Genomic DNA, 72,089 nt, shown 5'->3' with positions numbered 1-72,089 from the left:
GGAGGCGCTGTCCTGGAGCACTTTAAGCCGCACGCTCATTCCACTTCGGTATGCTAAAAAATAGACTCTGAGGGTCTTTTCTGTCCACTTCTATTAGGCAATTCAGCGATTCCACCCAATGTACTTGTTAAGCTTATTGTTATTTATCTATTTATGTATTGATTGATTGAGCGAATGGCTGTTGTATTTGTCCTATGAGTCTGTATTCTTGTTTTTTTATTTGTTTCTACTGCTTTATGTAACTGAATTTCCACATGGGATTAATAAAGTTTATCCAACTGATCAAATCTGAATGCCTTCAATGAAAAATAAGATTTATTCCTGTGTAAATAAAAGATTGGAATTCTTTAGTCATTTAATTCATTAACTTTTTCTGGGTTATATTATGTATAAAGTGTGCTTCTTGTCCATTTGTGACACTAATTATCAGATAGATAGATAGATAGATAGATAGATAGATAGATAGATAGATAGATAGATAGATAGATAGATAGATAGATAGATAGATAGATAGATAGATAGATAGATAGATAGATATGAAAGGCACTATATAATAGATAGATAGATAGATAGATAGATAGATAGATAGATAGATAGATAGATAGATAGATAGATAGATAGATAGATAGATAGATAGATACCTTATTAATCCCCAAGGGGGAAATCACAGCAGTCTACAGAAGACTGAACACAGAAGCAGGCTCACGGCCCCAGTGTATTTATTCCTGACTTCAATTTCCCTCGTCGGCACATGTAAAGCCACTTAAGAAAATTGTTTAAATAGGAGAGGAGCGGCAGAGAGCTCTTCACTATCTTTGGACTCTTCATTGACACTCAACTAATTGGACTAATTCTTGGGGCTTGAAGTGACACCAGAACTGCTAGCACAGATTTTCCTGTTATGATTATTTCTCTGCTGAAGTATAGTTACCAAACATGTTTCTAAAGTCGTCTTCATTAGAAGGGAAATTCAAATAAAACAATACATTTTAATAACAGTGATCAATTGCACATTTTCGAAAAGAGTAAGTGACGCACAATGTCTTAATATTTAAAATTTGTGAGGAGATTATAAAAGAGACTTAGACCCTGAAGTTGTGCGACAACCATTTGAAGACGCTGTAAAGGTAATGGGACTTTTTTTTTCTTTCTTGTAAATTTCAAGGAACCTAAAAGAGCAATATAATGAATTATTTGAACATGTGTTAGTATTTTCTTCATTCACTTAAAACAGAAGTCTTCCTATGACAATCCTGACATACATCAATGTTTTTATTACATGGATTACTGAGACAATGACAACACAGTCACATTTGGTAAAAGATCAAGGTGTATCAAAGAGTATCAATTATTAAATGTACATTCAATTTTGATTATTAGATCAAATATGTAACATCATCAACAAGAAAATGCCAGAAAGCATTTGAAAGACATTACAGAAAAAAGATATAAAAATCGAATGTATTATAATTATTGCACCCAAATTTAAAAATCTTAATTTTTATGTTGACATTGTGATCTGTAGTGATGCCACAATGACACTTGTACTACAACTGCCGTGGTGGCGTAATGGTATCAGCTCCTGACTGGGAATCAGAGGGTGGAGACTTCGATCTCGCATGGCTCCACTTCGAGAGTTGAACTGCTCTTATTCTTACAATTTTAGAATAACAACATAAATTTGATTTCAGTCTGTAACAGCCGGTACACTGCAGAGCTATAGCGTGTTTTTATGTGAAAACAGCTGTGTCAGATGGGGTTGTATGGATTGATTCTGAATGCGACTGCGAGAATGAAAAGTGAATTAAAAAAAAAAAAAAAAGCTAACCTTTACCAGTATCATAAGTTACACCGGCTGTTATAGACTGAAATCAAATTTATGTTGTTATTCTAAAATTGTAAGAATAAGAGCAGTTCAACTCTCGAAGTCGCCACCCTCTGATTCCCAGTCAGGAGCTGATGCCATTACGCCACCACGGCGGTTGTAGTAAGAGTGTCAATGTGGCATGCTAACGCGGCTTTTTTTTTTTTTTGTGCAGTTATATTTTTGAATAAAAGCGCACGTGTTCTCTTATTTGTACCTTTTGTGAAAGTGTTTCTTTGATATATGGACTTCAGGCTTCATACGTTATATAGTTTATACCTACATTTTGTCATTTACTATTAGAATATGAAAAACGTTTCTGTTTTAAAAATGTGTTTGCACAGACTACTATAGAAACGGAACACACATGAAATGCGTGTATTCCAAATAACACTATATTATTTCCACTCTAAAACTCCACTTCAATCCCACATAATCAAATCAAGGCAAGGCATGAGCTAGGAGAAATTCGTTCTAAGTCGGTGGGGGGATGGAATAGCTGGCTGCTAGTAGCTTGTGTTTATCAGCACATTAAATGACAAAAGACTCTGGCGGAGAGGTGCAAACGGATTTAAGACGTGATTTAAGGTGGGACGGATCTACGAGTTTTTTCGTAGGCTCTGGTAATTCTAGTGTTAAAGAGATCCAAAATTGTTTCAAAATTTCTACTCGTTTATTCAATATAAAATTGTCCAGATGATTTACATAGCTGGGTTGCATGGGTTTTATCCTCTGACCCAGTTTGGAATGTATGCTCTCTTAAAGAATCTGGTTCCTTTTTTCATGTTTTGGTCCTGTCCTTCTTTCATCTGTTTGGACTTCCATTTCCACCTCTCCTTCATTCAGCTGGGATATTTTTACTCCTCGTTCACCAATTTTTTTTTACTGCTTAATTGTTTTATTGCACTCCTTTTCATTGATTAATCAGAAATGAAAGTCAGTAAGTTCTTTAGCAGCTAAGAGGGTCCTGGCATCTCACTGGAAACATCAAAGCAAATGATTAATAAAGGCATGGCGGATCTCATTTTATAATTTAACTAACTGTGCTACCCGACTAAGAGGGGCTGAAATCTAAGTTTATCAACGTAGACCTCAGTGTATATTATCGTTTGCGGTGTGCCATCTATTGGAATGTATTCAGTAATAAAATGATTTATATTTTTCATTTCAACAGATGGTACATCACAAACATGAAAGGACATAGAAGTGCTAGAAAAGGTCCAGAGTTGAATGAATAGGCTGATTCCAGGGCTATAGGGGATGAGTTATGAGGAAAGATTGAAAGAGCTGAGCCTTTACAGTTTAAACGAAAGAAAATTAAGAGGAGACCTGACTGAAGTGTTTAAAATTATGAAGGGAATTAGTCCAGTGGATCAAGACGGTGACTTTGGACAAATTTCGCACAAACATTAGGAATTTTTTCTTCACACAGAGAATTATAGACACATGGAACAAGCTTCTACTCAGTGTCTATGTAGACCTGCCCACTGGACTACCTGGACATTTTAATCCTACTATCTCTTTATTTTTTTGCATTATATTTAATCATTTTATATTTATCTTTTTATATTTATCCTTTGTATTATGTGTTGTCCTTGTATGTTGCACCAATATGATCTAGACAGACACACTAGTATACCTGACCAAAAAAGTGAATTCTGATTCTGATGTCATATCTGACATTTACTTACATTATCATCGTCCACACATCTGCCCAAGCCTGTGTGCAGCTCCAGTCCCTCTGTAACCATTTAGCTGAATCTACATTACCTAGTTTGATAAAATTCCACCTAGTTTGTTTCATTCATTTGCCAAAAAAACACATTAAAAAATACTTTGAATTGTGTTTGATTTGGATTAAGTCAAGTCAAGTCGATAGATAGATAGATAGATAGATAGATAGATAGATAGATAGATAGATAGATAGATAGATAGATAGATAGATAGATAGATAGATAGATAGATAGATAGATAGATAGATAGATAGATACTTTATTAATGCCAATGGGAAATTCACATTTTTCAGCAGCAGCATACTGATACAATAAATAATATTAAATTAAAGAATGATAATAATGCAGGTGAGAAAAAGACAATGACTTTGTATAATGTTAAATGTTAACGTTTACCCCCCCGGGTGGAATTGAAGAGTCACATAGTTTGGGGGAGGAACGATCTCCTCAATCTGTCAGTGGAAATAAAGTAGAGCTTTATTGTCATCCTAACAATATACTTACAGTACACAGTGAGACGAAATATCATCCTCCAGAGTCAAAAGGTGCAATACACAAGATATATATATATATATATATATAATTAAGAAGAATAATTTTGGTTTCATTAAAAAGCAAGTCACAGAAAAAAACCCAGCCAATATTTTCTCTCTGTCTTTTTTTCATGTATCCAGAAGTGGAAATCGGGGCATGAACTACACGTGGGTGTCCATGTCAGAGTTTGTGCTGCACTGTGCAATTGACACTCAGCAGAAGAGCTACACAACTCCAGTTCTAGTGATGGTCTACCTGGCGACGCTCTTTGGGAACCTCCTGGTCATCCTCATCATCAGCACGAATCATCGATTGCAGACGCCCATGTACATCTGTATTGCGACTCTGGCAGTAATTGACCTGCTGAGCAGCACCAACATCATTCCGCAAATTGTCGCCGTTCTCTTGGACTCGACAGCTACCTCCTATGGACTTTGCTTATTTCAGATGCTTTTGGTATATTATTTGGAGGCCGTCGAATCCCTCCTCTTGGCTGTAATGGCGTGTGACCGCTACGTGGCTGTTGTCCACCCTCTTCGATATCCTTCTCTTATCACCAATAAAACGGCATGGATGGCTGTGACGCTGCTACACTTCAGTATGGCGCTTTTCCTCGTGCCGTATGTGCTTTATGTGACAGAACTTTCTTTCTGTGACACCAATATTCTGAATTATTGTTTCTGCGACTACATCACAACGGTAAAAATTGCTTGCAATGAAGAAACCAAATACTTATTAATGGTGTCCACCACATCCATTGTTTTTGGGGTTTGTCCATTTGCATTAATTTTACTTTCCTATTTCAGGATTGCTTACGCCGCTCTTAAGATCTCATCTGCTGATGGGAAGAGAAAAGTTTTTAACACCCTGATTACACATCTGCTGGTGGTGGGACTTTTCAATATTCCACTTGTGACATCCTACATATTGACAGGAACTGGAGTGACGCTGTCTGCTGAGGCCTACAACACCATGGTGATCATTGGCAATATTGTTCCTCCAATGTTTAATCCCATAATATACAGCTTCAGAAACAAGGAGATAAAAAACAGCATTCACAGACTTTTAACAGGAGTGAAAAACGTCACCAGAAATGAATGAGGTTTGGTAACGGGAGAGATTGGTGAGGAGTACACTAACATGGTTATGGGGACAACGTTGTGAACTTGTTAAGGATCTTCACGCAAAGAATCCTAGACACATGAAATAAATGATGGAGCAGTGTGGTGGAGAGACAGATTTTAGAGACTTTTCTATTACCAACTTGATGTTGTTTTTGAAACTCAAGGTTAATCAGATGGAAGAAGTTGCTGCCTGAATGGTCTGTTCTCGTCACAATTCTTCCAATGTTGCAATGTTCTATTGTTTAAAAACCCAATGTGCCTGCCACTAGGCCAAACTGCCAACATTTGGAGAACTTACTAATGTCTAACAAACAGAACTTCCACCAGAACTCAAGTCAAGCAATGTGAGACGGTCACCCTGCCTGATGTAGCACCCTCTGTTTTACGTTCATCTGCCCATTTTCTAAACATTTTATGCTCACAAAGTGGAGAGCATCCATTAAAAACTGGAGCCGAACATCTACTCCACGGTTATTTCAGCTTCTATTTATCAATCATGTGCACCCTAATCTCTATTTATTTATTACAACAATGAACGATATTATTGTAGTGGGTAAAATAAAATAATAAATACATGTTTTGAATGTCTTGTGTCGCCTGTTTATGTGGTTTCAAATTTATTTATATAGTGTCATGCATGCACATCAGACGGGTCGCAGATCACATCTTTCTGATTATAGATGCATGCACCATGACTAAAGCCACCAGCAGATCCCACGATTAAATTTCATGGTTCTTAAAGACTTCTTTTAGAATGGTCATCTCTTGCGCCAGCTCATCCTAGACAAATTAACATTCATTTGAAACGTATGCCACTTGTAGAAAATTTTCCTTACGGTGGAATGATTGATTTCAAAGCTTTGGAAATTCCTTACCAGACACCTAACCGTCCACAACCTCTTTTCTGAGGGCCTTGTAGAGCTCTTTAGCTCTTGGCCTGATGACACCACACACATCAACGGCAGAGAGAAAACCAAACTCTCGCTATCTGCACTTTAAATAAGATGGTCAGGTCCACCTGCCTACTCCACAAGGAGGTTCTGATCATTGGCTTCTGTCTCAGAACACCTAACTGTAATTTGATGGCTCTGAAGTGCTGATGAACGTAAGGTAGGAGTACGTTTACTTTTTCCAAGTGACAAATCTGAATTTTATGAAAATTTAGATTATTAGAAATAATACAGCATGTCAACTGTAGGTGTCATTTGTTTAAGTAGATCACTTTTACATATAGACACTGTTTTCATGAAGATCTAATAGTTGCCCGTTCAAATATGTTGAAAAAGTCATCAGTTCTCATGAGGTTCACAATACTGTAGATTGCAGTAAGTTGGACACAGATACAATTAGATGAGTTCAGTGGGATTTGGGCTCTTGATTCATTAGCTCCTTCAGTGTTCTCACAGCACTCTCTTTTGTGACGAGATTTGCAAGTGACATACTGGTAGAAGATACACTGAGTTTTTATCTAGTTAAAAAGCTTTGGGATCGCTCTGGAGATGATGTTAGCAGCTTCACTAATCACCGTTCTTGGGTAAATGTACACGAAAGTTGTAGGAATGTATTTGAGCCTGCATGTGCTGAGGATCACATTTAATCAGCAGTTAGGGGTCACAAGGAACCAGCGAGTATCACAGCAACAGTGGGTAAAAGGCAAGAAGCAAACCACGGTCCTTTGCAGGGCTCAACCATGCAACCATTTACAAAAACAGTGCACTGTGTGTAATCTAGAAACAGAAACCAATAGACAAAGTATCTGTTTAGTTTTAATCCAGTTATTTGCTATAGATAATGAGTGTGACAAAGACATATTTTTCCTTGATTTATTCAAAAGTGCTGTCATTTCTGCATGGTGTGACCAAAATGTGTGTGAATCCTCTTAAATTAAAGTCTGCAATGTGCACATTAGAACATCAGAAATTTGACAAACGAGAGGAGACCATTCAGTCCATCAAGCCCATTTGTTTAGCTAATAGCTAAGCTGTCCCAATTTAAGATGTCCAAGTCTGAATTGGTTGATTTGTAGTTTCAAACTGTGGAGCAGAGGGGGAAATCAAGGAAAAATGGTTCTCGTCCCAAACATTATAGAGGGCACTGGATTTTGAAACAGTGTGATTTGGTGGTGCAGAGGCTAATGGTCTTACCACAAATCTTTAGAGTTTGTGTTGAAGATGGAAAAAGGCGGTGGATATTACTAAATTACTAAAAAACAATAATGCAATAGTAATTACAGTATTACCTTTTATAATAAGTAACTATATTACATCCATCCATTTTCCAACCCACTGAATCCGAACACAGGGTCACGGGGTCTGCTGGAGCCAATCTCAGCAGACTGGGCGCAAGACAGGAAACAAACCCCTGGCAGGGCGCCAGCCCACCACAGGGCACACACACACACATCAAACACACACACTAGGGACAATTAAGAATCGCCAGTCCACCTAACCTCCATGTCTTTGGACTATGGGAGGAAACCGGAGCACCCGGAGGAAACCCACGCAGACACGGGGAGAACATGCGAACCCGGGTCCCCTAACTGTGAGGCAGCAGCGCTACCACTGCGGCACCGTGCCGCCCAACTATATTACATATTTATTGAATTATTTTGTAACGTAGTAAGAAATTAAATTAAGTAGTTTTTAAATGGTGGATGTTTGCTTTCTGTATCTGGATATGCTGTTAATAAAAAAAGACACCCCCACACCCCTAATGAACAGTGTAAATAAACTGGTCATTTTATGCAATTAGCTAAACAAATAGTCAGAAAATCAATAATATCTTATTTTTCATCTTCATATCATTTTTGACAGAACTGATCAATGTGGTCGACTAAGTTTCATTGTGATGGGCTCAAAATATAAAAAAATATTTACTTTATTCTATTGACTGATTCATGCTTCACACAAAACTGTTCAGCAAACTAACTGGATTTAATTAGTTAATTAATTTAATCAGGTAGTATGGGGGTTGTGGTCCAGGGTGCAGGAGCCTATCCCAGCTAGCATACAGCGCAAGCCAGGAATAAACCCCAGACAGGATGCCAGTCAGTTTGCAGTGCCTAGGAAAGAGTTTATTAAAACATTTGTATTTGAAAGTAATTAGACTTATGTCTACTTTATAGAAAATCATTAATATGCGTGAAGGAATACAATTTTGATTAATATGCATTTAATGTTGATTCAAAATTTCAAATGTGCGATTAATCTCGATTACATTTTTAATCAAACCGCAGCCCTAGTTCTTATTGATAATTTAATGAACTACTCTGGACTGGGACTTTGGCATGCATTGGAATCGATAGCTTTTATATTTTCCCACAACATGGGCATCTGTGTCTCTCAGTCCCTCACCCTAGTCACTCGAGTATGACTCCAGGTGCCATAGGTGCAAGACCATAGAAGTCAAACTGATTGGGAGATGATAAATGCCATATAGTAAGATAGCAGAAGGTTGTAAATGAAATAACAAAAGAAAGCCAAGTGCCAAGTTTAAAGGGGGGGAACCAAAAGAGAAATCTTGAAAATGAAGCCAGCATCAAACATCAAAAACCCATGAGCTGAACTACAAACAAAATGCAGAGAATCTTTTTATGCACCAAGGGATAAACTCCATATGCTGACACCACCATATTTATGAAAAAAACTACCATTATGTCATTGATGCAACAAACGTGGTCACTTTCCTGAGAAAGACATCAATCGATTACAATTAGTGTAGAATGTAGCAGCCATAATCTTAATCTGAGCACATTTCACCAGTTTCAGCATCATTACACTGGTTACCGTGTCATTTAGAGTTGACTTTAAAATACTGCTAATGGTTTATAAAGACTTAAATAATCCTATATTTTGGAATGGCTGTCACCCTAAACCCCAAGTCGTAACATTAGTTCTTCTAATGGCGGTCTGCTTATAATTCCAAGAGCCAAGTTTAAAAGAAATGGTGAGGTGGCCTTTTGCTGTTATGCGCAAAACATCTGGAATAGATGACCGATAGAAATTCGCCAGGTTAATACTGTGGATCATTTAAAAAAAAGGTTAAATACTCATTATTTTAATATTGCTTTTTCATAGCTACATTTCAGTTGTACTCCTGATAGAATTAATACATTCTTCAGACGTCCACATTTGTACTAATCCCCGATATTCTCTGCTGTCTTTTCCGGTTGTTCTGTGGTGATCTGCACCACTAACATCTGATTGTGGATTGAAGGCGGGAGTCCCAGCTGTCATGTGAAGCCTGAAAACCAAGAGAAATGACTTAAGAGCATTTATGTTAGTCTTTTGGTAGATTTTGTTTTTTTCTAACAAGTTTTTTTGTTCTTGTTGTTTGTTTGTTTGTTTTTTTTGTCCTCCCAGCCATCTGACCTTTCCTTTTTCTTTTTACTTACTATTTAATATTATTGCCTAATCTTATATGTTTTTCATTTCATATAACTTTCCTTTTGTCACCTTGTAGTGCACTTTAAGCTACATTGGTATGAAAATGTGCTATAGAAATAAATGATGTTGTTGTTGTTGACCACTAGAGGGCATTGAGTAAAGCAAAATGTTAATAAAAATGAACATTATGAAAATTACATCAATATCTATGTATATAATAAAACTCTAATGTTTGAGCGTGTGTGTGTGTGCGTCTGATCCCTCTGAGAAATCTGATTGGTCAGTTTTTCTTTGGTCTGATTGGTGTTATGAGTATTCTTGCTTCTGTTAATTTTTCAGATAGTTTATGCCGATGTTTGGAAATATTTATTATTTTGGGGCCATTTATTTAGGGCAACGTACGTTCAGCGTCATTCTGAGTACACGTCGTTAGAGTAGACATAGCTGTCATAAGTGTGTTCTTGAAGGTCATTAACCTTATTTTGCCATGAAGCAATAAAAGGGCAATCCTTCTCTTTTTAATCTTTGAAATCCCACCTGAAGACTTGCTATTTTAATCTGGCATACCCTGACTAGAGCTGCTGATTAGATGTGCATGCTGCAATTCTACCTGTTAAACATTTATACAGAAATACAAGTGTTATAACATTTTAAACCGTTACTAACCATTTTCAATACTGTTTGTCTTCTCACTATCTGGATGTGGTGCTTTACTACCGGGCTATTCTCCTGCATATGGAAAAATCACCTCGGATAAAGGAGTATTGGAATCATGGGATGGAAAGATTCTCTCATCAGATCGGACAGCTAGCCCAGACTCCTCCATAGAAAACCCAGGAGCGTGTGTGGTGTTGCGGGTCCACAGCTCCCATCAGGAAGGCCACTTTTAAATAAATAATCACTGCCCTTGCGGCTTAACGAGGGGGCGTGGTGGTTGTGTGGCTGAAGCGGTTTCCCGGGGTGTTTCGTGATGTGGGCGTTACTCACCTAAGTGCACAGTTGAGAAGCGGTCCACATCCGTGATTGTTCCGAGGCTGCTCCTCTTCATAAATAGAAGCGCGAGGCGGCTAAAAAAAGGTTGAGAAGAAAAAAGAGAAAAGAAAATGGAGGTTGCAGGAGTGTGGAAGACAGCAGGAAGCAGTATGGAGCGAGAACCGGTGTGAGAGAGCGAGCGAGAGAGCGAGTGTGTGCTCGCAGGCAGGCAGGCAGCTGGACTGTGAGCCCTAGCAGGAGTGTTTGGCCGACACTCGGTGGGGCAGAAGGAAGCGGTCACTCCAGCTGAGCGACCAAGGAGCTGGAGTGACCAGTGAAGAAGGATGGCTGGCCGCGTAAGGCCGAGCAGGCAGTGGGAGTCGGGACTTGGGACGTGGATTCCCCAGCGTGAGAGCCCTGGTCATTGGGGATCCCAAGTCACTGTTTGGTGGAGCCTACTGGAGCCAGGTATCGGTAATGTGAACCGACCAGCAGGAGTGGACAGTAGTAAGGTCAGCTGCAGGAAGGGCGACTCCCCTGTTGAGAAGCCCATATGGGAGAAGCAGGGGAGCCGCCAGATAAAGGAAGACACAGGGCTTTGGATTTTAAAGGGTCTGCTTCCAGCATTGTTTTAACCTCGTTTTAAAGGATTGCTGTTTTTCTATTTATTGGTCTTTACCTCTGCGTTTTAATTGTATGGGATTATTTATTTATTGAAGATATTTTGGAAGGCACTGCACTTTATTTTGAATATTTTGTTTTTGATTGTTTGTTTGCTGTTTTTAATAAAAGCACTTTTGCACTATTACATCATCCCCTTGCTCCATTTGTCATGCCTCATTGCTTAGCTCATATGTAACATTACCGACAGTGAAGGGTTCAAAGGCTCCCTGAAGCTGCATGGGTGCATGGAGTGAACCCGCATCGTCACAGCGTGTTGGCAGCCAGCTGGCCAAGGTTTTCAGGACTCTGACTTTATTTTTCATTTTCTCTTTTACAGTTTTGGTCTGTACTGACCAGTGGATCAGTTAATTAAAGGACAGACATTTTTGGTTTCCATTTATGTTTAATCGGTTTCTACCTTGTTCTTTGTGCATTTTAACAAATTTGCATTTATTTATGTATTAGTTCGGTATTTTGCGGTTAGTAAAAGTAAAGTACAAGTCTATACTTGTATTTTAACTCTGAGAATTGTTCATCATGCTTTGTGGCCACACACAGTGAAGAGTGCTATACAGAACAGTAAATACGTTTTATTGTATTGTTTTGTATTGTACTGGAGCTGCTAATAAAAACCTTTTCAAATTGTTCTGCAGAAACTTCTTTCTGTATGTTATCCTGAACTTTGCCATTGCTTTTTGACTTTGAGTGTTTCATTGTTTGGCGTGTTGCACAGCTTTTTCTTATCTTTTCAGTTTTCACCCCTTGCCTGTTTTTGTAGGTCCCTCTCTTCTGGTCTCTCTCAAATACTGGCAGCTTTGTAGTCCTAACATTTTGTTAGTTTTGCTGTGGTTGTTTGGTCAAACATACACAAGGATACGAGGAGAGGCACAGAAGCAAGTATTTCCAAGAATACAAATGATGTTTTCACAGCAGGTAATGCGGCCCCCGTACCATTGGTGGTAGTCAAAAAGTGGACACGAGGTGAGCAACGCACTGCGAAATGATGGAGTCTGTGAATAAGACTTTATGGAAACGCAGAACGGGTTGAGACACATGAGGATACTGAAGAAAGGTGTCAGACGAACACTGAGGATACACGTAAAGCAAGTGATGTCAAATATTTTCATCCATCCATCCATTATCCATCCTGCTATATCCTAACTACAGGGTCACAGGGGTTTGCTGGAGCCAATCCCAGCCAACACAGGGCACAAGGCAGGAAACAAACCCCGGGCAGGGCGCCAGCCCACCGCAGTTGTCAAATATTTTTTTAATTTATTTGACAACTAAATAAATAATAAACAATAATAAACATAATATAATAATGTTTATATAACATAATAATAATAATAAACAGTGGAACCTCGGTTTGCAAGCATAATTCGTTCCGGAAACGTGCTCGCAGTCCAAAGCACTCGTATATCAAAGTGAATTTCTCCATAAGAAATAATGGAAACTCAGATGATCCATTCCACAACCCCAAACTATTCATATAAAAATGATTAATACAAAATATAAAGTAAAAATACATAAAACAAATTAACCTGCACTTTACCTTTGAAAAGAATCATGGCAGGTGTGAGTGGGTTTCTAAACTCTTGTGGGATTCCACCCAACGGGACGACACGCAGAAGAGCGTCCCAAAGCAATCGCAGTCTCCCAGTGCTGTAGCAGTTCGCCGTAAAAGCGAATCCGAAAAGATTGCGGACATGCTATAAGCGCCTGCCGTCGATGGGTGACACAAGGAACAAGGAACATTATAAATGCGCAGGGCACAGTACTGCTTGGCCATGACGCTGCCTAACTGCTGTATCTGTGTATAGGAGAGTGGCAGATCCCGCTACAATAAATAACCGCGCTGTTGCTGTTTCAAGCTGAATAAAGCTGGTGGTGCAAGACGGGGACTCGCACGTCACAGCACACACGCGAACGTACGCACGCAACACACACACACACAATGCTGTAGTAAACAGTATACGCTCGTATGGATATTGACTATATGAGTGAGGCACGCCGACTCAGATGGAGAATAGGAGACGATTGCCCACAATCCCGCAGCGAGAGAGAGAAGAACCATCAGCTCAGTTGTGATTACATGACGCTCAGCAGACAAAGCGTATACATACTACTCGTATTGCAAGACGTCGCTCGTTTATCAAGTCAAAATTTATTACAAATTTTAGCTTGTCCTGCAAAATACTCGTAAACCAAGTTACTCGCAAACCAAGGTCCCACTGTATATCTCTTTCAAGCTTGTCCAAAATAAACTACAGTACTAAACTCTCAATGAAAAAATAAAACAGGTAAATAAAATACAGTAGGTAGACCAGCAATAACAGTATCAGAATAATAATAAAAAAGAAATCAAAAATTGTAACATTTACGCTTTTCTGTTTTTTTTAATTGAAGATGTAAGATAACATTTTTAGTGAAACGATATACTAACAACATACAGCTTGCCAAGAAATTGTTCTGTATGGTCAAGCTTTTGACACCTCGTGTTTGGCTATTCATGTTTTTTAGGGTCAGCGCTGTCAGGATGACACAGAGGCCACTTGACGTGGCATTGGCAGCTACAGAACCTAAAAATTACGAGTCGTCTCAAGTGTTCAAAACGTGGCTAATGATTCAGTGTCAGGTTTCGATTCACTGTATGATTTTGAGAAAACCATTTAGCCTCCTCGGAGTTCAATTTGAAAAAAAAAAAAAAATTCAAGGAAACATTCATAATGTATTATGATCATGAACGTCACCTTGGATAAGATGGCCCAATTTACCTTAATAAATCTAAACGGGTTTAGTCTGGGGAGCCGTGATCTAATTAATGCATTTTGAGAACTGCATTTGTGCCTTGTGGTGAAGCACTGGTGGATTTGTGTGTCTAGTCTGGCAACAGCTTCAGAAGTGGAAATCTGCAGAGAGCTGCAGCCATGATCCCTTAGGACTCCATGCCTGTGCTGTTTTTGTAAAGATCTCCAAAGGGAAGGACAAAAAGTTTCCACGATATATAAACCTGACATGAGGCTTGTGATTTTAAGAAGCGGCAAAACTTTCATCATCAACACCATTGTTAAATAAATGCAACATACGTGTAACCTAAACAGGAGAATTCACAAAGCGTACTGAAGCTAAAGTGCTGACTGAAGTATTTAATGATGAGATCAAATAAATATGTGGAAAGCAGATGAACAAAGATTTACTTGCATGTTGAACTTATTAGGTGGCATCTGAATTAAAAGTTGGAAGGAAGAGTGCCCTGGCTGTTTTGGAAGGATTTCATTCTGAAGGTACGTCACAAGCTAAACACTAACTCGTAGAATTTCAAAAACTGAGGTTGAAGGCATAATGTATTATTTCTGAGAAGTTTTTCATTTATTTGTATGATTATTTCTCTGTTCATTTTTCACCAATTTTATTTTTTGTAAGGAGCCTGCTGAGTAAAGGCTGATTTACGGGGCTGCTTTACAACTCAAGGAGTTCAAACCTCAGTTGCTGTCTGTGGGGAGTTTGGATGTTCTTCTAAGGTCCATATGGACTCTCCTCCAAAAACCCAAATGTTTGCACAATAGACTACTCCCTAAATCCAGACTGGGTCGGTGTGACTTTGAAGATTAGGTTCTACCGTGTTTCCCCGAAAATAAGACAGGGTCTTATATTAATTTTTCCTTCAAAAGATGCGCTAGGGCTTATTTTCAGGGGATGAATTGTTTTCCCATGAACAAAATTTTAAATTTCTCTCTATTATAAAAAAAATTTTTAGAAGGCTTGGAAGGAGACAATACGTGATTTTCTCGGAGACACTTTACTGACCCACAAGACAAGGCAGTGAGACAAAAGGACAGCTGCTGCACAGGCTTTTAAATGATCGACACGCAGCATGACAGCAGTAAGACAGTGGCTGATCCCACCGCGTCTCCTTATCTTGCATTCAACCCCCCCATCACAACGCAAGTGGCAGAGACGCGAAGTGGCTGGCATGCAGTGCGACCCAGGGGGTGGGCAAGTGAAGTGAGCCGAGGGCACAACCCCCTAGTATTCTGGAACAAAAATCTACATTTATTCAAATACAGTCATGTCATCATCTTCTGGAACATCATCATAACTCTCCAAACCCCGAATTCCATTATGAATTTCTTGCGACTCCATTTCCTTTAGAACAATTGGCCCCAATCGCTCATGTCTAGCAATAGAGCTTTCCTTAAATGAGCACCTCTTGTCCAAGTAACCTGCTTGTAGTGCATGCGGATATCCAACTTCTCTTTGCAGAAAGCAGTAAGATTTTTGCCCTGGGACTCCTCCGCAATTACTTTCTTGTACTTGACAAACTAGCTCGTTCTTTTTGCACTCATCTTGTCGGGGGTCAAAATACCGGTATTATTTCCTGTGTACATACGGTAGCAGTAGGCATTTATTGCTTCTCCTGCGCAGGATCGTAACTAGGGCTTATTTTCGGAGTAGGGCTTATATTATGAGCATCCTGAAAAATCATGCTAGGGCTTATTTTCGGGGAAACACGGTATAATGTTGGCGCAATAAATGCCAACCCATCAGAATAAGTGGGTTTGAAAATGAACAGAAGATTTACATGTATGAATGGCAGCACTCTGCCTCACGCCAGGATTGGGAGCAGCTTCAGAAAATGGCAAAGTATTTAAGCTACATGTTGTCACACATAACTGATAAATAGCGATACATACGCCATAATGGCAATTAGGCTGGCATAGAAGCACAACGGTTAGTGTGGCTGCTTCACAGATTCAGTGTTCTGGGTTTGAATCCTGCATCTCATTTGTTGCCCAAGAGGAGTGGGCACATTTCTCCATGTCTGGGTGGGTTTTCTCTTGGATGCTCTGACTTTCCTGAATGTGTAATATGCCCTCCTGAATTAAAATAAGCAATCTTAATATATCATCTTCCTCTATTCTTTCTTTTTCCTCTTCATCTTTTCCCACTTCTATGTGGGGTTGAGGCCCTGTAATGGAGTGGTGCCCTGTCCAGGGTTTCTTCATGCTCTGTGCCCTATTCTAGCTGAGATAGGCTCCAAACTGTGACCCTGGTCTGGATTGTTTTGAGCAGGTTGGAAATTGACATATGTGGTGTTGATGCGCCTGACCAACTGTCTCCATACAGCACAGTCCTGCACCTCCTCACCAGTCAGACCCTTTTGCTTCTGATCTTCTTTTACTTTATCCATCCACCTTTGCTTTGGCCTCCATTGTTTTCTCTTCACTGTACTTCCATTCCCATCACTCTTTTGCCCACATATTCATTGTCTCTCCTCATCATGTGTCCACACCACTTCAACATGCTTAGATGTACTTTCTTAGATATCTCCCCCACTTTTTTATACTTTAATTTTCTCATTCTGTCATTCTTATTCTGTCCTTTTTTGTATCTCCACACATCAATCTCAACATTCTCATTTCTTCCACATCTAACTTCTTCTCCATTACTGGGGTCTCATCTGTTACTTCAACACTGCTTTGAACCCAAGTCCTCACTCACTCACTCACTCACTCACTCACTCACTCACTCACTCACTCACTCACTCACTCACTCACTCACTCCTTACATACTTTAAAGGAATACTTCAGTAAAAAATATATATTTTTCAATTTAATATTTAACCTATTTATTTTAAAGTGATGGCCAAGGAAAATTTAATCTTATGTTTTCATGGAGAACAGAGATAACTAACTTTCTGATTGAATGTGAATCAGTGGTGACCATTACAGGACCACAGCCAACAACAGATAGATAGATAGATAGATAGATAGATAGATAGATAGATAGATAGATAGATAGATAGATAGATAGATAGATAGATAGATAGATAGATAGATGTAAAAGGCACTATATAATAGATAGATAGATAGATAGATAGATAGATAGATAGATAGACAGATAGATAGATAGATAGATAGATAGATAGATAGATAGATAGATAGATAGATAGATAGATAGATAGATAGATAGATAGATAGATAGATAGATAGATAGATAGATACTTTAGTTGTCCCAAAGGGAAATTTGGCTTTTTACAGAAGCTCTTTGAATAAATAAATACACAAATAGATAAATAAATAAATATGTATACATTCAGATGAATGACTGAATGAATGACTCGTCAGTTGCAGTCCCAGTGAGGTGCCATACAGACATGTTGCTGTTGGTATAAAGGAGCCCCCAAGTCAGGTTTCTTCACGTTTCTCTGATAAATAATTCATTGGCTGAGCGTCCTCAGTGTTCGTTTGTCAGAGAGAGGGTGTACAGCATTGTTCATAATGGCACTCAGTTTTGTTTAAAACATCTGTGGAAAAATGTCATGTTACTCAAATTGAATTGAAGACAGGACTCTTGACCAATGAATGAGGGGAAGAGGCTGGTCTTCAATTCAGAAGTTTGATCCCTTGTGTATGTTTTGCTCTTAATTTCCAGAAGTACTGTATTCACTCAGCAACATTTTAGTAAAAATACATGCATTTGTGACTGATGTGAGATTACTTGACATGTGGGCACGAGTAGCGTGAGATGTTTTTAAAGGACATTTTTATATTGTTTGCTGTGGTCCAGCATTAACCACTTTTGACTACCATTCAATCAGAAGGTTACTTATCTCTGTACCCCATAAAAACATTAAATTGAAATTTAATGGGATAAGAAAATTATGAAATAAAAAATATCATTTTTTTCAGGCTTCTGATATTTTTTCTCAATAGCTTTCAAATCTAATGAATTATTTCCATTAAATCATGTGATGCAATCAAAATGAATTATTGTTTGTTTTTAATTTATCCTGACACTGTCATGGGCACTGACATTTTGTGTACAGACATGACTATACAGCGCCTGGTTGACAAAGGGTTGTGGTTTCTAAGCTACTGACTTCATAAATTCTATGACCAAGTCTGACTATTCAGTTTGAAATTGTGTTTCAGGTAATGGATTTATTTTATTTCATATACTTTATTAGTCCTCATGAAGATGTCTTTTCGCATGACCTTGGTGGGTCAGAGTGTAGCCTCAGCTATTGTGCAGCGCCCCTGAAGCAATTTTCACATTAAAGGCCTTGCTTAAGGGCCCAACAGAGTAGGGTTTGATGCCCAACTGTTCTGAAAGTAATGGGATTTGAATCGAAGACCTTCCAGATACCTACACATAGCTTTAGCCACAGAGTCACCACTCCATCCAAAATGAAGACAGAGGCCTTTTTAATGAACTTACCACAGTGTTCTGATTTTGAGTTTGGTAACATTTTGGGTTTAGACTGATTTGATTGACTTGATTTTTTTTGATTTAAATTATACTTGTTTTCCTGACCTATTGTTATTATTATGCCTTTGTGGCCTGCTGTTTTCCAGCTCTTGGCAGAACACTACCATTTTACAGGTAATAATATCTGACGATGGTTACAAGTATCATATTTCACTTTGATTATTGCATGACATTATTTGTTAAAAGTGCGGTCGAGTAAAATGACTACAAGACCCAGGAATAAACGTTGGGGCACCAGCCTGGCTGCCCCCATTTAACCCAGCCAAGAAAAATAAAGGACGCTAAGGGCCTAAGTGTAACATTAAAGCAAAAGCTGTCAAGCTAAGTATCCGGTTGTCTTCTGATCAGCCGATAGGAGCTCCGTCCCATCCTGTGGTCTGTTCTGTTTAACAAAGAATGCCTACTTTTGGTGGTTGCGGGATTTATAGGCAGGGGATCGGTAAGGGTGGAGTCCTCTCTGAAGCAGAAGAGGAAAAGGTTAGTGCTAGCACCCCCATTTGACCTGGGGTGGGAGTACATACCTCTGATGAGCCTGGAGAGTGATCCACAGACACACTTCTTCTTCTTCTTCTTCCTCTTTTTCTCTTACCTGGCAGCTCTATCCTTAGCATCCTTCTCCCAATATACTCAGCATCCCTCCTCTGCACATGTCCAAACCAACGCAATCTTGCCTCTCTGACATTGTCTCCCAACTGTCCAACTTGGGCGTGACAAAGATGGATAGGATTAGATATGAGTACATTAGAGGATCAGCTCAATTCAAATCTTAACATCTTTAACTCTGCCACCTCCAGCTCTGTCTCCTGCTTTCTGGTCAGTGCCACCATCTCCAACCCATATAACATAGCTGGTCTCACTACTGTCCTGTAGACCTTTCCTTTCACTCTTGCTGATACCTGTCTGTCACAAATCACTCCTGACACTCTTCTCCACCCATTCCACCCTGCCTGCATTCTCTTCTTCACCTCTCTTCCATACTCCCTTTTACTCTGTACTGTTGATCCCAAGTATTTAAACTCCACATTCGTCAGCTCTACTCCTTGCATCCTCACCATTCCACTTACCTCCCTCTCATTCACATACATGTATTCTGTCTGGTGATCCTACTGACCTTCATTCCTCTCCTCTCATATCTCCACCTCTCCATGGTCTCCTCAACCTGCTCCCTACTATCGCTACAGATCACAATGTCATCAGCAAACATCATAGTCCACGGGCACTCCTGTCTAATCTCGTCTGTGAACCTGTCCATCATCATTGCAAATAAGAATGGGCTCCACAGTGATCCACAGACACACATGGGTGACTAATGTAATGCATAGAATCAAAAACCAATGCACTTCTTTGCATTACTCACTCCCTAACTCCTTTATCATGCAGGATACTGTAACTAAAAAGCATTTGTCACGTTTTTTTCTTTTTTTTTATTCTTTCAGCTTAAAGAAGGAACCTACAGAGATGAGCAATGCGACCGTCCTTGTGTCGGAGTTTGTGCTGCACTGTGAAATCAGACCAGAAATTAGAAACTTTACAGTTGTTGCCCTGGCCATTGTTTATCTGGCGACCGTTTTTGGAAACCTTTTGGTCATACTAGTAATAATCCTGGACCGCCATCTCCAAACTCCCATGTTTTTTTTCATTGGTGCCCTTGCTGTTATAGACTTGCTACACAACACTAACCTCATCCCTAAAATGATGGCTCTTCTTCTGTTTGACACGTCTCCGGTGCCGTATGGTGCCTGCTTGGTTCAGATGTTTCTTGTCTTTCATCTTGAGATTGTAGAGGCCTTTCTCTTCACTCTCATGGCGTATGACCGCTACGTTGCAGTCATTTACCCGTTGAGATACCCTCAGCTTGTGACGGGTAGAACTGTGTGGGCAGGCATCTTAGTGTGCAATATTATCTCAAGCATGCCAATGACTGTATATATGATATTTGTCACTGAACTTTCCTTTTGTCGCACTAATGTCCTACCTTACTGTTTCTGTGACTATGCCACCATGGTTCACGTTTCTTGCAATGACAATGCTAAATACTTAAGTTTTCTCTCAACAATTGCAGTTACATATGGTTCTGGAACCTTGATACTGACCATCATTTCTTATGGCAAGATTGCCCAAGCGGCGCTTAAGATTTCATCGACTGAAGGCAAGAAAAAGGTCTTCGATGTCCTTGTCACACACCTGCTTGTGGTGTTGCTGTTTTATTTACCACTGATGACTGCTTTCATTCTTCCTGGATTAGGAGTAAAGTTGTCAACCGAAGCCTACAACACTCTGGTTATAGTCGCTACTATCCTCCCGCCAATGATCAATCCCATCATCTACAGCTTTAGGAACAAGGAAATGAAAAACGCAATAAATAAAATTTTTACTGGAAAGAGAACAACTCCGGAAATCGACAACCGAACATAACCATAGAGCGGAAATAACAATCAACCTGACTTTATTGATTTGATCTTAAAAATAATCACGATATCATGATGTGATTGCACCTCATCAAACTGTATATTATTTTGTTGTATACTTGCATGAATTCTGTGCAAAAAGAATGCACAGTCTATGTATTAGAATTAAATATTCATCCAAAGAGTGAAAGTTGTTATGCATAAAAGGACATTTTGCTTCATCGCATTAAAGTGTAAGATAAGTGACGAGTAAAGAATATGATAAGGTGAGGGAGCCGCTGCTATTTTTAATATACAGAAATGATTTGCATAGGAGTATAAATAATAATCTGGTTAATTTTGCAGAAGATACCAAGCTAGGTGGATTGCTAAATAATCTGGAATCTGTTGAGTTATCACAGAGGGACTTGTAGACATCATACAGGCTTGGGCAGATTTGTGGCAGATGAAATTTAATATCAGTAAATGTAAAGTATTACACATAACAAGTAAAAATGGGAGGTTTGAATACACAATGGGAGGTCTGAAAATCGAGAGTACATCTTATGAGAAGGATTTAGAAGTCATAGTGGACTCTAAGCTATCGATTTCCTGACAGTGTTCAGAAGCCATTAAGAAGGCTAACAGAATGTCAGGTTATATAGCGCCTTGATGTGTGTAGTACAAGTCCCAGGAGGTTCTGCTCAACCTTTATAATGTACTGGTGAGGCCTCATCTTGAGTACTGTGTGCAGTTTTGGTCCCCAGGTTACAAAAAGGACATAACAGCACTAGAAAAGGTCCAGAGAAGAGCGACCAGGCTGATTCAGGGGCTACAGGGGATGAGTTATGAGGAAAGATTAAGGGAGATGAGTCTTTACAATTTAAGGAAAAGAAAATTAAGAGGAGAGTGATTGAAGTGTTCAAAATTGTGAAGGGAATCAGTCCAGTTGATCGAGACTGATATTTTAAAATGAGTTCATCAAGAACACAAGGACACAGTTGGGAACTTGTTAAAGTTATTAGTAAGTTTTTCCTCGCAAAGAGAACCACAGACACATGGAATAAGTGATCAAGTGTTCCCTTAAGAGGCATTAGCCCTCTGGAAATGTGTTCTTTTGAATTGCGGCATTTTAATTAACCTGAATTTAAATAATTATAAATAAAAAGTTATTATCCCCCTCCAGCATGCAATAAGACGGTTACAAGATTACACGAGAAGTAAAAAGGATAATTTAGCTCTTTATTGACGGGTTTACGCAGTATTACAAACGGGAAGCTTATGACAGACATATCAGGCATGTGGGTAGCTTGACCAAAGCAGTCTGCCATCTTTCGTTTTCCACGCTGAAAGGATTTTTAGCCGGACGGAAGACATAATCTTCCACCCGGCCTAAGACGGAAGACATAATCTTCCGCCCGGCAGCTTCAAAGTGTTGGCCGTAGGTCCGTCCTTATATTCTGGTTGCTCCATGTGTAGGCTCCTTCTCTTGGATCCAAACAAGGACAGGAAAGGACTCAAACCCCACTTTCAAAAATGCAGGAATAGCACGATGCCTACATACAGTTCTAATTCTCCCAACAAGGACAATGTGCTGACAGAGGACAGAAATATACTAGTCTGTCTTTAGGTTCTCTAGTCCTGTGCTTAGCTCAGCAATTCTAAATGAAGATGCTGTGGCCCCTGTGTACCATACTTGGTCTGCCTGTATGAATGAGTCCATAACAGTGGGCACAGAGAACAGTGACATTAAAAATAACAAAACCTACTATAACATCAAGTAAAGTGGTAGACAGTAGGACTTTAGGAACTTTTAAAACTCGACTTGATGTTTTTTTTAGAAAAATGGGTAGGGCTGGCGAGCTTTATTGGCCTACATGGCCTTTTCTCATCTAGACTGTCCTAATGTTCTATTTGCTTTCATTGTGGATAAATGACATACAAACTAAAGTTGAATGTGAAATATCACCTGGTTCATTATGGCTTTGTGTTGGGTCGGTACTGCAATTTTGACTTCTGTATCAGTATCAGTTTTGAACCTTAGTACTGAAACAAAAACGATAACTCCCCCTTGACCAGATACCAGCAGTCTGCACACACGCAGCTCCATGCTTCATGACACAAATGCGCACCTCACTGCTCTACCACACTCCATGCATAATGGCAAGGAGTGTGAAGGGTGCAGAGTTTCCCCTCAGAGTTTCCCACGTGTTAATATAAATATATAAAGGTAGGACTAGGTGGGGGTCCCCTTTGGTGATTTGATCCTGATGAAATACACAAATTAACATACATCAAAGAGTTTGGAGTTGGGACACATCGGTCTTAGCAGGTTTCTCCATGATGTAATAATAATAAACGACTGAGCACAAAGTGCTTGAAAGCAACTATTTACTTCCGGCACAAAAATTTGTTAAAATTTTTTTTGTCAGTACTTTTTCAGTACTAGTTGTAATAGCCACCATGCATGGGCTGGCGTCCCTGCTGCGATAGGTTCCAGTCCATCAACCTGAACAGAAGGTTAGGGTAAAGAAAAAGGAGGAGGAAATAAAGGACCTGTAGTCCCATTGGGCAGCCCTGCTTGGTTCTTTGAGGAATTTTTGTTTGACCCAGAAGTGATTCCAGAGGTCGGTGTCAAACCACCAGAAGTGTTCCCAGGTCACAGATAAAAAAAAGGCCACTTGCCTCTACCAGGCAAGTTGGAGTCGGGTGTGGAGGACAACCAAAACTCATCTAGGAAGAGTGGATAAGAAGAAAGGAAGAGAGAGAAAAAGAATTGTATTTAGCTTGTGCTGCTGTTTCGAGGAAGACTTTGTAAGGTATTACAATTACAATAAACCTTGCTTTTGCACTTGGAACTTGTCTGTGTGGTTCTGTCTGGAGTTTGGGGTCCAGCAACGCCCCCTATTGGCAACACAGTATACCTTGAAACACTATTATGGGTTAGAGTTAACAATTTAATTTTGTAATTTCAAGACCAAGGGTATATCGATATCTATCTATCTAACTATTATTTTTAAGGTTTATCCATCAATGTTGAGAGGACGGACTTTAGCGAGTGCTGTTCTTTGATTAGTGAGTCATCAGTAAACTGTTGTTATAATTCACACGCACAAAAAAATGGCAAAATGGTATGAGGCCTCTAAAACAGAGCCAAAAAGCAAGGCACTCTAACTACTAGCCTGCCCAGATAATGCTCACTCCCAGGCAGCTTTACTGTCTACTCTGATGTCTGGCTTTGGTCTGCAATGGGCCAAATGGGCTTTAGCTTTAAATGTTCAAAAATACTGTATACATAGAGTAAAACCTGCTTATAGTGACCACTCAAAGGACTGACCTAAAATGGTCACCTTAGGCAGGTGGTCACCTTAACCAAAGAAGGTCATATGGAAGAAAAAATCAAGACTCTACAGAATAAAAATTCGAAGGGAAGCATGAAAACATTATTTATTACTAACAAACAAGGAAAAACAAAAAAAAGTACTAATATTGAAGAAAAAATAGGAATTTTCTATTTATACAGTGAAAATGTTCGAGAAACCATATTGAACAAATCTTATGTAGTACAAATACAATATGTACATGACTGGTAGTAATAATAATTATTAAAAACATTACATATTAGCTGTAAAAAACAAAGAAAAAATATTTTAATTTTAATTGTTTTTTTGAAAAAAAAAAAAAATTCAAAACAATATTTAAAAAAGAAAGAATGCACAAGTCAAAATCAAATTGTAGAAGCCTCTAAGACACTATCTGGGAAAGATATGGTCCTGGTGTGCTACATTCTAGGAAGCTTGCAGCAGGGAAGTCCAAAATGGGAAAAGTTCATAAGGTACCTACATATCATGAGAAGGATCTAGGAAATGAATGTTCAAAATTATTAAAAACTGTCATCATATGCTTATATAAATTTTACTTACACTATTGCTTCTTTACAGCAAACGTGTCCAGGGTTAATTGTCTGAATTGTTTTGTGTATTGTTATAAATTTTTTCACCCATGACCTTTTTGGCTTAGTAAACCGGCTCAAGGATTTCAGGGCAACAGTATGGCACAAAAATTCCACAAGTAAACGAAGGTAAGAAGAGGGGCTGGGAGTTAGGACTATTCAAGTAGATTTCCTGGAAATCTATCCCTTCGAGAAGCTCTAACATGATTTACTACACCTACAGAGAATAAAGGGACCATATTTTTATGTTTTCCCAAATTATTTTTATTTATCTGGTCACTATAGCCAAGATAATTTTCTTCTTAGGGATCAAGGAGAGGTGGTCAATGGTCACAATAGGCAGGTCACTTTATACAAACATTTTGCCATATAAAACCCTCTGTCCCAATACAAAATACTTAATCAAAGTCCTTAGAAAGGATTTAAAAAAACATACAATAGCAATACTTACAATAGTTAGATGCACTGCCACCTCTGGACACGCTGAAACTCTGGGCATCTGTAATGCATTGGAACAGACCAGTGGTGGAAAGTGGAGACACTGAATCAAAGAAAATACATATGTACCTCCATTATCAGCAGGTTACTCTGCTGTGACTCACAAAGCCAAACGAATGTCCTTCCCTGGTATGGCACCATGTAACTCCAGGATCTCAAGGATCAACACAAGTGACAGGTCTTTTCACCCGTGTTGTACCTGCTGGCAGTTTTTCCACCTGTGGCATGCCTCCATACCAACACCGTAGCTGTTTCTCAGAGATCTGCTTCACTTACAATGTGGGTAAGTGTATTTTTTTTAAATAAACTATACACGGGTACTCTGCATTTAAGGGGTGTATTGACAAGGGAGATGAGACAGAGAAGAGGAGTCAGGGGGAAAACTTTGAGAATTGTCTGCAATTTAACATCAGCAAAAACCAAGGAACGGATTATTGACTGTCTCCACATCAAAGATCAAGGAGAGAATGTGGTGCACTGTACTTGGCTTCCACATTAATAACAAGTAGGACTGATCTCATAACACAAATGAGCTACAAAAGAATGGGCAGAGCGGACTCTACTTCCTTAAGAGATTGCATTCCTTTAATGTGGGAAGTCACATCCTTCACATCTCCTACAACCCTGTAATGACTAGTGCAAGTTTCTATGCTGTAGTGTACTGGGCTGGTAACTTCACTGAAAGAAAAGATCACTGATTCAACAAACTAATTAAATGGGCAGACTCAGTTATGGGATGCTCTCTGGACCTGCTGGAGGTAGCGGTGAAGGAGATAATGAAAACAAAACGGAGTGCCATTATGAACAATGCTGCACATCCTCTCTCTGACACACCAGCACGGTGGCCTTTCAGATAACTATTCAGCAGAGGTGTGTCAAGAAACGCGACTGTCTATCTACCTATCTATTTAAATACTGAAGTGGTTTTATGGCATGCTGCAGCATGTGTCTGAACACTTTTTTGTTTTTCTTTAATTGAATATGTATTGAAGATTAGTGAAATAATATGCTATCAAGATACAGTTTGTAAGGGAAGTATTTATTGTTCAATACAACCAGGACTTGTACATCTCATCTTAGGATATTCATATTTTTTAGGGGCAGTACTGTCAGAAGGAACTGAGAACAACAGGATACAGAGGCCGCTTGACATAACAAGCAAGCCACAACAACAGAACTTAAAAATTATAAGCCGTTTCAAGTGTAAAATCCATGGCAGATAGCGCAATTTCAGCTTTTGATTCACTGTGTGATTTTCAGAAAGTAATTTAAACTCTTTGGAGGCTAATTTGAAAATAATAAAAGTATATGGAAACATCCATAATGTATTCTGATCTTTAGTTGAAAACAGCAGTGTCAGATTGGGGGGAGCATGATGTGACTAGAGAGAATAAAAATGAATAAAAGAAAAAAAAATGCTAACCTTTACAAGTGCCACACATTTACACTGGCTGTTACAGCCTCAAATCAAATGTATGTTTTATTGTGTAATAGTAACAATTAAGCAGCTCACTAAGCAAAATGTTAATTCTGGGAAGAGGCCAGGATCGAACCCACGACCTCTTGATTATGAGTCTGCAGTTCTTATCGCTGCACCACCCAAGTGGTTGTGTCAGCATTGTAACCCTAATGAATTTCTTTTCTTCGATTATATTCTTGTTAAAAGAGCACTTGTTTTGTTATATGTGTACCTTTGGAGAAAGTGTTTATTTGATATTTACACTTCAGTCTTCACACATTATACACTTCATGTCAAAATTTTGTCGTTAATGCTATAATATGCGAAAACTTTGTTTTAGCTACGTGTTCAACATTTCTTGCATTTCTCGCATTTCCTTTCATCCTACATTTACCCAGATCGTTGTAGACACAGAACACACATGAAATTCATGTGTTCCAAATGGCGATATATTATTTATCCTATATAACTCCGGGCACCTCACACTCAGATAATCAAGGCTTGAGCTGGAAGAACTTTTTGCCTGAGTTGAGCTTCGTCAAGGGGGGGATGGGACAGCAGGCTACTTGCTGCTTGTGCTGATCAACACATTTACAAAACAAAAGATGCTGATGACGAGGTGCGAAGGAATTTAAGGTGGCCAGGATTATGGATTTTTTCGTAGGCTTCAGGGATTCTAGTGTTAAACAATCCAATATTGATTCTTAAAGTCTCAAGATCGATCTTGTGAATCTCTATCCTATTCAATTGCTATATGTAGATCTATCTTTGTTTTTGGCATCCGATCAAGTAGATGGCACTATTGCACCTGTTTAAGCTTTCTATGGAACAAGCACTTAATTACTTGGCATGAAATGATGTATCCTCTTTAACCGAAATCAGCCTCTTAGACACTTAAATCAGATGTGTGCTCTACCTCCAGAATCAAACGGTGCATTGGTAAAGAAAAACTGGATTAAAACAAAGTCATATGTAAGATGGTAGCTCAGAAGTTAATTATTGTTGTAACACAATCCATCCATCCATCCATCCATTGTCTCCCGCTTATCCGAGGTCGGGTCACGGGGGCAGCAGCTTGAGCAGAGATGCCCAGACTTCCCTCTCCCAGCCACTTCTTCTAGCTCTTTCCGGGAGAATCCCAAGGCGTTCCCAGGCCAGTCGAGAGACATAGTCCCTCCAGCGTGTCCTGGGTCTTCCCCGGGGCCTCCTCCCGGTTAGACGTGCCCAGAACACCTCACCAGGGAGGCGTCCAGGAGGCATCCTGATCAGATGCCCGAGCCACCTCATCTGACTCCTCTCAATGCGGAGGAGCAGCGGCTCTACTCTGAGCCCCTCTCGGATGACTGAGCTTCTCACCTTATCTTTAAGGGAAAGCCCAGACACCCTGCGGAGGAAACTCATTTCAGCCGCATGTATTCGCGATCTCGTTCTTTCGGTCACTACCCATAGTTCATAACCATAGATGAGGGTAGGAACATAGATCGACTGGTAAATTGAGAGCTTCGCCTTGCGGCTCAGCTCCTTTTTCACCACGACAGACCGATGCAGAGCCGCATTACTGCGGATGCCGCACCGATCCGCCTGTCGATCTCACGCTCCATTCTTCCCTCACTCGTGAACAAGACCCCCGAGATACTTGAACTCCTCCACTTGGGGCAGGATCTCGCTACCAACCCTGAGAGGGCACTCCACCCTTTTCAGGCTGAGGACCATGGTCTTGGATTTGGAGGTGCTGATTCTCATCCAGCCGCTTCACACTCGGCTGCGAACCGATCCAGAGAGAGCTGAAGATCACGGCCTGATGAAGCAAACAGGACAACATCATCTGCAAAAAGCAGTGACCCAATCCTGAGCCCACAAACCGGACCCCCTCAACACCCCTGGCTGCGCCTAGAAATTCTGTCCATAAAAGTTATGAACAGAATCGGTGACAAAGGGCAGCCCTGGCTGAGTCCAACTCTCACTGGAAACAGGTTCAACTTACTGCCGGCAATGCGACCAAGCTCTGGCACCGATCGTACAGGGATCGAACAGCCCTTATCAGGGGGGCGGTACCCCATACTCTCGGAGTACCCCCCACAGGATTCCCCGAGGGACACGGTCAATGCCTTTTCCAAGTCCACAAAAACACATGTAGACTGGTTGGGCAAACTCCCATGCACCCTCCAGGACCCTGCTAAGGGTACAGAGCTGGTCCACTGTTCCGCGACCAGGACGAAAACCACACTGTTCCTCCTGAATCCGAGGCTCGACTGTCCAACGGACCCTCCTCTCCAGGACCCCTGAATAGACTTTTCCAGGGAGGCTGAGGAGTGTGATTCCTCTGTAGTTGGAACACACCCTCCGATCCCCCTTCTTAAAGAGGGGGACCACCACCCGGTCTGCCAATCCAGAGGCACTGCCCTGATGTCCATGCGATGTTGCAGAGGCGTGTCAACCAAGACAGTCCTACAACATCCAGAGCCTTGAGGAACTCCGGGCGTATCTCATCCACCCCGGGGCCCTGCCACCAAGGAGTTTTTTGACCACCTCGGTGACCTCAGTCCCCAGAGATGGGGGAGCCCACCTCTGAGTCCCCAGCTCTGCTTCCTCATTGGAAGGCATGTTAATGGGATTGAGGAGGTCTTCGAAGTACTCCCCCCACCGACCCACAACGTCCCGAGTTGAGGTCAGCAGCGCACCATCCCCACCATATACAGTGTTGACACTGCACTGCTTCCCCTTCCTGAGACGCCGGATGGTGGACCAGAATCTCCTCGAAGCCGTCCGAAAGTCATTCTCCATGGCCTCCCCAAACTCCTCCCATGCCCGAGTTTTTTGCCTCAGCAACCACCAAAGCCGCATTCCGCTTGGCCTGCTGGTACCTATCAGCTGCCTCCAGGGTCCCACAGGACAAAAGGGTCCTGTAGGACTCCTTCTTCAGCTTGACGGCATTCTTCACCGTCGGTGTCCACCAACGGGTTCGGGGATTGCCGCCACGACAGGCACCGACCACCTTACTGCCACAGCTCCGGTCAGCCGCCTCAACAATAGAGGCACGGAACATGGCCCATTCGGACTCAATGTCCCCCACCTCCCTCGGGATGTGGTTGAAGTTCAGCCGGAGGTGGGAGTTGAAGCTACTTCTGACAGGGGGCTCTGCCAGATGTTCCCAGCAGACCCTCACAACACGTTTGGGCCTACCACACCTGACCGGCATCCTCCCCCACCATCGAAGCCAACTCACCACCAGGTGGTGATCAGTTGACAGCTCCGCCCCTCTCTTCACCCGAGTGTCCAAGACATGTGGCCGCAAGTCCGACGACACACCCACAAAGTCAATCATCGAACTGAGGCCTAGGGTGTCCTGGTGCCAAGTGCACATGTGAACACCCCTATGCTTGAACATGGTGTTCGTTATGGACAATCCGTGACGAGCACAGAAGTCCAATAACAAAACACCACTCGGGTTCAGATCGGGGGGCCATTCCTCCCAATCACGCCCCTTCCAGGTCTCACTGTCATTGCCCACGTGAGCATTGAAGTCTCCCAGCAGAACGAGGGAGTCCCCAGAAGGTATGCCCCTCTAGCACCCCCTCCAGGACTCCAAAAAGGGTGGGTACTCGAACTGCTGTTTGGTGCATACGCACAAACGACAGTTAGGACCCGTCCCCCCACCCGAAGGCGAAGGGAGGCTACCCTCTCGTCCACCGGAGTAAACCCCAATGTATAGGCTCCAAGTCGGGGGGCAATAAGTATACCCACACCCGGGCGCCTCTCACCGGGGGCAACTCCAGAGTGGTATAGAGTCCAGCCCCTCTCAAGGAGATTGGTTCCAGAGTCCAAGCTGTGCGTCGAGGTGAGTCTGTAACACAATCAATTTCAGAAATCATTTATCCCGACGTCTCCCAGAACGTTATGTCTCAGTTGTCATCCAAATGAGTAGAGCCTAAACAATCTGCACTGCAGACGGCCTACCGAGCCTCTGTTTAAGTCACCTCGTGCCCAAAAAGTAACAGACTAAATAGCAGTTTTTATCTGTAACAATAAGAGACACTAAAGATAAGCAACCCAACAATGCACCTCACTCAGCAAATCCAGCAGACAGTTTTTGGAACAGGCTGCAATACAAAAGTGAGTGTGTGTTCAAAGCAGCTGACATTAAGTAGCTCCATAATAGCGTCTTTACCAATGACGATGGCCGGTTCTTTTTCTTTTATGTTCATTCATTCAATGCTCCTGTCAACAAGCATCAGCTCTAGTCCTCATTTTAAAAAGACACAAGTCTTCCTGCTGTATCTTTAATTTCAGCTAATTCAAGATTATTATAGTCTAGATGTGTAAGCCTGTGCTGTAAAAAGCCCGGGCTCCTAGAAACTATTGAAATCGTCAGAAAAAAATTGAAATATGGAGTCGGCGTTATCATTATTACCGATTCATTTACCAGATCAGAATATGATTCAATTTAAAGAGGACAAAGAAGCAGAAGCTTTAGAGGTAGCGAAAAACAGAAATACAAAATTATTGGCTTATTTTGAACTTAATAAAACAGATGCAAAAGCATATACGTATGCACAAATTCCTCAACATTACACATGGCAGTAACAAAAAAGAGTGTGGCATCCAAGAAAAATTAATTGCAAAAGTGTTGCTCGATTAAATATTGAATCACCTAAAGAAATTGAATGGTTTCATTTAAAATTGTTGTTACGTGAATCGAAAGGAGCAACGTCATATGAAGATGTTATAATTATAGATGGAACTAAGTACGATACTTTTCAAGAAGCGGCACGAGCAGCTGGGTTATGTAAATTAGACGACTATATGTTTGAAATGATGTCTGATGCTGCTTCTTTAATGATGTCTGACAAATGAATACTCTTCTTCGTCTACTTAATTATGACGGGTGAAGTTGATGCTTTACAATTATGGAAAGCATTCAAAGGAACATTATCGAAAAGTCGAATGAAAAAAACGGCTCTTTTGATCATCAAAGAAATGTTAGAAGCAGAAGATTTAACGATGCAGCAATTTGGACTTCCAGAAGAAATAGAAAAATCAGATGAAAAGAAACAGATAACAGCAGATGAAAATTTAACAGTGGAAGACCATAAAAAATTATATCAGAAAAGTTAATTCCAAATATTGTTTTTACTGAAGTTTTAAAGTAAAAGTGAACATAATGCATATGTAACAATTCCCGTGATAAAAACAATTGTAAATTATATTTCCGGAAAAACAAACTCAGGAGTTGGCAAGCAAAGCGAGCTAGTATAAAAAAAAGCGAGCTAGTATAAAAAAAAAGAAAAAGAAATACATAAACACAACCATAATGTATTCTGATCTTGTACACAGCCTTGGATAAGGTAGCCCAAATGATGTTGATAACAATGAGCTCCTTTAATTGGGCTACCCAGTTCTAATTAGGATGAAGTGCTGGTAGATTTGTGTCCATTTTTTTAAAGTGTAGGCTTGCAACAGCTTTAAATGTGGAAATCTGCAGAGAGCTTCAGCTGTGATCCCTGAGGACTTCATGCCTGTGCTGTTTATGTAAAGATTTCCAAAGGGAAGGACAGAAAGCTTCCATGATACATAAACTTGACATGAGGCTTGTGAATTTAGGAAGTAGGAAACGTTTTATCATCAGCACCATTGTTAAATAAATGCAATATACGTGTAGCTTAAACAGAAGAATTCAAAAAGCGTGGCAAAGCTAAAGTGCTGACTTAACTATTTAAAATTGAGATCAAATAAATTTGTTGTAAAATAAATGAACAAAGCTTGTGTGTATGTTGAACTTGTTAGCTGACATCGGACTTAAACCAACATTGGAAGGAAGAGTGCCCTGGCCGTTTTGAAAGGATTTCATTCTGAAGGTATGTAACAAGCTAAACACTAACTCGTAAAGCTGAGGTTGAAGTCATAATTTATTATTTCTGAAAAACACTCTTGTTTATCATTTATTTTTATGATTATTGCTCTGTTCATTCTTCACCAATTCTGTATTTTGTAAGGAGCCTGCTGGGAGTGTTCTCAAAGTAAAGACTGATTTATAGGGCAGTTTAACAACTCTAGGAGAGTGAACTCAAATCTCAGTCACTGTCTGTGTGGACTTTGCAGGTTCTTCTAGGGTCCATATGGGTTCTCCTCCAGAATTCCAAATATTTGCACGTTACATTGCTTGCTAAATACAGACTAGGTCAGTGTGACAAGGACCATCAAGGATTTGGTTCTATAATGCTGCCACAATTAATGCCAACCCACTGCAGTCCCGTATTGGAATTAGCAGTTATGATTTACAGTACATGGGTGAAGGGCAGCACTCTGCATCATGCCAGGATTGGGAAGCACCTTCAGAAAATGGCTAAGTACTTAAGTTGCATGGTGTTACATATCATTGATTCATATCGATAAATATTCAATAATGGCAAATTAGAAGCACAATGGTTAGTGAGGCTGATTCAAAGATCCAGTGTTCTGGGTTTGAATCCTTCATCCCATTTGTTGCCCATGATGGATGGGTACATTTTCTCCATGTCTGGGTGGGTTTTCTCTTGGGTGATCTGGCTTTCCTGAATTAGTGATATGCCCTCCTGAATTAAAATAAGCATTCTTAGAACATAACAAATATACCATCTTCTTCTACTTCTTTGTTTCCCACCTCTGTGTGGGGTTGAGCCCTGCAATGGACTAGTGCCCTGTCCAGGGTTTCTTTCTGCCTTGCATGCTATGCTAGCTGAATGGCTCCAGCCATCAACTGTAACCCTGGTCTGGATTAAGCAGGTTGTAAACTGACATATGTGGGGTTGATGTCCTTGATCAACCTCCAAACAGATCGGTCCTGGATTTCCTCCCCAGTATCCATTCTGTATTCTGTATCCGCCCATTTCTGCTTTCGGATCTCTCAATTTCTTTTACCCTGTAATTCCATTCCCATCATTCTTTTAGCTCACATATTCATCATCCTTCCTCATCACATGTCCACACCACTCCAACCTACTTTCCTGTACTTTCTTCATTATCTTTCCCACTTTTCTTGATCTTCTGATTGTCTCATTTCTTATTCTGTCCTGTTTTATAACTTCACACATCCATCTCCACATTCTCATTTCTGGCACAACCAACTTCTTCTCCTGCTGTGTTCCCTTTATTGCCCATGTCTCAGCTCCATACATCATTGCTGGTCCTACCACCATCTTACCTTTATCCTGAGCCTTAATTCTTCAATCACACAATACTCCTGATACCTTCTTCCAATTGGTCCACACACACCGCACTCAAAGGGTTATCTCTGCTTTTAATTTTCATCTTGCTCTACTATGGATCCTAGATGTTTAAATTTATCCGCTCTCTAAGCAGACTAACATCTAAATCCTGATCATCATTAAACCTCAAATATTCTGTATTCTTCATATTTAAATTCAGTCCCTATCTTCTAAAGCCCTTCTCCATTCCTCCCACTTCCTCTCCACTTCCTCTTTTCTGTTGCTACTTATCACAATGTCATCAGCACAAAGCCTACATCAGGGACACTGGTCTTTTACCTCATGTCTCAACACATTCATAAGAAGATCAGACAGGTAAGCTCTTCAAGAAGATCCCTGGTGCAGACCTGCTTGAACTGAGGTCTTGTCTGTTACCCAACACTACTTCTAACTTGAGTCCTCACTACCTCATACATATCCTGGAAAATCCTCACAAACTTCACTTATTCACTAACCCCTAACATACGAGGGGGTACCCAAAAATAACTGGAATCTGTACCTGACGCGCAATCTCGACTTAGATGTGAATTTCACCGCTGTAAGTGTAGCATACTTATAGTTTTCTGTGTCAGTCTGTGGTGTTGCTCTGTATTGTGCATACAGAATTCTATGTCAGTTTTTCTTGGTGATTATTAAACATGTTCTGCGATTTTTGTGATGGGTTATCATAAAGAACAACGAATCTGCGTTCAGTTTTGTTATTTCTTAGGGAAAATAGCTGCCAAAACTGTAGTGATGATTGAAACTTCTTTAAAGAAAAAACTTTAATTAAAAGTGGTTTTCACATTTCAAACGAGGGGAAATGTCACTTGAAGACAAATCCGGATCTGACCAACCTTCCACAATTGGGAACGACAAAAATCTCGAAAAAATTCACAATGCAATTTACAAAGATCGTCATTGGACAATTGAAGAGATTTCTGAATTGGTTTGTGTGTCTTGGAGTTCTTGCCACCCTCCCTACTCGCCTGATCTTTGCTCCGTGAGACTCTTTCTTGTTCCCGCATAAGAAAAAAGAACTCCAAGGAAAGAGTTTTTGAACCGTGGAGGAAGTCAAAGAAAAATCACTGCTGGCCTTGGACAACGTTCCTCTTCAGCAATTCCAAAAATTTTTTCCACCAGTGGGAAAACCATTGGGACAAGTGTATTCATTCACAGAGTACTTTGAAGGAGACAACAGTTTCAGTAAGTATTTTTTTTTTTTTTTGCAATTCCAGTTGTTTTGGGTACTTTACCTTATACTTTAAAACGATAATTTTCAATTTCATATTTACCCTTTGTACTTTGAAGTGATGGACAAGAAAATTGTTAAACTTTATGTTGTCATGCAGATCAGAAATAATAAAGTTTCTGATAGAATGTGAGTCAATGGTGATGATTACAGGACAACAGCAAACAAAAGATAGATAGATAGATAGATAGATAGATAGATAGATAGATAGATAGATAGATAGATAGATAGATAGATAGATAGATAGATGTGAAATACACTATATAAGAGACAGATAGATAGATGTGAAAGACACTATATAATAGATACTGTAGATCTTATAAAGGACCTCCAGATGTGTTTCTTCACGCATTTCTGCTGAATAATTCATTGGCTGAACGTCCTCAGTGTTAGTGTGTCAGAGAGAAGACTTGCTGCTTTGTTCACAACGGCACTCGCTTTTGTTTAAAACATCTGTAGAAAAATCTCACGTTACTCAAAATGAATTGAAGTCAGGACTCTTGACCAATGAATGAGGGGAAGAGGATGGGTCTTCAATTCAAAAGCTCATTTGGTCTGATTTTCTATAAGAATTCATAAAACAACATTTTAGTAAAAATGCATGCATTTTGTCTCTTTTGAGAATACAACTGGATTACTTGACATGTGTACATGAGTAACGTGAACTTTTCCAGCACTAATCACTTTCGACTAACATTCAATCGGTCAGTTACTTATCTCTTACCTCTATACTTAACTCAGTGGTTCTCAAACTGTGGGGTGGGCCCACCTAGGGGGTTGCGAAGTAACAAAAAGGGGGTGCGTGAAGATGTGAAAAAAAGAAAACAAGAATCTAAAATATGAAAAAATACATCTATTGAAACCAAACAAATTAACTTAAACTACATTCTGATACTAGAAAAATAAATATAGAGTTAGATAAATGTCAATAAAAGTTAAGTAGGTATAATAAAATATGCATCTATGATATATCATTAATTAAAAAAGAACAAATTGGTATTATTGGGCTCCTTTCAAAAAACGTTAGGGGGGGCGAGATTAAAACTGTTATGAAAACTCGGGTCGCAAATACTTAAAGGTTGAGAAACACTGACTTAACTCAAGATTACATTTTTTTCCTAGCCGTCACTACAACCCACATGGGGTAAGTAAATTATGAAAAGAAAAATATCATTTTTTTTCAGGCTTCTGATATTTTTTTCTCATTAGGTTTTCAGGACTATTTTCCCACATTTTTGAATATGCAGGTTTAAAAATATATTTCCATTAAATCTTTTGATTGTATAAAAAAGAATTATTGTTTGCTTTTAATTTACCCTGACATTGTTCTTGTTTTGTACAGACATGACTGTAGGTCCTGCGGTGGGCTGGGTGGGTCCTGCCATGCCCAGGGTTTGTTTCCTGCCTTGTGTCCTGTGTTGGATGGGATTGGCTCCAGCAGACCCCTGTGACCCTGTAGTTAGGATATAGCGGGTTGGATATTGGATGGACGGGTGACTGTAGGTCACTAAGTGACAAACCCCGAGTGATGTCATTACAGTAGAGGAAAAGAAAAATGTCTACTAAGTGCGAAAGGATAACAGAAAAGTCCAAACGAAAAGAAAAGCCATCAGGTTAGGTATTTGGTTGTCCTTTGATCACCAGATAGGAGCTCCGTCCCATCCTGTGGTGTGTTCTGTTTAGCAAAGAATGCCTACTTCCACTAGTTGCAGGATTTTTAGGCAGAGGATCGCAAGTTAGCGGCGGCACCCCTCTCAATTCAGGGTGGTAGTACATACCTCAGATGAACCCAAAGAGTGATCCACAGACGCACATATGTGATGAATGTATTACATAAAATCAAGAACTAATGTACTTGTTTGCATTATTCAGTCACTTACTCCTTTACTGTACAAGATACTGCAACTAAATGCATGTCTCACATTGTTTTTTTTATTGTTACAGTTTAAAGAAGGAACCAAAAGAGATGAGCAATGCAACTATCTTTGTGTCGGAGTTTGTGCTGCACTGTGAAATCAAACCTGAAATTAGAAGCGTTACAGTTGCTGCCTTGGCCATCGTTTATCTGGCAACACTTTCTGGAAACCTTTTGGTCCTCCTGGTAATAATCTTGAACCACCAGCTCCACACTCCTATGTTTTTTTTCATTGCTATCCTTGCTCTTATAGATGTGCTACACAACACTAACCTCATCCCTAAAATGATGGCTCTTCTTCTATTTGACACATCTCCAGTACCGTATGGTGCCTGCTTGGTTCAGATGTTCTTGGTCTTTCATCTTGAGATTGTAGAAGTCTATCTCTTCACTCTTATGGCGTTTGACCGCTATGTCGCAGTCATTTACCCGTTGAGATACCCTCAGCTTGTGACGGGTAGAACTGTGTGGGTAGGCATGTTAGTGTCCAACATTATCTCTGGCATAATAATGACTGTATTTTTGATATTCTTCAGTGAACTTTCTTTTTGTCGTACTAATGTCCTGCCTTACTGTTTCTGTGATTTTGCCAACATAGTTTACATTTCTTGCAATGACAATCCTAAATACTTAAGTTTGGTCTCAACAATCGCAAGTATAAATGGTTGTGGTACTTTGACAATAATCCTCATTTCTTATGGCAAGATTGCCCATGCAGCGCTTAAGATCTCCTCGGCTGAAAGCAATAAGAAAGTGTTCGATGTCCTCGTCACACACCTGCTTGTGGTGTTGCTTTTTTATGTACCCCTGCTGATCGCTTTCACGCTTCCTGGATTTGGACTGAAGCTGTCAACAGAAACCTACAACACTCTGGTTGTAGTCGCTACTATCCTCCCGCCAATGATCAATCCTATCATCTACAGCTTTAGGAACAAGGAAATGAAAAATGCAATAAAGAAAATTTTTACTGGAAAGAGAACGACTCCTGAAATCACCAACCGTACATAACCTTAGAGAAGAAATAACAACCGACCTGACATAATACTTAAATCAGTTGAGAATTTTAAAATAATCGTTCACAATATCGTGATGATGATAAATATCCTCTAACTGCACCTCATTGAAATGTATAATCTTTTATTGTATACATAATAAATTAATTTTGTGCTACAGGAATAAACAATTAATGTATTAGAATAAAATATTTGTCAAAACAAGTGAAAGTTGTTATACATAAAATGTTTGTCTCATCACATGGGTTTGTAGGAAGAATGAGCAGAAGGATATTGAGAATGGTAGAAAAATAAAAAGGACAACTTCCAAAGACATATAAGCTAAACTCCCAGGTCAAGTCCATCAGTGTCTGATCGCACCATCGGTCGCTTTTGGAGTGACATCGGGCCCAGTGGAAGGAGACCCAGGAAGACTCCATTGTTGAACGAAAAAATATAAAAAGGCCAAACTGGAATTTACTGAAATGCATATTGATAAGCAACAATGCTTCTGGAAGAATCTCCTTTGGACAGATGAGATGAAACTGAAGGTTTTTGACAAATCACATCAGCTCCATGTCCACAGATGAACAATGAATTTTTCAAAGAACAGAACGCCAAACCTATCTGTGAAACATGGAGGAGGTTAAGTGATGTTTTGATACTTTGCTGCATCTGTCATGAGGTGTCTTGAGTCTGTGCAGGGAACACTGAAACCTCAAGAACATCAAGACACTCTATGGACCAAAACATACTGCCCAGTGCCAGAAAGCTCAGTCTCAGTAGCAGGCCATGGATCTTCCAACAGGATAAGGAGCCAAAACACACACCTAAAAGCACCTGAGAATGGCTAAGAACAGAACATTGGTCTATTGACAAGTGGCCTTCTATGAGCCCTTATTAGAATCCCATCAGACATCTATGAAAAGAACTGAAACATGCCGTCTGGAGAAGACCACCTTCAAACCTGACCCGGCTGGAGCCATTTGCTCAGGATGAGTGGACCAAACGACCCGTGTACAGTGTCCATTTTAGGACATCCTCCTCCCTCCGAAAAAACTCCATCCTTCCTACTACCTTCGATAAAATATTCCTCCTCCCTGCGAGGAATCCCCAGTCACCCCTCCTCCCTCCTCCTCCTCTCTCCTCCCTCCTCCCTCCTCCATCCGCTCTCAGTTCTCCGATGTCCGTTTTCCGCCATCCACCCTCCTATCTCCGTCATCCGCCTTCAGCTCTCCATCAAACCCCACACTCCCCCCGCCCCCTCATCGACATTTTCGTTAATGAAGTGACGTAATACTTCAGCTCCACCTTCTTCACAAGTTCATTAACCAAATTATTTGTCAATTATATTTCACAGTAAGAATTTACAGCACGACTCAAACGTGGGAACGAAAGTAAATGACGTTAATTGTTGAGTGTCTTTTAATATTGTTTAAGCATACATATTAACACATGTGCAATTAAACGTGTGCATTTACGGTGTGATTTTTCAGGCTTAAAAGCTCGCCTTTTATTAAAAAGGTAAATGCAAACTTTTTTCATTCTGAAGGGCACAAACCACGCAAAAATGTCGGTACACCAGATAAATAAGCGCAACATATTATCAGTTGTATTGTATGCTTACAATACATATAGAAATGTGTTAATCGTTAACTAATAGTATGGGATGGTGTTTTTCAACTCAGCTACAGATGCAGATGGAAACCAGAACTGCTTTGAAAAATACGAACGCCTTAGGACCGATCTGGAATAAGGTAGCACAGCGCCTTGATTTAAACGATTCCATGTCTTGGTGGGTTTGCGTTGCTTGTTGTCAATATCTTTACACCTGTTTTTAAGGCTTATTGACTGAAAGGGGCTTTCGTGAAAAAAGTTAGGGCTTTGCTACAGGATACACCCTCCACAAGTTAAGGAAGTTAAAAATAAAGGTATATATTTCTGTTTTATTTAAACCTTTTAAGTTTGTATGCGGGCGGCATGGTTAATGAACTTGTGAAGAAGGTGGAGCTGAAGTATTACGTCACTTCATTAACGAAAATGTCGATGAGGGGGCGGGGGGAGTGTGGGGTTTGATGGAGAGCTGAAGGCGGATGACGGAGATAGGAGGGTGGATGGCGGAAAACGGACAGCGGAGAACTGAGAGCGGATGGAGGAGGGAGGAGGGAGGAGAGAGGAGGGAGGAGGGAGGAGAGAGGAGGGGTGACTGGGGATTTCTCGCAGGGAGGAGGAATATTTTGTCGAAGGTAGTAGGAAGGATGGAGTTTTTTCGGAGGGAGGAGGATGTCCTAAAATGGACACTGTACCCGTGGACAGTCTCAGAAGTCTCATGGAGAGCTCAAGGAATCACTTGTGTGTGGTGATTACAAACTCTAAAAGTCGTAAAACAAAACATTAGGTTAAGGATCCCAATCACTTTTGTCCATGCAATTTTTATTTGTGTTATTATTTGAAATATTATTTTGAGTCAAAACTCTGTTTTAGTTAAACAATGGTGATGCTAATTCATTTATTAGCTTTGAGTTATTTCAGAGACAATTGTGGGTTCCTTTTTTTTCATGGAGGGGTACCAACAAATTTGTTCACGTCTGTATGTGTCAGGAAAAAAAAAATAGTCAAATGATACCTCCATCACAGGAAGATGATAAGAAACATAACAGGACTGGGTGACTGTTTCAAATGGAGTCCGCCAGTATTTCATCATCCACAAGGCAGAAGTGGGTGTAAATCATTGCCATTAGAAAAGATAATCAATTAAAAGGTTAGTTTGTAAGTTAGTCCTGAAGGAATATCTCAACATCTCATCTCATCTTCTCAAACACTTTTCCTAGTGAGGGTCACAATGGCAGTAGCTCAAACAACTTGGTCCAGACTTCCCTTTCTCCAGTTACAGATGCCAGCTCTTCCTGGGGAATTCCCACGAGTTCCCACACCAGCCCAGAGATATAATCTCTCCTGCATTGCCCAGGTTTGGTTCAGAGTCTCTGCCCCAGAGTAGTTCTTGGGAAGCAGCATCCTTACGATGTGCCCAGTCCACCGAAGGAACAGTGAATCTACCCTCAGGCTGATTGCTGAGCTTCTTATACTATCATACGGTTTCAGCGAAGCCACCCTGCAGCTTGTACTTGTGAACTCTTTCCTTTGGTCATTACCCACAGCTTGTGACCATAGGTGAGGACAGGGTTGTACAGTGGGTATAGAAAACCCAACCCCCCTTCAAAATATTCACAATTTGTTACTTTGCAGCCTGAAATAAAGACACGCACAAAAATATTTTTCTAGCTGTATTTACTCAATGCATCTTATAACACACAGTGACAGATACAAGGTGTGACAATTTAATTCCAGGAATGCACCTTTAAAAAATATTCATGGTGAACTGTACACTGGTGGCTACTGTTGCCTTCAAAGTACTCCCCTTGTGCATCTGTACACTGACTTAAATGGTGTTCCCAATTTCTGGAAGCAGGCATGGAACTCATTTTCCAGAATACTGTTCAGCAGCTGTGTCACATTCTGTTGGATATCAGTCATGTTAGAAAATGTTCGTCCTTTCAGCGTAGCTTTTAATTTTGGAAATGGCCAGCCAGAAATTACAGGGAGCTAAGTCAGGTGAATAAGCAGGATGATCTAATTGGGTAATTACTTTTTTTGACCAGAAAGTCTCTCACAGTGAGTGCAGTGTAACTTGGTGCATCGTTATGATGAATGATCCACTTATCAGTCCACAATTTGGGTCTTCTCCTTCTAACAGAATCTCGTAATCTCTTCAGGACCTCTAAACATCATTGTTGGTGGATTATTTGTCCCTGTTCAATAAATTCTTTGAGGACTATTCCTTTGTGATCGAAGAAATACACCAGCATGGTCTTAAACTGTGAGTGCAACATGCATGCTATTTTAGGGCACGGTGAACCCAGGGATTTCCATTGTATACTCCATCACATTTTCTCTCCCATTCTTGAACCTCTTATGCCACTCAAACACACTCGACTTTTTCATAGCATCTTAACCATATGCCACTTGCAACAGTTGTAACGTTTCAGTAGCGTAATTGCCGATTTTCACACAAAATTTACTATTAATACAGTGATCTAAATTTTGATCACCTATTTTTTTGCCAAAGGGTACACGCAGATATCTATTACCTTCCCAATAGCTAACTAACAACTGGCTCTATCAGCTTGCAATTTATTAGTTCAAACATGTTCAAACACGATACTATGTCATTTCAATACAATTAGGTCACGGGTGACGCTACTCGGCCATTCTGGGAATTAAATTGTCACACCTCATATAATAGCAATGGTCAAAAAAAAAAACAAAAAATAAAAAGAACTGAGATGGTTAAAGGATCACCTCCTCTGTGTCAGTACTTTGTGGAACCTGCTTTTGCTTTGATTACCGTCTTGAGTCTTCTACCAACTTTGTACATTTATACTGTGCAATATTTGCCCACTCGTCTTTATAGAAAAATTCAGGTTCAGTCAAATTGGATGGCAACCATTTGAGGACCGTTGGAGGACTGCAATCTTCAAATCATTCCACAGATTTTCAATTGGGTTCTGATGAGGACGTTCACCTTCTTCTCCTTCAGCCACTGTGTGGTCACTTTTGCTGTGTGCTTCGGGTCATTGTCACATTGGTAGGTGAACCTTCTTCCCATTGACAACTTTGTGGTGGAGGGCAGCAGGTTTTCCCAATAATTTGATGTCCCCTCCATTTTTCCTTCTATCTTGACAAATGCCCCAGTCTCTGCTGCAGAGAAACATCCAAAACAGGATGATACCACCTCCATGCTCTACTCTAGGTCTGGTTTGTTCTTTGGATGATGAGCCATATTGGCTTTCCATCAGATATACCATTTGACATTGTGGCCAAATAGTTCAATTTTTGGTCTCATCTGACCATAACACTTTTTTTCCATTTGGCCTCAGAATCTTCAAGGTGTGTTTTGGCAAAGCTCAATCGAGTCTTAATGTGTTTTCGTTTCTTGCATCCCTCCCATACAAGCCACATTTGTGGAGCATTTGTGATTTTGTTATCACACACACACCACTCTTTGCAAGAAATTCCTGTGACTGCTTGAAAGTTTCCGTAAGCCTCTTGGTAGCCTCTCTGACCAGTTTCCTCCTGATCCAGTAGCACCAAACACTTTCTGCTTCTTGATGATTGATTTTACTGTGGGATTCTAGGGATTGATAAAGCCTTTGAGACTTTTTGCATCCATCTCCTGTCTTGTGCTTGTCCACAACTTTATCCCTGAGATCTTTTGACAGTGCCTTGCCCCCCATAGCTCATTCTTTGCTTTCAGTTGCACTTCCAAGCACTGGAGAGCTCCAGGAATAGCAAAACTGACCACAAGGATTACAACTGAGCACAGGTGGAAAACAATTAGCTCAGTGTGCAATGGAGAAGGTGATTAATTACATCTGATTGAATTTCCAAGGATTTTTTAGGAGGGGGTCATCCTTTAACCATCTGAGTGATTTTGGTTTTTTTTTTCTGAACTGTTGCTATTACAGTCGATTCCACTTAATCGGACTACATCGGGATCATTTTGGTCCTAATAACCGTCTGGTCCCATTACAGGAACATGCCCTATACATGTGCAATCAAGATGGGACGTGCTATAAGTAACATATTAAAATGTCATTATGACTTTTATTGTGCTGCACACGCGTATGGCGAACGTACAAACAAGAACTACGTACATGTACATGTATGGATGCTTACAACTTTGTTTAGTGAAAAAGAAATCTACAAATTCTTCAAAATGATCTACACGACACTCAGCATGGGAAGCATAATAAAAAAGGTTACATTACCAAATTCCAGTCAACGTTTGAAGAACTTGTCTAGTGTGATCTGACGCATTCTGTTGACGCACTGCACTTGAACAAAATCACCACAAATATCTAACGCATCAATGGGACTGCCTTCATTTCCCTTCTGCATGAAATAGCGGCGCAAAGTTTCAATGTATTTCGGCACTAAAAGCGTCCAGTTTGACTTTCTTGAAGCAAAAGTTTCTCGTGTAAACTTTAATCCTTTATTGACAGGAAGGAATTCCTTGCACGGACACTCTTGTTTATGCTCGACTTCATGTCGCCGGCAACTGGCCGGGTCCGTTTTAGGAAAGAAAGGGCAGGCATGTTCACCCCCACTGGTTTGAACTTGGTACAAATTTTCTAACTTCCTGACCTTTGATAAAAGCATAAATTCTCCTGGGGAGCCCAGGGATCCTCCCGATGTTGCTGACCCGCTTTACATCCGCTTTCCGCGGGCGACTTGTGGCTTCTTTTTCTTCTTCTCTGTCACATTCCGATTAAACGGAATTTTGGTCCAAATAAGCGAACAATATTAGGCTTATGTAATATGATCTGTTTTGGTTCTTTAGGATTCGGTCCGAATAAGCAGCTGGTCTGATTAACACGTGGTCCAATTAACCGGAATTGACTGTATATCTTTCACTTGGCTATTGGAAGTGGCATTGACTAAATACAGCTGGAGAAAGATTTTGGTGTCTGTCTTCATTTCAGGCTGCAAAGCAACAAAAATGTGAATATTTTGAAGGGGGCAATTCTTTTCGATAACCACTGTAGGTTGACCACTAAACCTGAGAGTTTTGTCTTTAGACTCAGCACCCGCTACACCTCCACTATCAGTAAAGCAGAATGGTCAATCTCACAGTCCCTTTTTCTGTCACCCATGAACAAGATTCCCAGATACTGGAACTGCTCCAATAAGAGCAATCCACTATTTTCCAAGACAGAAACCATGACCTCAGACTTGGAGGAATATGTCATTTAAATTGGTTTCTTTTCTTTGAAAGTTTTCTTTAAAACATTAAAAAATAACACATATACAGGTTAAAGGGACTGTGTATAGGTGAAGCAAAAGATTCTGGAAAAAGCTTTGGGAGTTCATTGGTCCAAACAACTGAACTATGGAGAAATATTTTTGACAAAATTTAATAAATACATTAAAAATGAACAAATGCACACATAAGTAAATGTATAGTGAAATGGAAAAATAAACAAGAAAATATACATATTAACATAAATAATTAAATGACTCATGTTTTTGTGTCTGTATGTATTTTATAAGATGGGTTGTAATCTAAGTAATCAACGTGAACTTCAGCGTATTCTGTGTTCTACAGACATTTGTAATAATAAAATAACACACACACACATTTGTCCTATTATTAAGGTGGATTTATTTTGTTCAGAGACACCACACCGCATGCAAGATGAAATATGTCTTAAAATTAAAACTCTAATTTTTATCCATTAAAATTGAAAGGACAGGCTCTAACGAGTACTGTTTTTTGATTGGTGAGTTATCGGTACAGTGTTGTTATAATTCACACACACAAAAAATGCCAAAAGAGCGTGAGGCCAAAACAGAGCCGTAAAGCAAGCAAGACTAACAACTAGCCTGGTCTAGAGGGACTTGCGCAAGAGAGAAGAAGGTGAGTCCAGGTTTCCAAGAAAATCAGCTTTATTGTAGTGAAAACAGGAACAGTCTCAGTATTTATTCAAATGGGAGCTGCCACTTCAGTACATACAAACACAGCAATCAAGCAGTGACATTGTCAGTCATCCTTCTTCAGTTTAGGAACAGATAGCCTCCCTCGTCAAGTAAGTGCAGCAGCTGTAGCCCGCTCATTCTGGAGGAGGCAGGACAGAAAAATTGCTCCACAGATGCAACGAACAGCAGTGAGCCCAGCTGCCAGTGACCAAGAAATTACCAAGACAAAGCAAGGGGGTGGCACTCGTGTGACAGAACGAAACTAGGCAGTAAGCCAGCAACAAAGAAAGATGCGGGTGGATTGTTAGAATTAATACAAAAAGAGCAGCAAAAAGTTAATTTCAGAATGGTAAGTACATGCAGAGAATGATAAGTTAAACACTATTACAATCACTCAAAGGAACCCAAAACAGAAAGCACTTATATCTTCCAAAACAGGGGCCTAGGAGCCCAGACGTTACTCACCAGTGCCTCATGGGGTCTGTGCCACTCCTTCGTAAGATTAACATGTAAGATTTGCATGGGATTGGGCCAACTGGGAAGCATAACCTTATAGTTCACTTGACTCATTCATTCGTCCACTACCGCAGGACCCAGTAATTTCGCCAGAAACTTATGTGGGGCAGTCGGGATCAAAATAAGAACCCTGTAGCTGCTGAAATATATAAGGTGTCATCAGGCATGGGTAAGACGCGTGTCAAAAGAATTCTCAGAGTCCAAGAGTTTGTTTTAAAGGTATTTAATGAAAAGTAAAAGCAAATAATGCACACAAGAATGAAAGAAAAAATAGTTACACACATAAAATAAAAGACAAAAAAAGGCAAAAATGTATACAGTTACAATACAGTTTACAATACAATACAATACAATTTATTTTTGTATAGCCCAAAATCACACAGGAAGTGCCGCAATGGGCTTTAACAGGCCCTGCCTCTTGACAGCCCCCCAGCCTTGACTCTCTAAGAAGACAAGGAAAAACTCCCAAAAAAACCTAGTAGGGAAAAATGGAAGAAACCTTGGGAAAGGCAGTTCAAAGAGAGACCCCTTTCCAGGTAGATTGGGCATGCAGTGGGTGTCAAAAGAAGGGGGTCAATACAATACAATGCAGTACAAAGAACAGAACAATTTCTCAATATAGTAAGAAATAAAAAATATAAATTTTAGAAGTACAGAGCAGCCAATCCGATGAAAGGACCCCTCTTTCCCACGATTCCTGCAATCCTCCATCAGGGATGGAGGATCGCAGGAATCGTGAGAAAGAGGGGTCGTTTCATCGGATTGGCTGGCCCAACACTGTTTCAGCCGTGGAATGGCCAAATGGGGGAGGCAGCTTGATGGATGAGGTCTCCAGGAGTCTAAAATTATCTAAATCTTATTATGTGATATCATCTACTGTTAAATTCTGCTCCGTACTTCTAAAAAAATTTTTTATTTTTTATTGAGGATTTGTTCTGTTCTGTGTATTGTATTGTATTGTATTGACCCCTTCTTTTGACACCCACTGCGCGCCCAACCTACCTGGAAAGGGGTCTCTCTTTGAACTACCTTTCCCAAGGTTTCTTCCATTTTTTCCCTACTAGGTTTTTTTTTGGGAGTTTTTCCTTGTCTTCTTAGAGAGTCAAGGCTGGGGGGCTGTCAAGAGGCAGGGCCTGTTAAAGCCCATTGCGGCACTTCCTGTGTGATTTTGGGATATACAAAAAAATAAACTCTCTCTATACCTCACCTGGCAAGGCTTGCGGACAGTTATTGGAATTTTCTTACGATAAAAAGTGAGTGTGTACTCAAAGCAGCCGACTTGAAGTAGCTCCATAATAGCAGCATCATCAGTCACAATGACCAGTACTTTCATGTTCAACTCATTCAATGACACTGTCAACAAGCATCAGCTCTAGATCCTTGATTTAAAATGCTTCCTTTTTGTCTGAGGACTGTTAGGACACATTTTCGTGATTGATTAACATGATTGCTATAAGTGAGCAACTGAAGATATGAGCAACTGAAGATATGTGTAACTTGTAGAATTACACAAAGACACACGTCTTCCTGTTGTATCTTTAATTTAGACTAATTCAAGATTATTTTAAATGTCTAACAGGGGAAGAAATTTGACTAACAGTTTAGTTGAAGGGTGTCTACATGGAGATTCATAACAAATAAATAGGTTATTGAATAACATTTAAGAAGCAATATTTGAGTATTTTATAATAATATTATTCATAAGGTGATACAAATGTTTTATAAAGTAGATGCCATTGCATAGAATTAAAACAAGGAGCCCCCCAGTATGTGTGATGTGGCGATACATATTTTACTTAAATTATGGTGAATTTTAAATGAGTGCAGTGCTGTGAAAAAGTTCTTTTTTTGTTCCACATCTTTCAAATACTGTTAACTATTCATTACTAATCAAGTATTTCGTCTCAATTGTCATTTCATGCTTATGCATATGTTATGAAGTCACTATGTAGACACCCTTCAAATAAAGCGTTTACTGAAATTTGTCACATTATATTAATGCTCTCTATGCATGGTTAGTAATTTCTAAAAAAGGCACCACTTCAAATATATCAATGCACACTACTTCAGTCCAGATAAAATCAATTTTGAATCGAATCGGGACATTGTGAATCGAAACCGAATCGGGACATCAGTGCTGATACCCAGTCCTAGTAGGGACCTAATCCTGGTCTTCAAAATCATCAGATGCATTGATCAAGTAGATCCAGCAGAATTCTTTCAACTTAACGGTTAATCACATAATCAAGGACATCAGTGGAAATTAAGGGAAAGTACATTGAGGACTGAAAACAGAAAAACTTCTTTATGTAAAGAGTTGTGGGAATTCAGAACAAACTACTGAGACATAGAGTTGAAGCAGAAACCTTGACAACCTTTAAGATGTATCAGATGAGATATTAGGACCATTTAGCTATTAGCTATGCAAATAAGTTTGAGGGACTGAATGGTTTCTTCTTGTTTCTTAGATTTTCTTGTGCTCTTATTAGTACAACAGTTATATTGCCTAAAAAAACTACGTGTCAGTTCTCATGTTAAACCCGTGGCTGTCAATTCAATTCCAGGAAGTCTGTTAATCTCCTTGGAGTCCTTCTTCTTTTTCTTCTTCTTCTTTCTGCTGCTCCTGTTAAGGGTTACCACAGCGGATCATCTTTTTCCAAATCTTCCTGTCCTCGTCATCTTGCTCTGTCATTCCCATCACCTGCATGTCGTCCCTCATCACATCCATAAACATCTTCTTAGTCCTTCCTCTTGTCCTCTTGCCTGGCAGGTCTATCCTTAGTACCCTTCTCTCAGCATCTCTCCTCCGCACATGTCCAAACCAATGCAATCTCGCCTAGTTCCTAATCCTGTCCATCCTCGTCACGGTCAGTGCAAATCTTAGTATCTTTAACTCTGCTACCTCCAGCTCTGTCTCCTGTTTTTTGATCAGTGCCACCGTCTCCAACCCATATAACATAGCTGGTCTCACTATTGTCCTGTTGATCTTCCCTTTCACACTTGCTGATACCCTTCTGTCACAAATTACTCCTGACATTCTTCTCCACCCATTCCATCCCATCTTTTTCACCTCTCTTCCATATTTATATTAAAAAAAAAGAAAAATAAATACATAAAACAACCACGATGTATTCTGATCTTGTACACTGCCTTGGATAAGTTAGCCTAGTGGACATTGATAACATTGAGCTGCTTTAATTGGGCTACCCAGTTCTAATTGGCATGAAGCACTTGTGAATCTGTGTGCATTTTTTAAAGTATAGCCTGGCAACAGCTTTAGAAGTGGAAATCTGCAGAGAGATGCAGGTGTGATCCCTTAGGACTTCATGCTTGAGCTGAAAAAAAAAATATGTACGTATAATGTATTCTGATCGTGACAGCCACCCTGGATAAGGTGGTCCAATTTACCTTAATAGGTCTGAGCTGGTTTAGTCTGGGGAGCCTTCTTCTAATTAATCTACTTTGACAACTGCAGTTGTACCTCATGGTGAAGTACTGGTGGATTTGTGTGCCTTTTTTTAAACCAACATTCTAGGCTGGCAACAGCTTTCTGCAGAGAGCTTCAGCCGTGATCCCTGAGGACTTCATGGCTCTGCTGTTTGTGTAAAGATTTCCAAAGGGAAGGACAGAAAGCTTCCATGATAAATAAACCTGAGATGAGGCTTGTGGTTTTAGGAAGTAGGAAAAGTTTTATCATCAACACCATTGTTAAATAAATGCAACATACGGGTAACCTAAACAGAAGAATTCACAAAGCGTACTGAAGCTAAAGTGATGATGATGAGATCAAATAAATATGTGGAAAGCAGATGAACAAAGATTTACTCGCATGTTGAACTTGTTAGGTAGGATCTGAATTAAAAGTTGGAAGGAAGAGTGCCCTGGCCGTTTTGGAAGGATTTCATTCTGAAGGTATGTCACAAGCTAAACACTAACTCGTAGAATTCCAAAAACTGAGGTTGAGCTAATAATTTATTATTCCTTAAAAATACTCTGCTTGTTTATCATTTATTTTTATGATTATTGCTCTGTTCATTCTTCACCAATTCTATATTCTGTAAGAGGCCTGCTGGGAGTGTGTGTTCAAAGTAAAGACTGATTTACAGGGCTGCTTTATAACTCCAGGAGAGTGAGTTCAAATCTCAGTCACCGTCTGTGTGGTCCTTGCAAGTTCTTCTAGGATCCATATCGGCTCTCCTCCAGAATTCCAAAAACTTCTACGTTACACTTCTTGCTAAATCCAGACTGGGTCAATGTGACTTGAACTATCAAGAATTACATTCTATAATGCTGCCACAATTAATGCCAGCCCACTGCAGCCCTGTATTGGATTAAGTGGGTATGAAAAATGAACAGATGATGTACATGTGTGAAGGGTATCACTCATGCAGGATTGGGAGCAGCTTCAGAAAATGGCTAAGTTCTTAACTTACATGTTGTCACATATCATTAATTCATATCAGTAAATACTCTAGAATGGCAATTAGGATAGCATAGAAGCACAATGGTTAGTGCGGCTGCTTTATAGATCCAGTGCTCTGGGTTTCAATCCTGCATCCAATTTGTTGCCCTTGAAGAATGGGCACATTTGCTCCATGTCTGGGTGGGTTTTTTCTTGGGTGATCTGGCTTTCCTAAATGAGTGATATGCCCTCCTGAATTAAAATAAACATTCTTAGAACAGCACAAGTATATCGTCTTCTTCTACTTCTTCTTCTTCCTCTTCATCTTTACCCACTTCTGTGTGGGGTTGAGCCCTGCAATGGACTAGTGCCCTGCCCAGGGTTTCTTTCTGCCTTGCACCTTATGCTAGCTGAATGGCTCCAGCCACCAACCGTAACCTTGGTCTGCATTGAGCAGGTTGTAAACTGACACATGTGGGGTCGATGAAATATATCAACCTTCAAACAGCTTCGTCCTGCACCTCCTCCCCAGTCAGACCCTTTTTTTTCAGATCTTCTTTTACTTGATCCATCCATTTCTGCTTTGGGCTCTCTCAATTTCTCTTCCCCTGTACTTCCATTCCCATCACTCTTTCTCCCACATTTTCATCATCTCTCCTCATCACATGTCCACACCACTCCAACCTGCTTCCCTGTAGTTTCTTCCTTATCTCTTCCACTTTTGTTGAACTTCTGATTGTCTCATTTCTTATTCAGTCATTTTTTGTAACTTCACACATCCATCTCCACATTCTCATTTCTGTCACATCCAACTTCTTCTCCTGCTGTGCTTCCTTTATTGCCCATGTCTAAGCTCCATACATCATTGCTGGTCCTACCACCATCTTACCTTTAGCCTATGCCTTAATTCTTCAATCACACAATACTCCTCATACCTTCCAATTGCTCTACACACACCGCACTCGAAGGCTTACATTTGTTTTTTATTTTCATCTTGCTCTGCCATGGATCCTAGATATTTAAATTTATCCACTCTCTCTTCAGATTAACTTCTAGATCCTGATCATCATTAAACCTCAGGTATTCTGTTTTCTTCCTGTTTATCTTTATTTATAACCATCTATCTTCCAAAGCCCTTCTCGATTCTTCAAACTTCATCTCCACTTCTTCATTTCTGTTGCTGCACATTACAATGTCATCAGCAGAAAGCCTGCATCAGGGAGATTGGTCTTTTATCTCAAGTCTCAAAACATCCATAAGCAGATCAGAGAGGTAAGGACCTCAAGAAGATCTCTGGTGCAGACCTGCTTGAACTGGAGTCTTGTGTTACCCCAACTCTGCTTCTAACTTCCTCACTCTCTCATACATCTCTCATAGAGTCCTCACTCTCTCATACATTTCCTAAACAATCCACACAAACTCCTCTTACTCACTCACCCCTAAAAGACGTTAAATGAGTACTCCAGTAAAAATTATATTTTTCAATTTCTTATTTACCCTTTATGAGTTAAAGATGCTAAGATTTGCACTGGGTGTGATGAGGATGGACAGGATTAGAAATGAGTACATTAGAGGGTCATCTCAAGTTGGATGGTTGGGAGACAAAGTCAGAGAGGTGAGATTTTGTTGGTTTGGATATGTGCAGAGGAGAGATGCGGGGTATGTTGGGAAAATGATGCTAAGGATAGAGCTGCCAGGCAAGAGTAAAAGAGTAAGACCTAAGAGAAGGTTTATGGATGTGGTGAGAGAGGACATGAGGGTGATGGGTATAACAGAACAAGTATGATGAGGACAGGAAGAGATGGAAAAAGATGATCCACTGTGGCAACCCATAACTGGAGTAGCCGAAAGAAGAAGAAGAACATTTACCCTTTATACTTTGAAGTGATGGCCAAAAAATTGTTTAAACTTATGTTTACATGTAGAACAAAGATAAACATTTTGATAGAATGTGAATCAATGGTGACCATTAAATGACTAGAGCAAACAATAGATAGATAGATAGATAGATAGATAGATAGATAGATAGATAGATAGATAGATAGATAGATAGATAGATCATTTACCTCGACGTCACAAGCGAGTAGAGCCAAAATATTCCGCACTGCAGACAGTGCTTAGCTCCAAGCTTCTGTTTAAGTCACCTCCTGCCCCCAAAAATAACAAAATCTATAACAGTTTTTATTTGTAAAGATAACAGACCCTACAATGTACCTCACCTGGCAAGGCTGGCGTACAGTTGTTGGAATTTTCAGATCATTCTGAGATACAATAGTGAGCTTGTGCTCAAAGCAGCCGACTTGAAGTAGTTCAATAATAGCAGCATTTTCAGGCACAATGGCCAGCTCTTTTATATTTCATTACTTCAATGACGCTGTCAGCAAGCATCAGTTTTAGATCCTTGATTTAAAATGCTTCCCTTTTGTCAGAGGACTGTTAGGACACACACTGTAAAAAATTATTTGTTGGTGTAACTTAAAAAAATTACGTCAAGTGGTAACAATCAATTGAATCAATTTTTTTAATGAATATTTTTGTATAATATTAACCCATTTTTTTGTGTCAGTTCAACTTATCAATGTTTAACCAAAGAAAGAATTTAATTTGAGGAAATGTAATTTCTCCCACTCAAAAAGTGGTATTTCCTTTGAATAAAAAATGAAAATTTTAATTTTATGTTAATTAAATGTTTTTTAAGTTAACTTATAATTTAAGTTTCATTCAACATGTTTTTTAAATGAGCACATTTCATTAGAATGCCTCAAGAACTAATCAGCAATTTAATTAGTTTCCTCCTAATTAGTTGTGTTGTTCACAAATATAAATGAAATACAGAAGACATAATAACAAAACACGTTTAGATTTATTACTGAATATTTGCAACACAAAAATCATAATTTTTTGGTCATTTTCATAACATGTTCTGTATTAAAAATTTACAGAGCAAACATTACACACACAAAAAAAATATGTTTTTACTAATTATATTTAAAACATCTATGTGAAAAATTATATATACATATATTAAATACATAATATATTTTATATATTACATAGTATGCTACATATATGCAAGCTTTTCACAAAAATGTTTTTATAAATTACATATAGATAGATAGATAGATAGATAGATAGATAGATAGATAGATAGATAGATAGATAGATGAAATTATATATACATATATTAAATACACCTTATATTTTATATATTACATAGTATACTACATATATGCAAGCTTTTCACAAAAATGTTTTTATAAATTACATATAGATAGATAGATAGATAGATAGATAGATAGATAGATAGATAGAAAATATCTATATGAAATTATATATACGTATATTAAATACATCTTATATTTTATACATTATATAACATTATATAGTATACATAAAATGTGTGTGTATATATTATACTTTACATAAATGTTAAATTGTACTATTATATAAAAATAAGTACTCAACCTAACGCAGACTAAGTAGCAATAATTAAATACACAATTTCACATTTTGAACTTACAGTATATACCCACCCACACACACACACACACACACACACACACACACATACATACATACATGCAACCAATTGAAAAATTTACCAAAGATTCAAGTAATGCAATGAAAATTCAGTTTAGTTAATTCTGTAATTTTTTTTGAGCTATAAACTTTCAAATGCTTTATTAGACTTAGTGCAATCAATTCCCTCTTTCAAAACACTAATTAGAAGAACTAAAACACAACTACAACCATGGTTAGGGAGATCAATACAAAATATTACAGGAGTTTAAAGACAAATTCAAAAAGCAACAAATGATATTCTACAAATAACAAACTGCTTTGTGATATAGTCTTAAAACTTAGACATAAATATATTCATCGCCAAATTAATCTGAGCTGAGAAGCTTACTGCTTAGGTTCTGCACTCTGGGAGATTTCTTATTTCCCTCCAGTTCCATAAACACTTTTTGGAAAACTTCAAAAGTGAGTTTTAACTCTTTAGGGTATCTAACATTTATTGCATACATTAGACCAAACAATATTGGACAAGCTGCTGCAACAGACTGTAGTCCATTTCACACCTCTACACCTTCAATAACAATGGCAACTTCTTTAGGTGTGTGGAAAGGATCAATCACCCTCTTTACGGATGACAAATATGGCCATTTTGAGTGTCTTCATTTCTCTTTCAGCATTATCTCCTAATGTATCCTACAATTAAAAGATAAAGATGCAAATACTCATCCATTATGATATAGTGAACTTTGACATAGATAAATAAACCCTAAGAACCATTAAAGCATTGAATGATAATGTCTTATCAGTGTCATATAACAAATATGTTCAAAATACCAAACTATAAAGCAGTATATCTTGCACAAGTGACTATACAGAATATTACTTCAGAATCATGAGTGAACATACTGTGAAATTTAATAGTAAAGGAAAAAACACAAATCTCTGTTAATAAACAAATAGCATAAATATATAATGCTAAATTGCACACTAAGCCTTACCGATATACTTTGATAAGATCCTTGTCATCCTCACCAAGGTAAATAATAAGTGACCTCTGCACAAACTCTCTTCTGATGTTTACATCATTTTTCTGGATGCAAAAGTACACATTTATTAATATTCACTGACCCAGACATTTATTAAAAAAACAAAAAAACAAAACAACACTAAATTCATGTGGGCAAAAAAAAAAATTGCCTAAGAATTCAAGATCGCCGTCTCAATGCAATTAGCAAATGTAACGTACCTGATCTACGGCTTGAATGAAACTGGCAGTCGTATAGCGGGCAGCTCCTCCTTTATGTCTTATGATGCTTGTCAGTTTATTGGTATATTTGTCCAGCTGTGCAAGAAATTTGGACTGGAGAGGGATTGTAGTAATCCGCAGGAACTCAGCATTAATCTTAGAGGAAAAAGATTAAAGTTAAAGAAATTAACTAACATCAAAAATCAAATATTTTTAAAGTAAAACACTTTCAGGGAAAAAAGTTACATACCTCATTCACGTTGAAAAGTGCAGGCCATCGCTTCATAAAATCCTCCACCCTTGGCTGCTCCTTCACTACTTCGTGCCTTCTATACGCAAGTGTCTTTGCCATGAGTTCTCGAATGACTCTTTCATTATTTCTTTTCTTTGCCTCTCTCATAAGCATTTCTCTATCCACTTCAAGGCTTTCTGGTGTCTCACCCTGAGGTACAGTAAATCAGGTAAGTAGTTTGCCTCTGCCCTCTTTGCCTTTTTCACGTTTTTTGCTGGGTAGACACTGTCACCTTCCCTTGCCTTGTTTTTTACAGAATTTACAGCAAGCTCTGGACAACCATAAAGCTTCATTTGTGTCCGATAATTTCCCATTTTATATTTTAGCCTTTGTTTCCACCCAGAGCATCCATTATATGACCCAGGCTCTTGTAGGCAGGGGTGTTTCTTTATCAGGGCCTCGGACACCTCACAGAAGTTGGCGTCTTGTGGGTATGCTTTAAATCGAAATATCTCTTTTGCAGTATGTCACTTTTCGTCTTTGAGATTACTGTCAGTATAATTTTCTTTGTCCTATATTCTGCATTACCTTTTCCAAGTTGAAGTTCGGTTTCATATGAAAATTGTGGAATTTGGAAAACTTTTGGCCATGCCTGTGTTCTGGTTGAAAGTGAAGAGATAACTGTATCATCTGTGTCACCTGACATTACAGAGCTGCAGTCATCAAGTACTGGCAAAGGCGATTGAGAAAGCTCAGCAGTTTGCTCTGATTTCTCAATGTAGACCACTTTTATGATGCTCAGATCTTCAAGTTCTGAGGTTAAAGTTAAATGAAGAAATTCATTGAAGTCGTTGTCCTTGTACTGTAATCTAATATCTTCTTTCAATTGAAAAGCAAACTGTACTTCATTGATGAGAGCATCTACTGAGTCAGGTATACCATTTGGCAGGATCTTTTTCCTGGCATCATCTATACCAAATATCACTCAAAGACATGCACATCTCTTTCCAGACATGATAACAGTATCTGAAAACACAAGTAAAGAGCAAAACATTTATTTTAGACAGTTATAAATGAACGAAAATAAAATCACAACACAAACAACAGTTAAATAATCACACTTACTTACTAACATATATATACACATACTGTATATAACTAATTATTATTATCCTGCTTTAAATAACTACACAAGTAAACTACATTTCTTTAATAATTAACAGTAAAAATGTTATATTGGCTATTAACAATGTTGTATACATTTTACATGGTATTGATATATAACATTAACATTCTCTTATCCTACAAGATGTTCACTGACTGACCTATGGTGGTAATTTACCCTTCAGAAGTTACTATGCAAGATTACAAAGGCATATGTAAAGAATATTAAGGCTTATATAAAAGCTGACATAAAACATTACATTTTCAAATAAATAAAATTTAAATTTAAAAATATTAAGCTTTAACTCTACATAAAAATACATAAGATTCCATTATACAAAAAATTAAACTGACGAACCTGTGTTTACAGCAGTCAAGACAAAAGTTGTTTATGCTCATTCAGCACATCTATGGTGTAAACCAAAAAATGTATTATGGGGTGTTTATATAACATATTATTCTAAACTCAAAATGACTGTATTCAGGAAATGGTTTCCTTTTAACTAAATGTCTCATTAAGGTTACTTTAATGTTCTGAACTTTTAACTATTTAACATTTACCATGTACATTTCCTCATATTTTTAAACATTAAAAATGTATTCTACCTACACATGAATGTATCTTTTTACAGTGACTAGCCGCATGCCTTGCACTATATAATCACACAATGGGTATACATCTGTGAGTTCTTGGATCTCAACACGTTCCAAATCATTGGTGGCTGAAGCCATTACATTGAAGGCTCTGTAGTGCTCCATGTTTATATATTTATTTATTTAAAGAGCTTCAGTAAAAAGCCAAATTTCCCCCAGGGACAAATAAAGTTCTGCCTATCTATATTCATCATGACCTGATGAACTTCTAATGTTATTTTTTACTACTGGACACATGCCATCTCTTTTAATGCTTTTTTGTATAATCAATTTATATGACAAATAATTTTCTCAAATCAAAAATAATTTTTTGATTACATTTTAATGTAATCAACCTAGAATGGTCAAGGCAATAATATATGCCCATGAATTGTCTAAAGACTTATGATGTTATTGTATTTAATAATATTGGTACTATATCTGGTTAATACTTAAAACCTGGGTTTGCAGTTACTACATACGGTCATTTTTCAGTTTCAGTCTCTGACAAATTAAGAGGGCAACCCCATTAACCCCAAACAACTCGTCGATACAGAATATGCATATTAGCGTGGTAGATATTCAAACATGAATACCCCAACCCCCTACGCAAGCGTATTAGGGCCACGGTGAAGAAAAAAAATATATGTCGAGAATAAAGTTGACATGTTGACTGTATTCTCGACATATAGTTTTTTTTTTCTTCACTGTGTCCGTATTTTTTTTTCTTCACCGTGGCCCTAATATGCTTCCGTAGTAACCCCACCACACTTAAAGAAAAAATTGCTTGTAATCGCAAGTGTGGAAAAGAAACCAACACAACCGCACCGGTTTAAACTGTATACAGCTAGTCCTATACACCTTAAATGATAGGGCATTATCAATTCAGTCTATATAATAAACTGCATTTTGCATGTTATGGCACTTAACTTCAATAACAATGATGATTAGTTACGTTAAAGCTTCATAAAAACCCATTAGAATGCGTTTCTTAACTTGAACGTTGTACTCTCAGAAACGAGGGTATGCAACAAACTAAAAGTAATTTATATTTTGTTCATGTCAGTCCAGAAAAAAATTGGCAATTACAATGATTGATTAATAAATTAAACATCACAATACGTTATCATTTACAAGCAAGCTATTTTGCAAACATTATAGGAATATTTCACATTAATGGCGTCGCAGACATAATCTTCTGTAGTTACACCTTAACTTATATCACGGCTCTCCTTTGACAGTGAATATCAAATACTTGCAGCTGTAGGCAAAAACAAACAAACAAAAAAAAACTTACCTAATTTTGAAATTTATATCACTCCAAATAATCGTGGAATGTTCCACAAACTCTTTCTTTGCCCGTCTTGAAATCAGAACTCGAATGGCGCCAACCGCAGCAAACTGCACACTCGTTTTTGGACTCTCACGATATGAGACTATTGCATCAGACATTCTATCGTGTACTGCGCAGGCGTCTGAAAATTTACAAAGCGATATTTTTTGCGTTAGTTTAAATGGAGCAAATAACATTAAGTGACAGCAAGGTTTTTCAATTTGAAGTAAAGCAAAAAATTATGTTAGGTGAACAAACTTATTAATATAGTTCATTACAAACAATAAAATCACCTTAAGTCAAAAAGAGCACTTTTTCTCTTTTTACAGTGCATTTTCATAACAGATTAACGTGATTGCTGTAAGTAAGCAACTGAAGATATGTGTAACTTGTAGAATTATACAAAGACAAAAGTCTTCCTGCTGTATCTTTAATTTAGAGTAATTTAAGATTATTTTAAATGACTAATAGGGGAAAGAATTTGACTAAAAGTTTAGTTGAAGGGTGTCTTCATGGAGATTCATAACAAATAAATAGGTTATTGAATAATATTTAAGAAGCAATATTGAGTATTTTATAAAAATATTATTCATAAGATGATACAAATGTTTTATAAAGTAGATGCCATTGCATAGAATTAAAACAAGTAGCCCTCCAATATATGTGATGTGGCGATAAATATTTTACTTAAATTATGGTGTTTTGAATGAGTGCAGTGGTGTGAAAAAAGTTTTTTTTTCTTTCAAATGCTAACTAATGTTAGCTCTTCATTACTAATCAAGTATTTCTTCTCAAATGTCATTTCATGCTTATGATAGATAGATAGATAGATAGATAGATAGATAGATAGATAGATAGATAGATAGATAGATAGATAGATAGATAGATAGATAGATAGATAGATAGATAGATAGATAGATGGGAAAGGCACTATATAATAGATAGATAGATAGATAGATAGATAGATAGATAGATAGATAGATAGATAGATAGATAGATAGATAGATAGATAGATGGGAAAGGCACTATATAATAGATAGATAGATAGATAGATAGATAGATAGATAGATAGATAGATAGATAGATAGATAGATAGATAGATAGATAGATAGATAGATAGATAGATAGATAGATAGAACTTTATTTGTTCTCAGAGTGAAAATCTATACATAAATTTATAGATAAATAAATATACATGCACACACTATGGTCTGAACACACACCAGAATGACTAAAAAGAAAGAAAACTTCTGACTTGGCAGTCCCAGTGAGGTGCTAAACTGACATGTTGCTGTTGTTATAAAGGACCCCCAGTCGTATTTCATTGTGGACTTCTGCTGAATAATTCATTGGCTGAAGGCCCTCAGTGTCAGTGAGAAAATATTTTGCATTGTTCACAATGGCACTCGGTTTTATTTAAAACATCTGTGGAAAAATCTCACGTTACTTGAAATGAATTGAAGTCAGGACTCTTGACCATTGAATTAGGGGGAGAGATAGGTCTTCAATTCAAAAGCTTGATCCCTTGTGAATGTGTTGCCTCTTCACACACTGGTCCGATTTTCCAGAAGTGTTCATAAAGCAATATTTTAGTCAAAATGCCTGTTGTGAGAATTTGACTGGATTACTTGACATGTATACCTCAGTAACATGAGATTTTTTTCATGAACTATTTATATTGTTTGCTGTGGTCCATCTAATCATTAACAATCAGTTGGTCGGTTTCTTATCTTTGTTCCCCCAAAAAAAGTTTTTCCCAGCCATCACTACAAACCACATGTGGCAAGTAAATTATGCCCTGCTGTTGGCTGGCGCCCTGCCCGGGGTTTGTTTCCTGCCTTGCGCCCTGTGTTGGCTACCCCCAGCAGACCACCATGAGCCCGTAGTTAGGATATAGTGGGTTGGATCATGGATGGATGGATGGATGGATTATTTTTTTCTATACTTTGTTAATCCCTGAGGGGAAATTATTTTTTCGCATGACCTTTGGGGGTCAGTGCACAGAGTCAGGCATTGTAAAGCACCCCAGAGAAAATTTCAGTGTTAAGGGCGTGGCTCAAATGCCCATCGGGTAGAATCTCTTCTGGCAGTAACACGATTTGAACTAGCAACCTTCCATATACCGGTTCAAATCCTTAGCCACAAAGCCACCACCCTATCCAGAATGAAGACAAAGTCCTTATTAATGAACTTAACCACTGTGTTCTGATTTTGAATTTGATAACATTTTGGGTTTAGACATCAGTTTAGCTTGATTTTCTTGGTTTTAATTACACTTCATTCTCTGATCGTTTATTATTATGTCCTTGTGGCTGACCTCTTTCCACCTCTTGTCAGAACACTATCATTTTGCATTTAATAATTTCTTACGATGATGACAAGTACAGTAATCCCTCCTCCATCGCGGGGGTTGTGTTCCAGAGCCACCCGCGAAATAAGAAAATCCGCGAAGTAGAAACCATATGTTTATATGGTTATTTTTATATTGTCATGCTTGGGTCACAGATTTGCGCAGAAACACAGGAGGTTGTAGAGAGACAGGAACGTTATTTCAAACACTGCAAACAAACATTTGTCTCTTTTTCAAAAGTTTAAACTGTGCTCCATGACAAGACAGAGATGACAGTTCCGTCTCACAATTAAAAGAATGCAAACATATCTTCCTCTTCAAAGGAGTGCGTGTCAGGAGCAGTGACTGTCACAGAGATAGAGGAAAAGCAAACAAATCAATAGGGCTGTTTGGCTTAAGTATGCGAAGCACCGCGGCACAAAGCTGTTGAAGGCAGCAGCTCACACCTCCTCCGTCAGGAGCAGACAAAGAGAGAGAGAGAGACAGAGTTTGTTTTTCAAGCACTAATCAATATGTGCCCTTCGAGCTTTTAAGTATGCGAAGCACCGTGCAGCATGCCACTTCAGGAAGCAGCTGCACAAAAGATAGCAACGTGAAGATAATCTTTCAGCATTTTTAGACGAGCATCCGTATCGTCTAGGTGTGCGAACAGCCCCCCTGCTCAATCCCCCTACGTCAGGATCAGAGAAAGTCAGCGCAAGAGAAAGAGAAAAGTTAGCTGGATAGCTTCTCAGCCATCTGCCAATAGCGTCCCTTGTATGAAATCAACTGGGCAAACCAACTGAGGAAGCATGTACCAGAAATTAAAAGACCCATTGTCTGCAGAAACCCGCGAAGCAGCGAAAAATCCGCGATATATATAAATATGCTTACATATAAAATCCGCGATGGAGTGAAGCCGCGAAAGGCGAAGCGCGATATAGCGAGGGATTACTGTATCATATTTCACTTTGATTTCTAAATGTCAATATTTGTTAAATGTGTGGTCAAGTAAAAAAGGACTGTAAGATTCAAGAATAAATGTTGGGGTGCCATCCAAGTTGTCCCTGTTTAATCCAACCAAGAAAAATAAAGGAAAAATGGCTACTAAAGGCATAAGGACAACAAAAAAGTCCAAACAAAAAGAAAAGCCATCAGGTTAGGTGTTTGGTTGTCCTTTGATCACAAGATAGGAGCTCCGTCCCATCCTGTGGTGTGTTCTGTTTAACAAAGAATGCCTACTTCCAGTAGTTGCAGGATTTTTAGGCGGAGGATCACAAGTTAGCGGCAGCGCCCCCCTCAATTCAGGGTGGTAGTACATACCTCAGATGAACCCAAAGAGTGATCCACAGACACACATCTGTGATGAATGTAATACATAGAATCACGAAATAATGTACTTGTTTGCATTATTCAGTCACTAACTTTGTACAACATACTGCAACTAAAATGCATGTCTCACATTGTTTTTTTATTGTTACAGCTTAAAGAAGGAACCTACAGAGATGAGCAATGCCACTGTCTTTGTGTCGGAGTTTGTGCTGCACTGTGAAATCAGACCAGAAATTAGAAGCTTTACAGTTGCTGCCTTGGCCATCGTTTATCTGGCAACACTTTTTGGAAACCTTTTGGTCCTCCTGGTAATAATCCTGAACCACCAGCTCCACAATCCTATGTTTTTTTTCATTGCTATCCTTGCTCTTATAGATGTGCTACACAACACTAACCTCATCCCTAAAATGATGGCTCTTCTTCTGTTTGACGCGTCTCCGGTACCGTATGGTGCCTGCTTGGTTCAGATGTTCCTGGTCTTTCATCTTGAGATTGTAGAAGTTTATCTCTTCACTCTTATGGCATATGACCGCTATGTCGCAGTCATTTACCCGTTGAGATACCCTCAGCTTGTGACGGGTAAAACTGTGTGGGTAGGCATGTTAGTGTCCAACATTATCTCTGGAATGACAATGACTGTATATTTGATATTCGTCAGTGAACTTTCTTTTTGTCGTACTAATGTCCTACCTTTCTGTTTCTGTGATTATGCCAACATGGTTCACATTTCTTGCAATGACAATCCTAAATACTTAAGTTTTCTTTCAACAATCGCAAGTATAAATGGTTGTGGTACTTTGACAATAATCCTCATTTCTTATGGCAAGATTGCCCATGCAGCGCTTAAGATTTCCTCGGCTGAAAGTAAGAAGAAAGTCTTCGATGTCCTCGTTACACACCTGCTCGTGGTGTTGCTTTTTTACGTGCCCCTGATTATCGCTTTCATTCTTCCTGGATTTGGATTACAGCTGTCAACCGAAACCTACAACACTCTTCTTGTAGTCGCTACTATCCTCCCACCAATGATCAATCCTATCATCTACAGTTTTAGGAACAAGGAAATGAAAAATGCAATAAAGAAACTTTTCACGGGAAAGAGAACGAATCTGGAAATCAACAACCGTACATAACCTTAGAGTGGAAATAACAGTTGACCTTACTTAATACTTAAATCAGTTAAAAATTTTAAAAATAATCATTCACAGTATCATGATAATGATAAATATCCTCTAATTGCATCTCATTGGAATGTATAATCTTTTATTGTATACATAATAAATTAATTCTGTGCTACAGGAATACACAATTCATGTATTAGAATTAAATATTTGTCAAATAAATACATAAAATGTTTGTCTCATCACATGGGTTTGTAGGTAGAATGAGCTAAGAATGGTAGACAAAATAATTGAGAACGGTAGACAAAAAAACCAAGGACAACTTCCAAAGACATACAGTGGAACCTCGGGTCACAAATGTCTCGGACCACGTACAAATCGGGTTACGACCAAAACGTTTGCCAAACTTTTGCATCTGTTCACGACCACACACTCGGGTGACGAACAAGCCAGCTTCACTTCCGGTACGTACGCGCCGATGATTTCCGCACGTGTTCAGTCTGCTCCCTGTGCATTCGCTGTGAACTCTTTGTGCTCTATTTCGTTTCCCTTCCGGTTCATACGTGCCGGTGATTTACGCATGTGTTCAGTCTCTCCCTGTACAGTATAGAGTGGTCCAGATCTAATTATGCAATTTTCATTACGCTATAACTTATTACGTTTATTACATAGAAAATCACCCGAAAAATCCCGGACCATCGAGAAGTGTGCGAACTGATGACATGAAGAATCATCTTTGCACCAAACTGAAATTGTCCCCGTATAAATCAAAGTCATCCAGATGATCTGGATCTGCATAATTAGATCTGGACCGCATCGCACAGAGGGACTTTGTGGTATAGAGGGTCCACAGCTCACGTCAAGAGGCCAGTTTTAAATAAATAATTGCCGCGCTACAGCTGCCATGTCCTCTCCATAAATAGAAGCTCGAAGCGGCTAAAGGGAGGAAAAAGAAAAGAAAGATGGAGGTTGCGGAGTGAGGAAGTAAGCAGGAAGCAGTGTGGAAAGAACCGGTGTGAGTGAGCGTGCGAGCGAGTGCGTGCTCACAGGCAGGCTGCTGGACAGTGAGTCCAAGCAGATGTGTTTGGTCGACACTCGGTGGGGCAGAAGGAAGCAGTCGCAATGTTACATTATTCAGTGTTTTTACATTTAGTTTACTATTACAGTGTGCCTTCTATGGTATAATTAACTATTTTTGTGCTTAAAAATCTTTACAAAAAATATATTTAAATACAGTTCGTACGGTCCGGAACAGATTAATTGTATTTACATATAATCATATGGGGGAAATTACTTTGGGTCACGACCAAATCGGGTTGCAACCAGAGTTTTGGAACGAATTACGGTCGTGACCCGAGGTTCCATTGTATAAGCTAAACTCCCAGGTCAAGTCCATCAGTGTCAGATCGCACCATCCGTCACTTTTGGAGTGACATCGGGCCAAGTGGAAGAAGACCCAGGCGTACTCCACTGTTGAACGAAAAAGCATAAAAAAGCCAGACTGGAATTTGCTGAAATGCATATTGACAAGCAACAAGGCTTCTAGGAGAATGTCCCTTGGACAGATGAGACAACACTGGACCTTTTTGGCAAATCACATCAGCTCCATGTCCACAGATGAAAAATGAATTTTTCAAAGAACAGAATGCCAAACCTACTGTGAAACATGGAGGAGGCTCAGTGATGTTTTGGGACTGCTTTGCTGAATCTGTCACGACGTGCCTTGAGTCTGTGCAGGGAACAATGAAACCTCAAGAACATCAAGGCACTCTATGGACCAAAACATACTGCCCAGTGTCAGAAAGCTCAGTCTCAGTCGCAGGCCATGGGTCCTCCAATAGGATAAGGAGCCAAATCACAAAGCTAAAAGCACAAGAAAATGGCTAAGAACAGAACATTGGACTATTCAGAAGTGGCCTTTTAGGAGCCCTGATTTGAATCCCATCAAACATCTATGGAAAGAACTGAAACATGCAGTCTGGAGAAGACACCTTCAAACCTGACACACCTGGAGCAGTTTGGTGAGGACGAGTGGGCCAAACCTAAGCCTGAACGCCACTGCACCATGGGTTGGACAATTGTACCACAGGACAGGAGCAGCGTCCCCCCCCCCACTGCTATAAGTCCACATTTCAGTGAGCTGATGAAGTGCAGTTGGGGGTGCGGAGAAAGGTACTGTCTGATGGCTAACTCTCTGTCTCTTCCATTCACCAAGGTTATTAATTCCCGCAGTAACATTACAATTGTTGCTTGCCGTTATGGGCTTCCATGACAATGGCTACCAGGAGTGACTAGTCTGACCTGTATTCATGGAGAAACTCGATGATACAGGTCCTCCCTCTGTGTCCTCACCAACCACGGAATAACCCAGAAACTCAGGGTAGCTATCATGTGTAAGCCACCCTATCCGACGATACTAGGGTAAGACTAGCTAAACATAAAAAGCAAGAACCACCCTGAGTAAAAAGCTAGGCCTGATTATATAGATGGAGAATCACCATCTCAAACTGTCCCCACACCGCATCAACTGCTGGAAGCAGTGTACAATCACGTGGTGACTCAGTACAACACGAGTGACATAACACCGTCTTGCACCGATGTCTCCACAGAGACTGATGGAAAGGCATCATGGGACGTCGTTCTGCCCATTGATGTCATTCTGGATCCGCTCGCTACTTTACACTTTCAATTTAGGCAGACTCTGCCTTGTTCAAAGAAGAACAGTGGAATGACGATTCCCTTCATTTTGCCAAGAATGCAGTTGTCCTGATTGACGGCCAGTGCATGTCTTATCCCATGCCACCAGGGCCCCATTTTGTGCTTAATACTGATCTATTATATCACATAGGATATATTGTGGCAGGTTGGAGTCGGTGTAGAGGACAGACAAACCTCGCCAAGGAGGAGCGGAGGAGAAGAAAGAAAGAGAGATAAAAATAATTGTATTGTGCTTGTCACGCTATTTCAAGGAAGACTTTGTAAGCTATTAAAATTATAATAAACCTCACGTTTGCATCTGGGACTTATGTCTGTTTAGTTGTGTCTGGGGTTTGGGGTGCTTCAGTACCTCCTGTTGGTTCCATTGTATGCCATGCAACGCTATTATGGGTTGTGGGATATAGCCGGCAGTTCATCCCGGACAATACCCCTAGTCCGCCAGGTGGAGCCCTTCTTGCAACATAGAGGTGCCCCGAGTTCCAGCAGGGCATCATGGACAGTGGAGTTTTACATCACAGCCCTGCTGGATACCATGGGGGCCTCCAGGGGACACTGCAGGAAGGAGCAAGGACTTCTATTTCCCATATAACCCGGAAGTACGCCTTAGTCACAGCGACAGACGGAATGACGTACTTCCGGGATGAAAGAGAAGAGTTTTGATCTGACCTGGAAGTGCTAGGATGTCACATGGACTGAGGGTTCAGAAGCACTTCCGGGTCAAGGACTATAAAGGACATTGGGAAATCCCAGACAGACGAGCTGAGTCGGGAGGAAGGGTGGCAATGCGTCTGGGAGTGGAGGATTGTTTATTGATTAGTGTTTATGGTATTGATTTATGAGTATTGTGGAGTGGAGGGTGCTTTGTGCACATTATTGTCCTAATAAATATTATTATTGGACTTTTATCTGGTGTCTGGCGTCTGATCTGAGGGTTCAAGGGGACGATAGCGCCCCCTATCTGTCACAGGGTATATACCAATTTTATTTTGTAAATGCAAGACAAAAGGGTGTAAGTGGCAGAGCAGAAGTGACCAGGAGCCTGGGTTCAATCATCTGCCCATTCACTGTTCATGTGCAGGTTGACTCCATGTTCAAGTGCATATTTCTCTTGTATCACGGCATATACGCAAGTATGCTGTAGAACAATCAGAAAAGGTACAGCTCATTGAAAAAGTGCTGTCTGCATCCTGAATAGTGATGTAATGAAGAGCAATTATCCCATGTAGACCTGCATGCTTCTGAGATGTCATCGAGTAAAGCAAAGCAAGTTTGAAAGTAGATCAAGTATTACTCATTCTACATAGATCTTCTAAAATGGCATGGACACATTTGTTGGGACCCCTACAAAAGATCCTAAATAACTGGATTTGAGTGATTTTTCAAACTCACTGTTTTCTTGAATTCAGATCACACACGTCACCAATCGTGCAATCAGTCATTCTGCCCAAGCCTGTATGCTATCCAAGTCCTTCTGTAATGATATAACGGATTCCAAATTATCTGCTAATCCACCTGTCTTGGTATCATTTGCAAACTTAATCAGCTTGTTACTTATATTCCTCTCTAAATCATTTATATATATTAAAAAGAGCAGCGGCCCCAGCACTGCCCCCTGCTTGTCACCACTCTTAACATCGGCCAATTCACACGTTCGCTCAAACTCCCCTTCACCGGAGCCGTGGTGGGCTCCTGCCACTTCGCATTGTGAAGGGGGTGGGGGAGGTGGGAAGCTGAATGCACGCTAAGGAGAAGTGGACTTTCTGCTGCTTGTCTCTCAGCGTGTCAATAATTTAAAAGCCTGTACAGCATCTATTTTCCTGTCTCACTGCCTTGTCTTGCGTGAAGTTAAAATGTTTTATAATAGAGAGATGTTACTCATATCCTTAGCCTGACATCCACATATCATATGTGTTAACAAAGTGTGTTTTTTTATAAGTTTACATGTGTTTAAAGCGTGTGGGATGGGTATTTTAAGGCTTAAACTATAAAAATGTTTATTTATATGGTCTTTCTATATCGCGGATTTTCACCTATTGCTGATGGGTCTAGAACATAACTTCCGTCATAGGCGAGCGATCACTTGTATTTAAAAAACCCGCGATACAGTGAAGCTGCAATAGGTGAACCGCAATATGGCGAGGGACGACTGTATATGAAACTAATTACTCCGGACCTACAGGCTGTCAAATAAACGAACTACACACTGTGGCGCAGTGTAAAGGGACTTCGTCTCTGACACTGACATCTGAGGTTCGATTCCCCAAGAGGGGAGCAGTAGAGTGTGTACGCCTGATGAGCCCAAATGATGGCAAAACACATGTCGCGTACTCTTTGCTTTATTTGACAGTAAAACTATGCAATATATGAAACTACGTGATATATAATTACAATAGACCGGATTATCGTAAATCTCTTGAGTTGCAGAAAACAAGTCCCAACAACAAATCTTTAATCAGAATCCTTAAGTAATGCTAATAATTCAATGAACCGCTAGGGACATCACTTCCCAGCCTTTCTTTTATGGGGCTGGAAATGGTCCCTAACTACATTCCCTCTAAAAGTTTCTACTGGAAAGCAGATGTGAATAACATATGTGCAAATTCAAAATGGATTTGTTCAGTCAGAGCCGGGTGGGGGGCCATATTTGAAGCATCGAGTGTTGCCAGGAAATTACACAAATATAAACTAAATAATAAAGAAATAAAATAGAACTGAAGTTGAATTCATGATGAAAAAACAATAACAATATTAACATGTCCTACTTTGAAAAAACTCGGAGAATTAAACCTATTTAGTCTTAGGGGCCTAATCCAGATCTTCAAAATCCTCAGAGGCCTTGATAAAGTAGATCCAGCAACACATTCTTGCAGCTTAAGAGTGACTCATGTACTCGAGGACACCTAATGGAAATGAAGGGGAAGTGCATTTAGGACTGAAGCTAGAAAGCACATCTTTACACAAAGAGTTATGGGACTGCAGAACAAACTACCAAGAGATGGAGTTGAAGCAAAAACCTTTCAGAAGAATCTGGATGAGATATTGGGCGAGCATAGCTATTAACTAAACAGACAAGCAACAAATGGACGGAATGGTCTCCTATTGTTTGTCAAATTTCCTTATGATCTTATGAGTACAACAGCTATAGTTCCTAAAAATATACGTGTCAGTTCTAGCATTAAACCTTGCTTGACTTCTCACTACATTCATAATGGCTAACATGGTACAACACCCTAGTACCTCTTGGAGTCTAATCTATACGTATTAAAACAAACAGAAAACAACAGTCTTGGATAAAGAAGCCCAATTCACATTGATCCCAAAGAGCTACATTAATCAGGATACCCAGTTCTAACTGGCATGATGCACTTGTGGGTTTGTGTGCCTTTTGTTAGCCTGACGTGTAGGCTGGCAACAGCTTTAGAAGTGGGAATCTGCAGAGAGCAGCAGCCACGTTCCCTGAGGACCACATGCCAGTGCTGTTTGTGTAAAGATTTCCAAAGGGAAGGATAGAAATCTTCCATAATAAATAAACCTGAGCTAAGACTTGTGATTGTAGGAGACGTCAACACTTTTATCATCAGTACCAGAGTTAAATAAATGCAATATACATCATATGTAATTTAAACAGAAAAATGAAAAAGTGTACTGATGCCTTGTTTTTCATATTGGTCCTGACTGAAGTATTTTAACAATAAGATCAAAAGAACATGTGGAAGGTGTGATGAATAAAGCTTTATTTATACGTTTAAAGCGTTAACTGACATCTGAAGTAAAAGAAAGTCAGAAGGAAGAGTGCCCTATCCGTATTGGAAGGATCCCATTTTGAAGGTAAGTCACAGACTAAGCTTACAACTACAGAATCTTAAAATACAGAGGTTGAGGTCCTAATTTATTATTTCTACAAAATACTTGCTTATCGTTTATTATTATTAGAGTCATTAGGTCTGACCTGGCTTTGTTTCCTACTTCCCTTCCTATTCTTGTCACCTACACCTGATGAAGGCTAGAAAGCCGAAACGTTGATTCTTTAGCTGTCGTTCATTTTCAACGTTGAAATAACCTTCAACCTTTACTTACCTATGGAGATACATACTGACACTGCCCTACACTAACTCCATTTATTATTATTGCTCTGTTCATTCTTCATCAGTTTTGTTTTTTAATGTGCCTAGTGAGACTGTGCTCTAAGTGACGATTGATTTATAGGGCTGCTATTGGTTCAAATGTCAATGTAGGAGTTTTTTGAGGGACAATATGGGTTATTCTCTCAAAAATCCAGAATATTTGGACTGATTGTTAGATCAATACAATACAATGCACAATTCAACTTCTTTTTTGTGTAGCGCTCTTCACTGAGTGCAGGCGCAGAGCCTTGTGAACAATTCTCTCTTAAAATACAAGTATACATTATACTAAATACAGAACTGGTACACGTAAAAATGTGGATTTGTTAAAACACACACAGATCAAGACAGAAACTGATTAACACTTTGAACACGAGGTATGAGTTAAGTTATATTTCATTGAGACTGTCCAAGTGTGACATACAACGGAACTCGTACCTCAGTAAACAACTACCATAGACATATCCAGCTTTTCTCCTGCATGTCAGTAATCTGCTGTAGTGTTGCCATCTAGTGGATAGTCATAGACACAAAATGATGCTATAAGTAGAGTTCATAGCTATGTTGTTGTGAAAACGGTACAAAGCTGATGATGATGACAACTAGGTTTGCTGAAAGATGAATATTATGATGATAATGACAATGATTGAGGTAGTGACAATCATCTCGATGATGTGGAACCTGTAGGCTCTGACTGCTGCCCCGACATCTGACTTGACAATCAGGACAAAGGTATATGGACATTCTACCCTCCATGATCACCATTTACTAAATTTGTTGGGTGCAACAAGCGTGGACGGTGCAAAAAAAATGTGTTATATTTACAGTACAAGTGCTCCTGAGGTTCTTCCCGTGTCTGCGTGGGTTTCCTCCGGGCACTCCGGTTTCCTCCCACAGTCCAAAGACATGCAGGTTAGGTGGATTGGCAATTCTAAATTGGCCCTGGTGTGTGCTTGGTGTGTGGGTGTGTTTGTGTGTGTCCTGCGGTGGGTTGGCACCCTGCCCAGGATTGGTTCCTGCCTTGTGCCCTGTGTTGGCTGGGATTGGCTCCAGCAGACCCCCGTGACCCTGTGTTCGGATTGGTTGGAAAATGGATGGATGGATGGATGGAAGTGCTCCTAAGCCTGCACTCAGTGTGATGCCATGCTTTAAGGACTCTCATCCAAATGCAGACTTTTAGTTGGGCTGCAGGTCAAAATAAAGTAATTTATTTTGCCATCCATTACAATATATAATAAGTAGGAGTAATGCAAAATCATCTAAAAAAGAGTAAAGCGTGAATCATTCATTAATTATACCCACTTGTGTTTAGAATTAATTGATTTTTATGTCGATGTCCTCCCTTAGTTACACTTTTTTGCACTGTTCCTATGTATATACTTTGTGTTTTTTCTCTCACACCTCCAAAGACATGTTGTCAATTGCCTATGTGAGTGAGAATGGGTATGTGAATGGGCTTTGCGATGGCTTAATGCTCTGCCACACCAGTTTCCCGTAATATAGAGTCTGTTAGGATTGACTCCAAAGAGCAACAAAAGGACAGCCTTCAACACATTCAATTTACTGTCATTTAGAAAAGAGACAAATATTAAATATGCACAAAGATGTAAGTGTCCAAAAGCAATATGGCTAAACAGAGCACTCAGACAAAATAGGATA

The 72,089-nt window shown here is 39.5% G+C and overlaps 4 protein-coding genes across 4 annotated transcripts; all 4 read left to right on the top strand.

Annotated features, from left to right (window-relative positions):
• Window positions 1-4,287: 4,287 nt before the first annotated feature.
• On the top strand, window positions 4,288-5,232 carry LOC114641308 (olfactory receptor 9Q2-like). Its single transcript, XM_028790377.1, has one exon. It carries the CDS (start codon window positions 4,288-4,290, stop codon window positions 5,230-5,232), a length of 945 nt encoding a protein of 314 aa, XP_028646210.1.
• A 9,095-nt stretch (window positions 5,233-14,327) lies between these two features.
• LOC114641307 (olfactory receptor 13G1-like) lies at window positions 14,328-20,965 on the top strand. The gene is made up of 2 exons (XM_028790376.2): window positions 14,328-14,562; window positions 19,987-20,965. Exon 2 carries the CDS (start codon window positions 20,009-20,011, stop codon window positions 20,963-20,965), a length of 957 nt encoding a protein of 318 aa, XP_028646209.1. The 5' UTR covers window positions 14,328-14,562; window positions 19,987-20,008.
• Window positions 20,966-32,635: 11,670 nt separating this feature from the next.
• Window positions 32,636-63,713, top strand: LOC114641304 (olfactory receptor 5F1-like). The gene is made up of 2 exons (XM_028790374.2): window positions 32,636-32,701; window positions 62,622-63,713. The coding sequence occupies exon 2, from the start codon at window positions 62,644-62,646 to the stop codon at window positions 63,598-63,600; it is 957 nt and encodes a 318-aa protein (XP_028646207.2). The 5' UTR covers window positions 32,636-32,701; window positions 62,622-62,643; the 3' UTR covers window positions 63,601-63,713.
• LOC114641306 (olfactory receptor 5F1-like) lies at window positions 36,461-38,244 on the top strand. The gene is made up of 2 exons (XM_028790375.1): window positions 36,461-36,465; window positions 37,266-38,244. Exons 1-2 carry the CDS (start codon window positions 36,461-36,463, stop codon window positions 38,242-38,244), a joined length of 984 nt encoding a protein of 327 aa, XP_028646208.1.
• Window positions 63,714-72,089: the final 8,376 nt, after the last annotated feature.

Source organism: Erpetoichthys calabaricus, chromosome 4, assembly GCF_900747795.2.
Source record: "Erpetoichthys calabaricus chromosome 4, fErpCal1.3, whole genome shotgun sequence".
Taxonomy (NCBI): Eukaryota; Metazoa; Chordata; class Cladistia; order Polypteriformes; family Polypteridae; genus Erpetoichthys; species Erpetoichthys calabaricus.
The sequence above is the reverse complement of the archived record's forward strand: the minus strand, read 5'-3'. Positions and strand labels throughout refer to the sequence as shown.

Excerpts from the sequence above, each read along its gene's own strand:
- LOC114641308 (XM_028790377.1), top strand. The coding sequence starts at position 4,288 with ATGAACTACACGTGGGTGTCCATGTCAGAGTTTGTGCTGCACTGTGCA.
- LOC114641307 (XM_028790376.2), top strand. The coding sequence starts at position 20,009 with ATGAGCAATGCGACCGTCCTTGTGTCGGAGTTTGTGCTGCACTGTGAA.
- LOC114641304 (XM_028790374.2), top strand. The coding sequence starts at position 62,644 with ATGAGCAATGCCACTGTCTTTGTGTCGGAGTTTGTGCTGCACTGTGAA.